The sequence below is a fragment of the Aulonocara sp. 'chitande type north' Nkhata Bay genome, linkage group LG9, assembly GCF_057382095.1.
Source record: "Aulonocara sp. 'chitande type north' Nkhata Bay isolate Kocher_YH1m ecotype deep benthic linkage group LG9, A_spYH_male_GT1.1, whole genome shotgun sequence".
In the NCBI taxonomy this organism is placed as follows: domain Eukaryota; kingdom Metazoa; phylum Chordata; class Actinopteri; order Cichliformes; family Cichlidae; genus Aulonocara; species Aulonocara sp. 'chitande type north' Nkhata Bay.
Genome location: NC_141352.1, coordinates 5,014,009 through 5,086,097, shown reverse-complemented (window position 1 = coordinate 5,086,097; position 72,089 = coordinate 5,014,009). Strand labels below are relative to the sequence as shown.

Genomic DNA, 72,089 nt, shown 5'->3' with positions numbered 1-72,089 from the left:
TTTTTTCTGGCTTCAGAAAGCTCTTGTAGCTCTTCACCAGAGTGTTAGCTATCTGTCCATAGCTCTTTGCCTTGCCTGCAGTTGTCAAGGACGCCCCTTGGCAATATCAGCAAAGCTGAACCAATGCTTTGGAAGTTCTTTACACTCAGTCTTGGCTGATGTAGGCCTTGCGCATACATGATAAAAAAGCCTTCTATATATATGTAAGATTGTAATCTGCTACTTCCTCACATTATATATTTATGTTTGTTTGTTTGTTTGTTTGTTAGTTGAGAAAAACCAGCATAGTACCTTTTATTGCTCCCAATAAAGACCACAGCATATATTGGGCTAATTTGGGATAATACATCTATTTTCTTCTATATCAATGGAAATTGTTATATTCTCTCTTATAACGTAACTGGTAAGTAACGACGCCTTCTTTAGTTGTAGTAATTTACTTTAATAACCAGTCTAAGGAAAAGCGCAGGCATATCAATGCGCACAGACACCACACTTTGTGTTCTCTACTTTGTAACAGAAAGTAGTACCACAAACTATAAACTGATTTCACTAAATACATAATAGTTCCTCCCATCCAACTTTGATGAACACAATAGGTACCAAACAATCAAAATATTTTCAGATAAATGCTGTAAACCAATAATTTAACTTGAACTGCTTTCCTACAAAATTAACTTGAAACCTATAAGTTCAGTCTCTGAGGTGCTCTGCGATTTCTCTCAGGGTACCGTCTGCCTGTTTGGTCAGACTCCATAGTGCTCTGTGTGGGAAGTTCAGGTGTTTGAGCATTGGTAATTTCACATAAATCCTGAACCTCAGGTGGTGAAGCGAGGGCAAACTCTTCTGAATCTTGAGGTGTAGATGTGCTCCCAGGTTGCTGTGGAACCATGTGACTTTCCGCATCTACAATCTGATCAACATGTCTACGCCAGACTAAGTTGGCTCCAACATTTACAGTGTATGTCAGTGGTCCGGTCCAGGCTGCCATTTCTGACTTGGGTCTCTGTAGTCCCTGGCGAGAACTTTTTGTCCAACATTGAAGAATCTAGTTTTGTTTCTTGTTGTTTCCACCATGGAAGACTGTTTATCTTGGACATCCTTGCGAATGTCTGGTTTCAGCAAATCTAGACGTGATCTCAGATTCCGTCCCATGAAGAGCATTGCAGGTGTGTGTCCAGTTGTTGCATGAGTGGCGTTCCTGTAAGCCAGTAAGAAATTGTCTATTTTCTGTTGTAGCGGCTTCCCCTCTGTGCGACTGGCTTTCATTGACCGCTTGAAGGACTGGATGAACCGTTCGGCTTGTCCATTTGTTGCAGGATGATGGGGAGCTGAAGTGATATGTCGTATGCCGTTACTCCGAAGGAAACACTGGAACTCCTCTCCAGTAAACTGACGACCATTGTCGCTTACGAGCTGTTGTGGCAGACCTGTGCGTGCAAACAGTGACCGAAGGCTATTGATTGTGCTGGCAGCTGTTGCTTGCTTTACGGGGAAGATTTCTGGCCATTTTGAGTGAGCATCAACCACAACCAGGAACATTTGGTCCATAAATGGGCCAGCACAGTCTATATGAATGCGTTGCCATGGAGCGGATGGCCACTCCCACGCGTGTACAGGTGCTGTTTGAGGCTGACGCAGCGTCTGCTGACAACCAGTGCAGGATTTAGCCATGTTCTCTATTTCACAGTCAAGGCCTGGCCACCAAACATAGCTTCTAGCAAGAGATTTCATCTTAACCACACCTAAATGTCCATTGTGCAGTGAGTCCAGTACCGTTGTACGTAGTTTGGGTGGCAGGATGACACGAGTTCCCCACATAACACATCCTTGGTAAACGGATAGTTGGTCTTTGCGGGTGGAGTACGCAGAGAACTGAGTGTCAGTGCAGGACGGCCAACCATTCACAGTAAAATCGTATACTTGTGTCTCGGCTCGTTTCTCTTTTCACCTGAGCAAGTGTGACAGGTAGGGGTTCCATTTGTGTAACGTGAAACACAGTAGCTGGATCAGTCAGTTCTTCAGTGGGTTGCATGTGTGGAAGACGTGAAAGTCCATCTGCATTTCCATGTAACTGTTTTTCAACCAGTCACGCCCAAATAATGGCACACCTCCATTTTTCAGAACATAAAGTTCCAGGTTGCATTTCTTTTTCTCATATTCCACTTTCACTTTTAGTTTTCCCAGAGGAGTTATTCTTTCACCTGTGTACGTTGTGCTTCAGTTTCAGATTGGGGAATTTGTTTCTGTAATCTTCATATGAAACCAGTGAGAGAGCAGACCCAGTGTCCAGTTCCATCTGTAACTCAATCCCTTGTATTTTAGGTGTGAGCCATATTGCATCATTATCTTTCTCTTGCATTGTGTACAGTTCCAGGCATGCCAAATCCTCCTCAGAATCATTTGACTCTGTCTCATTTACTTCATGCAGCTTTCTGTCTCTTTTCCACATTTTGTTTTTCTTTTTATCATACTGCTTTGATTTACACATTTTCTGTATATGCCCCTTTTTGTTACATTGCAGGCATTCTTTCTCTTTAAACCAGCAATTAGCAGCGTCATGTGACTTTTTGCCGCATCTGAAGCACATCGGTAATTTATTATTGCGCTGTGGATGTATTTTATTTACAGAACACGGCTCCGTGCATTTTCCCTGAAGCTCTCCGGCATCTTTTGCTGCTGTCTCCATCGATATCGCTATCTCTAATGCACGGTGCAAAGTGAGGTTATCCTCTGTGAGAAGTCGTTTCTGTGTGCTTTCATTTGTTCATGCCGCAGACGAAACGGTCTCTCAGCGCATCTGACAGCCCCTCCCCGAACTGACAGTGTTCCGACAGCCGCCGGAGTTCCGCGATGTACTCCGATGTGGACTCATTCTTTAGTTGATTTCGTTTATGAAATCGGAAACGTTCGGCTATAACCAGTGGCTTCGGTTGGAAATGTTTTTGGAGCACTTCTGTGATCTCCTTGAAACTTTTGTCAGCTGGTTTGGTCGGTGTGATGAGGCTGCGCAACAAGTTGTATGTTTTCGCTCCCATCACACTCAGTAACACAGAAACTTTCCTCTCATCCTCTACTTTGTTAGCCCGACAATACTGTTCAACTCTCTCTACATATGTTGTCCAATCCTCTGTGCCATTATCAAAAACGTCCATTTGTCCAACGCCTCCTGACATTTTCTCGGTATTTTTATAAGCGTCCTTCACTTAAAAGAATTGATGTTACTCACGTCCTCTCTTTAGCCAGGCAGGTGAGCTAGCATCCACACGGAGGGTTAGTTGTTTTGGCCCTAACCTTTTTCGTGTCTTTTTGGCCACTTTCACAAGGATTTCCCCCTCTCTGTCGTCCAATGCACATCGGGGATCCGTTTTAATCCTCGTCGCCAGTCTGTTATATTCTCTCTTATAACTTAACTGGTAAGTAACGACGCCTTCTTTAGTTGTAGTAATTTACTTTAATAACCAGTCTAAGGAAAAGCGCAGGCATATCAATGCGCACATACACCACACTTTGTGTTCTCTACTTTGTAACAGAAAGTAGTACCACAAACTATAAACTGATTTTACTAAATACATAACAGAAATGAATAGAAAACATATGTGTTTAGAGTTAGGTGTTTTGTCATGGATGTACTCAGTGAAGGTTTATGCATGTTTTGCATTGGCCATGATAAAAGTGTATGTTGCTGAAGAGCAGGTGAGTTTTAACTGATAATTTCACTGATTAATGGACAAAAGGTCAACTCTTTCTGGCCCTGTGTGAAAAGGTTTCCCCCCGAATCGAATACCTGGCTATGCCATCTTTAACAATAAGAAGTGCAATCAAGCATGTTGCAATAACTCACATCAGTCTTTCACATCGATGTAGAGGAATTTTGGCCCATTTTTCTTTGTAGAATTTATTTAACTCAGTATGAATGTTCTATTTAAGGTCATGCCAAAGCATCTCAATCAGATTTAATTCTGGACTTTGAATAGCCCTTTCTAGAGCATTCATTTTGTTTGGTTATTTTTTCGAGCCATATTTGTCATGTTTTGTGGTTTTTGTTATTAATCATTGATTTCATGATGTGTCATTGCTATTTAGTTTTGGTTTCTGTCTCAAGTATTCCTAGCTCCTTAGTTGTTCCTTCAGTGGGCTGGTTTCAGTCATTGTGCAAATGTACTGTTTATAAGATTGGGAAAACCTGCAGTCAGCTGAGACTGAAGAAGTCACTTAGATAAGTGATGAAACGTTTCTCCTACTGAAAACGCTACGTCCAGATGATCAGAATCAACCTTTGGAGATAGCTCCTTAGTTCTTTAGTATTTTCTGAGTTCTAGTTCTTAGGGTTTGATTCTGTGTTCCCGGTGAAAGTGTAATTTGTTAGTTTCTTGGTCTCTAGTCTCTTAGGTCTCCGTTTCCAAGTTAGTTCCCTAGTTCCCAGTTTATGTGCTCTGTTCCCTGCATTTTGGCATCCGAGTTTTTATAGCACAATAAAGCTGCCTCTTTCCGTTTATTCTTCCGTGTTCTGAATCCTGCCTTTGGATCCTTTATCCTGCCTGCCACACAGCGATTCATGACAATGTTCATTTGAGCCATTTGAGCCGAGTGTGCTTGAGCTTCAGAGCATAAACTGATGGCTGACATTTTTCTCCAGGATTTTCTGGTAGATTCTTGTCCATATTCTTGTCAATCCTCAGTTCTCGGAGAGCATTGTGATGTTTGTTTGTAAATGTGAGACTAGCCTTTGTGTTCAATGATCTGGAGTGTACTTGTAGCTTCTGCACTGTCTGCCCCAGCCTTCTACTGTGGATTATCCACCCACAAGCATATTAAATTCACGAATGATCATTCTATAGCCAACAAGTCATTTATAGTGAATAAAGTGGTCTCAAGAATTTCAAGTTCAAGTTCAAATTTTATTCGCCACATGCAGTGGCAGGTTGCCCTGCAGTGGAATGAACCCGCCCCCCGACCTTACACACACAACACAGACAAGACACAGACAAGCTTCTGAAGCGTGATCATCGAACAATCAAGCGTTTCATTCAAAATAGTCAACAGGGTCGCAAGAAGCGTGTGGAAAAACCAAGGTGCAAAATAACTGCCCATGAACTGAGAAAAGTCAAGCGTGCAGCTGCCAAGATGCCACTTGCCACCAGTTTGGCCATATTTCAGAGCTGCAACATCACTGGAGTGCCCAAAAGCACAAGGTGTGCAATACTCAGAGACATGGCCAAGGTAAGAAAGGCTGAAAGACGACCACCACTGAACAAGACACACAAGCTGAAACGTCAAGACTGGGCCAAGAAATATCTCAAGACTGGTTTTTCTAAGGTTTTATGGACTGATGAAATGAGGGTGAGTCTTGATGGGCCAGATGGATGGGCCCGTGGCTGGATTGGTAAAGGGCAGAGAGCTCCAGTCCCACTCAGACGCCAGCAAGGTGGAGGTGGAGTACTGGTTTGGGCTGGTATCATCAAAGATGAGCTTGTGGGGCCTTTTCGGGTTGAGGATGGAGTCAAGCTCAACTCCCAGTCCTACTGCCAGTTTCTGGAAGACACCTTCTTCAAGCAGTGGTACATGAAGAAGTCTGCATCCTTCAAGAAAAACATGATTTTCATGCAGGACAATGCTCCATCACACGCGTCCAAGTACTCCACAGCGTGGCTGGCAAGAAAGGGTATAAAAGAAGAAAAACTAATGACATGGCCTCCTTGTTCACCTGATCTGAACCCCATTGAGAACCTGTGGTCCATCATCAAATGTGAGATTTACAAGGAGGGAAAACAGTACACCTCTCTGAACAGTGTCTGGGAGGCTGTGGTTGCTGCTGCACGCAATGTTGATGGTGAACAGATCAAAACACTGACAGAATCCATGGATGGCTTTTGAGTGTCCTTGCAAAGAAAGGTGGCTATATTGGTCACTGATTTGTTTTTGTTTTGTTTTTGAATGTCAGAAATGTATATTTGTGAATGTGGAGATGTTATATTGGTGTCACTGGTAAAAATAAATAATTGAAATGGGTACATACAGTGGGGCAAAAAAGTATTTAGTCAGCCACCGATTGTGCAAGTTCCCCCACTTAAAATGATGACAGAGGTCAGTAATTTGCACCAGAGGTACACTTCAACTGTGAGAGACAGAATGTGAAAAAAAAATCCATGAATTCACATGGTAGGATTTGTAAAGAATTTATTCGTAAATCAGGGTGGAAAATAAGTATTTGGTCACCTCAAACAAGGAAAATCTCTGGCTCTCACAGACCTGTAACGTCTTCTGTAAGAAGCTTTTCTGTCCCCCACTCGTTACCTGTATGAATGGCACCTGTTTGAACTCATCATCTGTATAAAAGACACCTGTCCACAGCCTCAAACAGTCAGACTCCAAACTCCGCCATGGCCAAGACCAAAGAGCTTTCGAAGGACACCAGGAAAAGTATTGTAGACCTGCACCAGACTGGGAAGAGTGAATCTACAATAGGCAAGCAGCTTGGCGTGAAAAAATCAACTGTGGGAGCAATCATCAGAAAATGGAAGACATACAAGACCACTGATAATCTCCCTCGATGTGGGGCTCCACGCAAGAGCTCATCCCGTGGGGTCAAAATGATCATGAGAACGGTGAGCAAAGATCCCAGAACCACACGGGGGGACCTGGTGAATGACCTGCAGAGAGCTGGGACCAAAGTAACAAAGGTCACCATCAGTAACACACTACAACGGCAGGGAATCAAATCCCGCAGTGCCAGACGTGTTCCGCTGCTGAAGCCAGTGCATGTCCAGGCCCGTCTGAAGTTTGCCAGAGAGCACATGGATGATACAGCAGAGGATTGGGAGAATGTCATGTGGTCAGATGAAACCAAAGTAGAACTTTTTGGTATAAACTCAACTCGTCGTGTTTGGAGGAAGAAGAATACTGAGTTGCATCCCAAGAACACCATACCTACTGTGAAGCATGGGGGTGGAAACATCATGCTATGGGGCTGTTTTTCTGCCAAGGGGACAGGACGACTGATCCGTGTTAAGGACAGAATGAATGGGGCCATGTATCGTGAGATTTTGAGCCAAAACCTCCTTCCATCAGTGAGAACTTTGAAGATGAAACGAGGCTGGGTCTTCCAACATGACAATGATCCAAAACACACCGCCCGGGCAACAAAGGAGTGGCTCCGTAAGAAGCATTTGAAAGTCCTGGAGTGGCCTAGCCAGTCTCCAGACCTCAACCCCATAGAAAATCTGTGGCGGGAGTTGAAAGTCCGTGTTGCTCGGCGACAGCCCCAAAACATCACTGATCTCGAGAAGATCTGCATGGAGTAATGGGCCAAAATACCAGCTACTGTGTGTGCAAACCTGGTAAAGACCTATAGTAAACGTTTGACCTCTGTTATTGCCAACAAAGGTTATGTTACAAAGTATTGAGTTGTGTTTTTGTTATTGACCAAATACTTATTTTCCACCCTGATTTACGAATAAATTCTTTACAAATCCTACCATGTGGATTCATGGATTTTTTTTCACATTCTGTCTCTCACAGTTGAAGTGTACCTCTGGTGCAAATTACTGACCTCTGTCATCATTTTAGGTGGGGGAACTTGCACAATCGGTGGCTGACTAAATACTTTTTTGCCCAACTGTAGTTGTTTTTTGTTAAGTTGCCTAATAATTATGCACAGTAATAGTCACCTGCACACACAGATATCCCCCTAAAATAGCTAAAACTAAAAACAAACTAAAAACTACTTCCAAAAACATTCAGCTTTGATATTAATGAGTTTTTTGGGTTCATTGAGAACATGGTTGTTGTTCAATAATAAAACTATTCCTCAAAAATACAACTTGCCTAATAATACAACTTGAAATACAACAAAAATACAACTTGCCTAATAATAATAAAACACCATCATAAAGTTCGCAGATGACACCACAGTGGTTGGACTCATCTCAAGGGGGGATGAGTCGGACTACAGAGATGAGGTCAACAGACTGACTGAGTGGTGTTCAGTTAACAACCTCCAACTGAACACCACGAAAACTAAAGAACTTATCTTGGACTTCAGGAAGGGCAGAGCAGACCCGGCCCCACTTTACATTCACGGGAGCTGTGTGGAGAGGGTACACTCCATGAGGTTTCTGGGCGTGCAGATCTCTGATGACCTCTCCTGGACTGCAAATACTACAGCGGTGGTTAAAAAGGCCCAGCAGCGTCTCCACTTTCTGAGAGTGCTCAGGAGGAACAACCTGGAGGAGAGGCTGCTGGTGACATTTTACAGAGCCACCATAGAGAGCATCCTAACGTACGGCATAACAACATGGTATGCAGGGTGCTCAGCTGCAGACAGGAAAGTACTGCAGAGGGTCATCAACACAGCCCAGAAGATCACTGGCTGCTCTCTGCCCAGCCTGGAGGTCACTGCAAACTCTCGGTACCTCAGCAGAGCTGGCAATATCATCAAGGACCACTCTCACCCCAGCAACCAACTGTTTGAACTATTACCGTCAGGCCGACGGTACAGGTCACATAAAACCAGGACAAACAGATTCAGGGATAGCTTCTTTCCCAGAGCTATCACCGTAGTAAATAAGCACAAAAACAATTGAACCTATTCCATACCGTCACTGTCATTATATTATGCTGCTATTCATACTGTCATTATATTAATGCTGCTATCCTGTATATATTGTACATACTATTGTTTGAGTACTTACGATTGTTTTTTTTGTACTTTTTATATTTTACATTTATATTTATTATTGAAACTTGCACCAAGGGAGTGGCACTCCAATTTCGTTGTACTCTGTACAATGACAATAAAGGCTATTCTATTCTATTCTATTCTATTCTATTCTATTCTATTCTTCTATTCTAATTCTGCACTCCCTATATGATTGTTGGATTTTTCTCTGTATCTATTATTGTACGATTTACTGTACAATATAAGGCACCTTGAGGCGACTGTTGTTGTGATTTGGCGCTATATAAATAAAATTGAATTGAATGATAGTACAAATAGAAAAAGAGTAAACAAGTATGGCTTCTTATAAAGGATTACAAAGAGAACAACCCCCAGTGTTCTCTTCAGCAATGTAGCCAAGCTTCTTAAGAGTTAGAGCTCTGCTGAGCCGAGCATTCCTTTAACCTTAACTAGTAATGACTTTATGAATTTCTTAAAAAAAACAAAAACATTTTAACCATTAGTGAAAAAAATATTCATAACCATCTCACATAAAATTAGTTGTATGTATCATTACATACAGCTAATTTTAATACTCTTGTTCTATTTAATACTTTAGGCCATCTACTTATTAAAAGGCTGTTTGTTGGCCCACTGGTTGCCAGTTTGATCCCTGATCCTCCAGTCAGCATGCCAAGTAGCCTTGGGCAAAATACTGGGCCCAAGTTGCTCTCCAATGCATTGATCGGAGTGCGTGTGAATGTTAGATAGAAAGCACTTACACAGAAAAATCATAGGAAAAGGTGCTTTTGTGAATCAGGCAAGTTGTGCTTTGAGTGCTCAGCTGTTCAATCATGGATGCACCTGCTTTTTCACACTCTGCTTCTACCATTTCAATTAATTTTTGTTTAATAAATAATGACACAGTGTTATGCCCTGTTCTTCACCTGAGGTTTAATTTAAATAATCTTAGAACCTAGTCAGACCCAGATGACTTTTCACTTATGTTGTTTGTGCAAATCTGATAGTTAAAGAGGATTGTGCTTTCTTTTTAATGCAAACAAAAATGGTATGTTTCATATCCTAAAATAAACAGGAGTCACAAAATAAATGCCTGTAAATATTTCACAACAAAAGCCCTCTCATGAGATAAAGAGTATCTATTGACATATTATGGCTTCTTCTTTCACTCCCATTGATCTTGTAATTTACATGTAGATAACTACATACTTATTCTTGTCAAACATTAGAGCATTTAAGGCCATCCTCTAATGCAGGCATGCAGTCACTTCTACAGCTGAGGTAAGTATAAGGGCTGCTCCCTAACAGAGGAAATACTCCTTGGGACACTGCTGTTTTTCCCCGTTGTGGAATCTTGTGTAAGGGTATTTACTACATACTGGAGTCACTTAGAATTCAGAAATTCAAAATAAATCGAAATTGACTGCATGAGATAGTAAATGAGCAGTGATTAGTTTTGACATATTATGAGTACACAGCAGTAGCTGCCCTTTTTCTTGAAACATTCATGATATTAATGGATGGAGATAGTAATGATGGGGCGATAATGATGTTTATAATGATGCTTACATGAGGATGTTAAACCACCTCTTGTTTCCGGGTTGGTTAAAGTCATTTTGACTGTCATACTGCACACAGCAAAATCTCCAGTCTTAAATTAACACTGGAGAGTGTCTATATGGGTCCACACCTCTGAGTGTTAAATGCAACACTGTTGAGTGTTCAAAACGGACTAGGTTACTTTTAAACATATAACACTGTCAAAAGTGTTAATTTAACACTCAACAGTGTTGTATTTAACACTCAGAGGTGTGGACCCATATAGACACTCTCCAGTGTTAATTTAACACTGGAGATTTTGCTGTGCAGACTGGTCATAAATACAACATTTTTGGCCTGAGTGATTTTTATTAGGCAAAGTAGAACTCCGTTAGATATGGAGCCTGTAGTGATAAAGAAATAAACATATAAACAGCCCATGTAGAGACAGAGAAAGGGTAGAATTTGTACTTCTCAGCTGGAAATCAGCTATATGCTGGGAATGTCTTCATGTGAAGTGAGTTCTGCAGGCAGGACAAGAAGACTGCTGAGACAAAAGGCAAGTAGATCTTCTGTGGGATGAAAGGATTGCTGGCCAATCAGGCTGATATTTTAGAGGGGTGATAATCTGTTTCATTAAGGTACAATGTTGTGGTTTGTGTTAAATATAGTCTGTAAAGGTGATGAAAATGCCAAGGTTTCTTTCAGCCAGTAGCATTCTGTCAGGACAAGCAAGGCAAGCAGTGCTTGCCTACTGAAACCTAAAAATAGACATGAATTAAAACCAAAGTAAAAGTCAATAATCTCGATTAATCTCAGTGTATATCCATGTCCCGTTAACAAAGGCTTGATCTTGACAAGCTGACAGACCAGCAGGATTTTTCTGCTTGTTTATGCAAATGCAAAATGAATAAACCTACAAGAAATAAAACAGGAGACTGCTGGGAAATTTGCACGCTAGGCAAGTTGCCTCTGCCTCTGGGTTCACTGCCCTGAAACCAGTTACTACTTTGTGTGGACACTGAGCGCTAGTAAGTAGATAAGGCTCGTGATTTATCATCATACAGTAATATACAGTGTTGGGAAGGTTACCTTTAAAATGTATTCCACTACAGATTACATGCCCCAAAATGTATTTTGTAACGTATTCGATTACGTTACTCAGTGAGAGAAACGTATTCTGAATACTTCGGATTACTTAATATGTTATCATGCTTTTTACAACTACATGAATGTACTATTGCTGTGTGATTTATTACTTTTACAGAAGGTTATTTGCCATAGCAGTACCAACTAGATTTAAATCTTAGTATAAAATGAGTAAGAGTAGGTGGACATTGGGTAAGGCTGCACTTTTTGCAGTGATCTCGTATGGAAAACTATTCCGCGCGCATATAAAACGGGTCCGTGGCTCCGAACCATAGTAAAGTGACCTCTGGCTAATACTGTCACGGTCCTGGGTCGGTGACCCAGTGTTTTGAGTTTCTTGTGTCTGAGTTTTTGTATTATGATCTTAGTTCTCTTTGTTGCCCCAGTTTATTCTTTAGTCTAGTGTCTTAGTTCGGCTTTCCTGTATTCTCTTTAGTTTTCTGAGTATTTAGTTAGCCGCCCTCTGTGTCTCCCTGTTATTGTTCTGTGTTTTTTAGTTGCTCTGCCCCCCCTAGTCAAGTCTGCGTCTATGTTACATTTCCTGTTTTACTCTGAAGGTCTGTGTCCTACATGAATGTATTGAGTTTCGCTTCCCTCGGGTCTCGTTATGTCCGGTTTCTCCCAGCTGTGCTCCCCTTCTGTGTCTCATTCCCCTCGTTATTTCCCAGTGTATTTAAGCCCTGTGTTTCTCTGTGTCAGTGTTGTGTTCTCCCTCATGCTGTGTGTGAGTCTCCCTTTGTTTCCTGGTGCGCTGTATATTTAGTTTTTCCCAGTTTAGTTTTCTATAACTTGTGATCTGTTTTTCCAGCAATAAAGCTGTGCTTTTTGAGTTTATCCCCCGTGTGCCCGTGAGTTTGCGTTTGGGTCCAATTCCTGCCTGCCACACAGCCGAATCATGACAAATACGTCGGGTTCGTGTCGGGCTCGTAGCTGAAAACTTTGTTGTCTGGGTCAACTTTGTTAGCGAGAGACAGAGAGAGGAACTTATTTCGGAGGAAGACACGAACACAGTGTACAGTCGAGTCTTAATAGCGTACTTACAGCTGGGCTCGTCAGGCACTCTTTTTGGCTGCAGTGGTTATTATTATATTTACATGCTCCCAGCTCCCGTTTCTGCTCGATGATAACTCTACTTTTCTACTCTCCTTTTTCTCTCTCCTCACACTCAGACACATAACCGGTATGGCAGTCCATTCTCCCTGCACGGACTACACTGCCCATGAATCTACATTCTTTAGGGCTATGTCTGTAACAGTCTGCCTGTTGCCTTCATATTAAATCATTTTTGTGAATAATTGTTACAAACATTTCTTCACGTCATTATGCGGCCGCAAGTAGGGGTGACATGAGCCACAAGATTGAGACACAGATATTAGAGCCTCTTAATGTTTTGTTTGGGTTTCCACCGGCGTGGAAACCAAAAATAGAGAGGGCATAGCCTTATGACACAGGAAAATACCGCCGTGTAATTCATTCATTTCAACAAAGTAACTGTATTCTAAATACCACCTTTTAAAATGATAACTGTAACGTAATACAGTTACTCATATTTTGTATTTTAAATACATAACGGCGGTACATGCTACATGTAGCAAAGAAATCCTTGATATTGAGAAGGAAGGTCAACTCCTCTGTCAGGTTTGATAAAGTAGGCAAGTTGAAATCATGCAAGCGTAGCCAGTATTTTCAGATTAGTATCTTTCAGAAATAATTTGGTTGAATAAATGTACATAGTTTAACCACTAACCACTAACCAGTGCAACCACCGATACAGTTTTTTTGGCAGATTGGTGAACCCATCTTTACTGCTGAGAAAGTCTGCCACTCTAAAAAGATCTATTTATACCCATCATGTTATAGGCCTGTTACTAGTTAATGAAATTAGCTGTAAAAAGTTCATAAAGTACTAAATCTCTCAGTTTAAACATTTTCGGTTTTCTATGTTTTATTGCGAATAAACTTATTTGTTACACTTGAGATTGGACTTGTAAAAGTGCAATCTAAATGTTAGGGCTTAATGATGTTAGGCCAGTTTGAACTTCTAATGTTGGCTGAAAGTCTTCTTCCATAGACTCACTGAACTCCACCCACACATGAGTTTTTGCTTCAGGTACAGCTGTACTCTGCTCGGCCTGCTGGTACCTTACCTTACCAGCAGGTATCAAGCACCTTGCTGATGCCACTCCGTGCAGCCACTTTAAGAAGGTGTAAAATGTAAGTCCATTCAAACTCGATTTCCCCAGCGTTCCTCTGAATGCTGTCGAGTTGAAGATACGATGGGATCTTTTCCAGACTCTGTGGGCACATCAGGCCTTTGCAGAATCCCCCGACACCTGGCCCAACTCACCACCACTGATCAGCTGACAGCGTAGCTCATCTCTTTACCTGAGTATCCAGAACATATGGCCACAAATCTGATAATAGGCTTACAAATTGATCATTGATCTATGACCTCTGGTCAGCTTCTAAGTAATTCTGGTAAACCATCAGGTTACTCAGGAGGGAAAAGAACTACCCCATGACCTGGCCCCAGACCCGGATGGATAGATAGACCTTCTAATCTACCTGTAGCACTCACATGCCAACTGTGATTTTGTCATGTTTGGTGCGTTCATTCGGGTGAACACTGTAGAGTTTCGTGTTCCCCAGTGAACACTTGAAATTAACTGCTTTAGTGGGTGCTTCTGGCCCTTGATGTTTCCATGGCCAGTATGCCCTGACCTCCTTTGGACAAAGAGTTTTGGCCACATAAGCAACTGCTTGCTTATTTGTTTTTGTATACCATATAATTTCCCAGAAGCTGAGCATACAGGGATGAAAATTCCAGAAGATTCAGTGTTTTTATGACATTAAAAGCCCCTCGATTTGACTTTAGCAATCATATGCTATTCAAAGTCCAATAGATGAGACATCTGGCTCTTTTTGAGTAAAACAGTAAATGAACCTCTTCACTCTGTGTGGTTGCTGGTTGTGTTGAGCCGCAGCCACATAATGGGATGTTTGAAGATGCAGGCTGTTTGCTTTTCTAGACAGGTGCTACTAATGAAGTGGTCAAAGACTGAATAGTGCACTGAGAAAAATCCAACAGCCAACAGAACTGAAATGTAATTAGAGTTTAGCTTGCAATAATGTCTGTTGAACTGAACTGAACAGAACTCTAGATTTCTTTAAAACTGCACCCAGTGAACTATGATATGAACTAGGATATTATACCTTAAAAACATTCAAAATACACCGAACAAAAATGTAAAGAACGCTTTTGTTTTTGCTCCCATTTTTCAAGAGATGAACTTAAAGATCTGAAGGACCCATTACTCTCAAATATTGTTCACAAATCTGTCTAAATCGGTGTTAGTGAAAACTTCTCCTTTGCTGAGATAATCCATCCCACCTCACAGGTGTGGCATGTCAAGGTGCTGATTAGACAGCATGAATATTGCTCAGGTTAGACTGCCCACAATAAAAGACCACTCTGAAATATGCAGTTTAATCACACAGCACAATGCTACAGATGTTGCAAAACCAGTCAGTATCTGGTGTGGCCGCCATTTGCCTCACGCAGTGCAACACACCTCCATTGCATAGAGTTGATCAGGTTGTTGATTGTGGGCTGTGGAATGCTGGTCCACTCCTCTTCAATAGCTGTGCAAAGTTCCTGAATGGTCATGGATAAATGGCACAACAATGGTCCTCTACGGTGGCCCCTAGAGACAAAGCATGTACAAACTCCAAAACACGTGCAAACTCCAAAACACAACGGAAGTGCTCCAGGACGCCGATTACGTCACAGCGACACGATGAAGGCTGTCCCAATTCAAAAGCTGCTCTACATGCGGCCCTCAAATGTGTCCTAAATTTCCCTGAATTTTAAGGATGGGTCGGTGTAGCCTTCATGGCCCAACATATCCCAGACTTCATAGTGCGGTGGTGGTGTGGATAATTTTGCCGAAAAAAAACGGCGGAAGCGGAGCGGAGGAAGAGTAAACTTTCAGAAGTAAGTACTGAATATTGTGTTACTTATTTATGCGCAAATGATTAATAAGGAAGAACATTAAAACATTACTGTTGGCCACATGTCTGGAAAGTTATGTGACATTAGCGATGTTTGTACTAACTTGGTTTTAAAGCCTTTACTTCAAAATATACGCCGTTCAATAGTTGACTTTAATCTTACAGAGATTGTGATGATTTTATGGATAATTAAAGTCAGTCATATATCCACAAACACAACAAGCTGAAAGTCAGTGATGCTGCTCGGTTTGCAGTCCTGAATATCACGGCACAAGCAGGATTTACTGCACTGTTAATGTGAGCTGTGTTATATTGCTGCCTCTGTTCGGTGGTGTCGAGCCAAACGGACTTTAACGTGTGTTTGAACGAGCTGACGGTTCACTCGTTAAGCTGAAAGAAAGATGCTTTAATCACAGCAGTCACAGATGTGTCCACTGGGAACTCTTCTTGTTGAGCACTCGTAGTAACACAAACACTAAATCCTCCTTCTCTTGTGCTGTTTTGTAGCAGTGTATACACCTGAGACTTCCACCTGTCTGTCTGTCCTGCACTCTCTCTCTGTTTCTTTCTCTCTGATTGTGTAATAAAAATATGAACATGTGTTTATAAGTCACACTTGTGTTTGAATCCTGCAGCTTATCACACATTTGATTTCCATGTGTGACAACTTCAAGTGTCCAGAGTGAGGACAGACTGAGGGACCCACTGCTGCACATCATCTGTGAGGCTTTGCAGCCCTGATGATCCACCAGGACAAACTCAGCAGTGTGTGAGGAAGAGGAGGAGGAAGAGCCAGCAGCAGCTGACAGATGGAGAGAATAGACAGACTGTTCCCTGTTTGTGAAGGACTGCTAGGAAAGTTTAACATAACTGTCTGTCCTGAATCAGTCTTATTAGGTAATGTTCAAATAATTGTATCATTCCAGTGTTTTCAGTGTGGGAGAAAGTACTCAGGGCCTTCAAGTTACACACTATGAAAGGCAGCAACAAGTTTAATGTTCAGAAAAATAAAGTATGTATCAGCAGCAGAATGGAGCTAAAAATAAATGTTTGTTTCAGTTCTATGAAGCTTTGAGTATTTTGGATTAGTAGCACTGCTGTGTTTGTTGCATCATATTGCTGTAATTGTTTATATGCTTTATATATTCTGACCCATTTAGCAGAAGTCAGCCTGTTTAAGGCTCTGATGTCTATTCTGTATGACTTAAAGCAGTTATGACATGGTCCGATTTTCTCACCCAATAAAGGAATATTTCATATATCAGTCTACTCTTCATTCTATCAGAAACAGTTATCACAGTTTGTACATTTTCTTTTTATAAATATATGTAAGCAATGAGCCAAATTTAGTAATGCCAACATACTGAAGGAACAACATTTGTCTCTTATATATGATACACCTATATATGCACTGTCAATATACATTTTGAATCAGCTACAGATGTCAGAGTAACAACTGACTGACCCCCACATAAAGTGCGGTACAGTAGTCCACAGGGGAAGAAATAAAAGCATGGATCACAGTAGGGCTGCTCAATTAATCGAATTTTAATCACGATTACGATCTGGGCTTTCAATGATCATTAGAAATGACTGAGCCGATTATTAGCCCCTCCCTCATTTATCCGCGACACCTTAAAGGCCGGTCCGTGAAAATATTGTTGGGCATAAACCGGTCCGTGGCGCAAAAAAGGTCGGAGACCGCTGATTAAGAGGACCCGAGGGAAGCTCGGAAAGCTAAGCAGAAGTTGTTTGGAGAGGAGAGTGACTGCCGTTGGCTGAAAAGAGAGGTAAAAAAAACTTCAGTGGTGTTGCACACTATTTTATATTATTTTTTAAAGTCATTGTTAACCCTTTAAAGCCGGTCAGAGCAGCACGCTCCATTTTGTGTAACTATTTTTAAATCCCTGTAGAACCTGAACCGTGTAAGCTAGCGCAATAATTTGTTTTGCATATGAAACCGGAGGAGTTGTACTTACATCTTATGCCATCAGCTTGTCCTCGGCCACGGTTTTCTTCCACATAAAGCTTTGCAAAAATTGCATAAAAAGCGCTTGCAGGAACAAAAACATAATATTCCAGAAACACATATGATTGTTTTTTTCGTTTTTCCTGCAGTATATAAAAATTTATGTATCTCCAAAATAAAACTATGAAGACACTCAAAATAAATTTCCTGTTGTTGTAAACTATTTTTTGCAACTTTTTTGTATTTAAAGTTTTGAGGGATAAACCTCTTAAATTTCTCCAAGTAGAAATATATGTTAAAAAAACAAAAACGATTTTCAATTGTTTTGTAGTTTATTGCACTTTTTTGCAATTAATGTAGTTACTATGGACTTAATGCATACATATTATTAAAATATGGGCTATAACAGTTGTATAGCAACTTGAAATGCTCCCACAAATGGCACTACAACATGTAAAAAAATAATATAAGCTCTGGCGGACTTGGTTCTATGGTAGGTCTTAAAGGGTTAAATAAATATCGTCAAATAATCGAGATCTCAATTTCAGTGAAAATAATCGTGATTATCATTTTTGCCATAATCGAGCAGCCCTAGATCACGGTTTCAAAGTGCTGCCTAGAAAGAAAAGATTTCACTCTTGCCAGTCGCCTTAAATGATAAAACTGGACTGGTCCAACTTAAAACCAAGGGCAGTAACAACGGGGTTTAAAATAAACTTCCAGGGGTTCCATATCAACAGAAGAGGACTCACAGGGGCCACTGGGTCCAAACACCAACAAATCTGTTTTCTTTTCATTCAAATTTAAAAAGTTTAGAGCCAACAAAGCTTTTTTTTTTTTTTTTTTCTTTCTGCCTGTCCCGTTTGGCTCTTTTGCTATCAGAATTGTTGTCTAAAGGCAAAGAAAGATGCCCAACGGATTTACTTTACCAAATTGACCATCCCAGCCTTGCCGTAATGGTCCATTTGATTCACCTTTTATTGTTTATTTTATTTTCACTTGCTGAATACGGGACAGACTTGACTGGGGGAAAGAAGGGGAGAAAGAAAGAGGGAAAGAGAAACAGCTGAGAAGAGGGACGGGGGAGAGGGGCAAAAAACAAAAACCAACAGAATGGGCAGAAAAAAATAATAATCCATATATCGATCACCTGGATCACCTGCTGAGAAAGAAAAAAGAAAACAAGCAGAAGTGTCATGGTTGGCTGCGTGGCAGGCGTGCAAGCAGGAGTGGTGGATCCAAAATGCAGGACTCAGACACAGAAGTTCAACTTAAAGAGCAGCTTTATTGCTGGAAACCCTCTTACTAACTAAAGGCATCAAAAGACAAACAAAAACGCTGGTGGACTAAAACACTGAAGCAGAAAACACTGAACTGGAACTGGAAACAAAACACTGGTAACACGGAGGCAAAACACACACAGCTTGTTGAGGGTACGACGCAACACTGACTCAGAGAAACACAGGGTCTAAATACACTGGGAAGTAATGAGGAGAATGAGACACAGAAGGAGGGCACAGCTGGGGGAAATTAGAACTGACGAGACAAGCAAAGCAGGACACATTCACATAAGACACGGACCTACAAAGTAAAACAGGAAGGATCACACAGAGACGCGAACTTGACACAGTGGAGACAGCAACTAAGAAACACAGAGACATAAACCATAAGGCAGAGGACTCTAAGAACCGAGAGACACAGAGGGGAACTCAAACATGCAGACACAGACTTACACAGAACAGAGGGGACATAGAGAAACATGAAGGGCAATGGATCGAAACTAGAAACCATAGAAACTCACACCAAGTACAATAATACAAAAATCACAATGAACTAAAACGCTGGGTCAGGAGACCCAGGACCCTGACAGTACCCTCCCCCCAAGGGCTGGCTCCCGACAGCCCAACACAAGAAAACAAACAAAAAAAACCCCGCCCAAAACAGAAAACAACCCGACCAGGGCGGGTGGCGGGGGCCCAGGAAGGAGGGCACAAAACAAAAACACCGAAGCACAAGAAAAATGGAGTCCAAAACAGAAGAGTTCAGGGGGCCGGCCAGGGGGCCGACAGCACAGGAGTCCAAACAGTTCAGGGGGCCGACCGCGTGGAAGGCAACGGCGGCGACGAAGGAGACGACGGAGCAGTTCAGGGGGCCCACCGCGCGGAAGGCAGCGGCGGCGACGAAGGAGACGACGGAGCAGTCCAGGGGGCCGACCGCGCGGAAGGCAGCGGCGGCGACGAAGGAGACGACGGAGCAGTTCAGGGGGCCGGCCGCGCGGAAGGCAGCGGCGGCGCTCCAGTGTCAAGCATACTGGCTGAGGCCCGGTGGGCACAGGACCAGACGAGGCAGGACCAGACGAGGCAGGACCAGGCGATGACAGGGCCGGACCAGGTGATGACGAGGCAGGAACAGACGGACCCGGCGACGGCGGGGCCGTACCAGGCGACGGCGGGGCCGGACCAGGCGAAGCACAGGCAGAGGCCGGGCCAGGCGATGCGGAGGACCCTGAGGCTGGGCCAGGCGAGGCTGAAGACACGGAGGCTGGGCCAGGCGAGGATGATGATGGAGCTGCAGCAGGCGAGGATGATGATGGAGCTGCAGCAGGCGGCTGGACGGGCTCCTCGGGCCCCCCAGCCGACGAGGCAGGAAGCTGGACGGGCTCCCCGGGCCCTCCAGCTGACGTGGCATGAGGCTGGACGGGCTCCTCGGGCCCTCCAGCTGACGTGGCATAATCAGTAGGTGCAGAGACCACCGGCTGAACAGAAGGCTGAGCAGGTGATGGAGCAGCAGCAGGCGAGGCAGGAAGCTGGGCGGGCTCCTCGGGCCCCCCAGCCGACGAGGCAGGAAGCAAAGGCCGGAGCGGTCCCTCGGACCCTCCAGCGGAAACAGGAGACGAAGGCCGGAGCGGTCCCTCGGACCCTCCAGCGGAAACAGGAGACGAAGGCCGGAGCGGTCCCTCGGACCCTCCAGCAGAAGAGATCACTAAGCCAGCCGTCATGGAGGCCACTGGCTGACACAGAGGCGACACAGGAGCCTGAGCCGAGAGTGGCTGCTGAGCAGGCGACACTGGGAGCTGAGCTACTGGAGACACAGGTGACACTGGTGTACTGGGGTGAAGGCAACGAGGACACAGTCCCTCTCTTAAGGGAGGATAGAATGATTTACTGATAAATCTGGATGGGAAAAGATGCTGATGCTGAGAATACCAGGCAGCGAGGGCTTCCAGGAGGGTAGCTGACCCTTCCTTGCCTGGACCGCCCATGCCAAACAGTTCGAAGCATATCCTGGCTCTCAGAGCTGTTATTAGTTGTTTTAATCTGTTAATGTCCAAAAAACCAGCTGTGCAGAGGGTGGAAGACAAAAAGTTGTCAAAAAAGACCACCTGATGGAGTCTCTTGGGGGTGTCCTCAGCGTGGATTACTTCCCGGCAGTAATTCCACAACTGCGCGAGATACTGAGACCGTGAGTCCGCAGGATCCATTTGATGGTTGCGTCGTTCTGTCATGGTTGGCTGCGTGGCAGGCGTGCAAGCAGGAGTGGTGAATGGCGACCTGTCCAGTCTGTCGCCCTATGACAGCTGGGATAGGCTCCAGCGCCCCCCGCGACCCTGAAAAGGATAAGCGGAAGCGAATGGATGGATGGATGGATATATCAGCATGATGATTCAACATTTTATTCTATTTCTCATCTTCAGATTATGATCAAGTCAGTGATGCTGTCTTTAGATGAGTTTCAGACATAAATAGGGTCTTCAAATGTTCTAGTTTAACATAAAACACCATTAAAAATTAGTTTATAAAATATGCCAACCTTAACTTAAAGATGTAAATGCTTTATTTTGACCAACTGTGAGCATGTGACTGTACTTTTTCATTTTGTTGCTGTTTTGTTGAGGTCGTGTTCCTAAGGCCTGTAGTTACAGTTGGTGCTATTAGCAATAAACATTTCACACCCATCATGATGACATCTGTTAACTTGTGACTGTAACTGTCTTAAAAAAAAAAGGTATCTTGCAGTGAAGATCATTCCCGGGCAGTGGTCAGAAAAAAAGAGCTTTGACTTGAAGGTATGGTGAATAATATGAATTACACTAGTCTTCTTTTAAGGGATTTTATTAACGAGCCTTCATTTTCAATGTAATACAGGGTTTTCCAAGCCAAGACGATGGAGTTGACTGTGGGATCTTCATGCTGATGGTAATTTTTCTCTTGTCTTCTTGAGATTCAGAAGCTAATTTAAGCTTGTAAAAAAAATGACATTTTTATTTTTTCTTCCAAATAGTCTGCCCTGTACGTGGCACTGGATGCTTCATTTGACTATACTATAGTAAGTATTCTATTTACTTTCACAGCAATGGAGTCTTGAATCTTTTGAAAGTTGTTAAATATGTTTCATATTAATATTTTACAGTCAGACATGCCCTACTTGCGTAAATGTTGGTGCTTGCTGTTGATGGAGAACTTTGATCTCAGGAGGTATTTATATTTTGACTTCTGTTCTATGTTGTGTCAAAGTTTACACACCTTAACAATATCAACATTTTCTGTTAATCTCTGGCAAGCTATTTGCACACTGGAGAGAGGAAGCCAAAGCTGTGCTTGAAGGACAACACGTGCCCATTTTCAGACTGAAAAAGCGCAAGTTCCAGGAAGTCAGGTCAGTATTCACTTTAAACAGTAGTGTAATTACATGGTTAGTGACATTTGAATAACTGTTAAAAAACTGTTCTGCAACAGAGAAATAACTATGTTTTTATCCCCATTTGCCTGACACAGGAGCCAGCAGTTGTTGAAGATCTGCGTCCTGCTGTGCAGTGGGTTGTCCAAAATAAGGCACTTTTCCGTGGACACGTAACAATGCCAAAATATCTGTCTTTAAATCAAGGGGACCAGCAGAGGGTCTTAAGAGACATGTCAGAGGAAGAAGACACTGGAGCAAGGGACTTGTTCCTCTCTGTTTTTCAGTTTGCAGAGGACATGGAGCTCTTTTTGAAAGCATGTGCTGATGAGCAGGGACTAAGGCTCAGTGCTATGTCTGACATGTAATGGACAAATGAAGGCACTGGCTGTGTTTGTTTGTTGGTTGGTTTGTTTGTTTGTTTAATATGTTGTTGTTGTTGTTGTTGTTTGTTTTGTTTTTTGCATAGTACAAAATTTCAATTAAACTTATTTCAAAATGTTGTTCACTTGATTCTATGTCCATACTTATAATAAAGGATTACAGTGTAACAGCATTAAATGTAAATGTAACAGCATTTTTTTAAACTTGTAATTTCAAAATAAAAAGCTTATTGTTGATATTAACAGTAAAGAATTGTAATCAATAATATTTTTATACATTTTAAACATTAACACTCTGGGCTCTATCCTGGCCATTTGTGGACACTTATTCTTTTTTTTTTTGACTACTGCACTGCAGTGGACCAAAAGAATGACACGGGTTTGATCTTAAGGATCTAATAGTTGTGTGTGTTGTGCATGACATTGCCACACAAATATGTATTTGCAAGATAGAGTAGAATAAATTATGACGCATGAAATATTACATAGGCTGCAGTGAATTTCTGTTGATACAGACTATTGAGCTTTGAGTTTCCCAGTCAAACTTAGCTTTGAAGCACATGCTAAAAACACTTTTACTCTTGTACATTTCATAACAAGACACCATAGCCAAAATATTAACAAAATATATATTATTAAAAAATTCAAAGCTGCAGCACATACAGCAACAAACACCGTTAGTAAATGTGTCCTGGAGTTTATGCAGGTGCAGAAAGTGCTGCTGCTGTAAGTAAGCCTAACATACGGTGGCCCCTAGAGAGAAAGCACGTACAAACTCCAAAACACTTGCAAATTCCAAAACACATGCAAACTCCAAAACACTTGCAAACTAAAAAACACATGCAAACTCCAAAACACGTACAAACTCCAAAACACGTACAAACTCCAAAACACATGCAAAATCCAAAACACTTGCAAACTCCAAAACACGTACAAACTCCAAAACACGTACAAACTCCAAAACACATGCAAAATCCAAAACACTTGCAAAATCCAAAACACGTACAAACTCCAAAACACTTGCAAACTCCAAAACACTTGCAAACTCCAAAACACATGGAAATTCCAAAACACAACCGAAGTGCTCCAGGACGCTAGGGGCAGTGTTGAGCTCGATTTGCAAAATAAACGGCAAGTTTGTCTGTATGGGACGGTCTAGTCTCCGTCGCGCTTCCCAGGTTGCCTAGCAACCATGATACTAACCGCTGGAAACGTGTCATACAACTTTGTTTGACAGAAATGAGGGAGAACATATTTTGTTCATTTGTTTGTTTGTTTCTACAAGAGCTTTGTGTGATTTGATAAGTATCTGAGGCTGAGACCACAGGACAGTAAAACATGATTTTTGGGCTTCATTTCTGTACTGAACAGTTATTTCAAGATTAGTTAGTAAATAAGAATTAGCTGATGTTGTTCATGAGACTAAAGTCATATCACTTTGGTAATGTAAATATAATATGGCCAATATTCTAGTTATTATATTAATCATTATTAGCTATTACAGCAGTGAACATGAACTCTGTGTCAAATACTGAGCCTCAGTACAGATTCAAGTTGCAGTTATTTATATGTCTTATCACCTTAAATCTTCACTCAAAGACAAGTATCTTTGACAGTGCATATATAGGTGTATCATATATAAGAGACAAATGTTGTTCCTTCAGTGTGTTGGCATTACTAAATTTGGCTCATTGCTTACATATATGTGTAAAAAGAAAATGTACAAGCTGTGATAACTGTTACTGATAAAATGAAGAGTAGACTGATATATGAAATATTCCTTTATTGGGTGAGAAAATCGGACCATGTCATAACTGCTTTAAGTCATACAGAATAGATATCAGAGCCTTAAACAGGCTGGCTTCTGCTAAATGGGTCAAACTGGGCAGAAAGTAAACAAACACATAACATCCTTATAGAATATGATGTAACACTATAGATCAACTTACCTCAGAATATATAAAGCACATAAACAATTACAGCAATATGATGCAACAAACACAGCAGCTACTGATCCAAAATACTCAAAGCTTCATAGAACTGAAACCAACATTTATTTTAGCTCCATTCTGCTGCTGATACAAACTTTAGGTTTCTGAACATTAAACTTGTTGCTGCCTTTCATAGTGTGTAACTTGAAGGCCCTGAGTACTTTCTCCCACACTGAAAACACTGGAATGATACAATTATTTGAACATTACCTAATAAGACTGATTCAGGACAGACAATTAGTTTTTCTAAACCTTCCTAGCAGTCCTTCACAAACAGGGAACAGTCTGTCTATTCTCTCCATCTGTTAGCTGCTGCTGGCTCTTCCTCCTCCTCTTCCTCACACACTGTTGAGTTTGTCCTGGTGGATCATCAGGGGTGCAAAGCCTCACAGATGATGTGCAGCAGTGTGTCCCTCAGTCTGTCTTCACTCTGGACACTTGCAGTTGTCACACATGGAAATCAAATGTGTGATAAGCTGCAGGATTCAAACACAAGTGTAACTTATAAACACATGTTCATACTTTTATTCCACAATCAGAGAGAAAGAAACAGAGAGAGAGTGCAGGACAGACAGACAGGTGGAAGTCTCAGGTGTATACACGCTACAAAACAGCACAAAAGAAGGAGGATTTAGTGTTTGTGTTATTACGAAACAAGAAGAGTTCCCAGATGGTACAGTGAACACATGTGTGACTCCTGCGATTAAAGCATCTTTCTTTCAGCTTAACGAGTGAACCGTCCGCTCGTTCAAACACACGTTAAAGCCCGTTTGGCTCGACACCACCGAACAGAGGCAGCAATATAACATAGCTAACATTAACAGTGCAGTAAATCCTGCTTGTGCCGTGATATTCAGGACTGCAAACCGAGCAGCATCACTGACTTTCAGCTTGTTGTGTTTGTGGATATATGACTGACTTTAATTATCCATAAAATCATCACAATCTCTGTAAGATTAAGGTCGACTATATATATATATTTTTAAAGTAAAGGCTTTAAAACCAAGTTATTTCTGAAAGTACAGACATCGCTAATGTCACATAACTTTCCCGACATGTGGCCAACAATAATGGTTTAATGTTCTTCCTTATTAAACATTTGCACATAAATAGGTGACATAATATTCAGTACTTACTTCTGAAAGTTTACTCTTCCTCCGCTCCACTTCCACTGCTTTTTTCGGCAAAATTATCCACACCACCACCGCACTATGAAGTCTGGGATATGTTGGGCCATGAAGGCTACACCGACCCATCCTTAAAATTCAGGGAAATTAAGGACGCATTTGAGGGCCGCATTTCGTGCAGCCTTTGAATTGGGACAGCCTTCTCTTGTCGCTGTGACATAATCGGCCTTAAAATGCAGCCTTTAAGGCTGCAAAACCCAAATCCGGTCATTGGTACTTCCTGGCTTGTGTAGTTACTAGGTAACAAAAGCTCAACACTGCCCCTAGCGTCCTGGAGCACTTCCGTTGTGTTTTGGAATTTGCATGTGTTTTTGAGTTTGCAAGTGTTTTGGAGTTTGCAAGTGTTTTGGATTTTGCAAGTGTTTTGGAGTTTGTACGTGTTTTGGAGTTTGCATGCGTTTTTTAGTTTGCAAGTGTTTTGGAGTTGGCATGTGTATTGGAGTTTGCAAGTGTTTTGGAGTTTGCAAGTGTTTTGGATTTCGCAAGTGTTTTGGAGTTTGCATGTGTTTTTTAGTTTGCAAGTGTTTTGGAATTTGCATGTGTTTTGGAGTTTGCAAATGTTTTTGAGTTTGCAAGTGTTTTGGATTTTGCAAGTGTTTTGGAGTTTGTACGTGTTTTGGAGTTTGCAAATGTTTTTGAGTTTGCAAGTGTTTTGGATTTAGCAAGTGTTTTGGAGTTTGCATGTGTTTTGGAGTTTGTACGTGTTTTGGAGTTTGCATGTGTTTTGGAGTTTGCATGTGTTTTGGAGTTTGTACGTGTTTTGGAGTTTGCATGTGTTTTTTAGTTTGCACGTGTTTTGGAATTTGCATGTGTTTTGGAGTTTGCAAGTGTGTTGGAGTTTGTACGTGCTTTGTCTCTAGGGGCCTCCGTACTAACAGCTTCCAGATCACTTATTTTTCTGGAAAGATGATAGGAAGGGCATCACTGCTGATTTCTACAGTCTCCCAGATCTTGGAATACAATCCCTTTGTACCATGAAACCACTTTGCAGTACTAGGAGTCCACTAAAACTTATAAAGAGAGTGATCCTGGAAGAAATGGGGCACACACTAGTGACCTCAACAATTGCAAGACAGCCTTTTCCCCAATGCTCAGATGGGGAAAAAAAGGAAGTTTCATGAAAACTTTATCACCGTTTTATCTGAAAAATTAATGGTAATATATAACCTAACTGGCTATAAAGAGTAAAAAATTTAGATACAATTTTGATTTTGATGAAAAGGACTGGTGCTATTTTAAAGAGTCACGTCGGTAAAAATAGATAAATGTTTTAATTTTAGCATTTTGTGAACATACACAAAAAGTGGCCATTTTTGGCAACAAACAAGCTGAGAGAGTTTTATATTTTTTGCTCTCCTTGAACAAAAATAATAGTGCATAATAATCAATGTTGATGTTAATCAATTAGATGTCCCAGACACTACTATTAATAATACAGCAGTCCCTCGTTTATCGCTGGTGTTACGTTCTAAAAATAACCCGCGGTAGGTGAAATCCATGAAGTAGCCAACTTTATTTTTTTACAATTATTGTAGATGTTAAGACTGTAAAACCCCTCACTACATGCTTTATACACTTTTCTCAGACAGGCATTAACATTTTCACACTTTTCTCTTTTGTTTAAACACTCTTAGAGTTCAAACCTTCGTAGAAACATAAGTCCAGTATTATGGAATGAAACCAAAAGGTGCATTTGAGGGTGCAAAACGTTTCGTCGGCATTGTTGTGTTTGTTTGGGAGAAAACTTACAAACATACAGTACAGCACTTCAGAGTTACACTGCTAGCGATGGAAGATTTATGTAAATTCGACAAGCTAAATGCATTCTGTACTGTACAGCAGGAGTCCCCAACCTTTTTTGCACCACAGACCACTTTAATGTCAGACAATATTTTCAGGGAACGACCTTTAAGGTGTCGCGGATAAATACAACAAAAGAATAAAAAAAAAGAAACTGTGGTATTTTGTAAATATAATAATAAACGTGACTTGAGCTGTGCGCCAACAACAATGGCAGTGACATCCTCCTCTCTGCTTCTTAACGCTCTCTGGTCGCTATGGTAACGCGTAAATAGTTCTTTCAAAATAAGACACACAACTACAACCATACATTTCACACCGGAGGATCAACTGTCGCGGAACGGTACCAAAGGACTCACGGACCGGTACCGGTCCGTGAGTGTTTTGGAGTTTCCACGTGTTTGTATTTTGTAAGTGTTTTGGAGTTTGCATGTGCTTTGGAGTTTGCATGTCTTTTGGAATTTACATGTGTTTTGGATTTTGTACGTGTTTTGGAGTTTGCATGTTTTGGATTTTGTACGTGTTTTGGAGTTTGCATGTGTTTTGGATTTTGTACGTGTTTTGGAGTTTGCACGTGTTTTGGAGTTTGCATGTGTTTTGGATTTTGTACGTGTTTTGGAGTTTGCATGTGTTTTGGATTTTGTACGTGTTTTGGAGTTTGCATGTGTTTTGGAATTTACATGTGTTTTGGATTTTGCAAGTGTTTTGGAGTTTGCATGTTTTAGATTTTGTACGTGTTTTGGAGTTTGCATGTGTTTTGGATTTTGTATGTGAGCATTTGCCCACTCAAGTTGGTTACAACAACGAACTGCAGTCAGGTCCAGACCCGGATGAGGACCACAAACATGCAGATAAGCTTCCCTGAGACAGTTTCTGACAGTTTTTGCAGAAATTCTTTGGTTATGCAAACCGATTGTTGCTGCAGCTGTCCAGGTGGCTGGTCTCCACCTGGTCGACCATCCTGGAGGTGAACATACTGGATGTGGAGGTCCTGGGCTGGTGTGGGTTACATGTGGTCTGTGATTGTGAGGCCAGTTGGATGTACAGCCAAATCCTCTGAAATGCCTTTGAAGATGGTTTATGGCAGAGAAATGAACATTCATAGGCAACAGTTCTGGTAGACATTCCTGCTGTCAGCATGCCAACTGCACGCTCCCTCAAAAGCTGCGACATCTGTAGCATTGTGCTGTGTGATCATACTGCATATTTCAGAGTGGTCTTTTATTGTGGGCAGTCTAAGGCACACCTGTGCAATAATCATGCTGTCTAATCAGCACCTTGACATGCCACACCTGTGAGGTGGGATGGATTATCTCAGCAAAGGAGAAGTTTTCACTAACACAGATTTAGACAGATTTGTGAACAATATTTGAGAGTAATGGGTCCTTTGTGTATGTAGAAAATATTTCGAATCTTTAAGTTAAGCTCATGAAAAATGGGAGCAAAAACAAAAGTGTTACGTTTATATTTTTGTTCAGTGTATATAGACTTACAAAAACCTTAATAACACAAACTCAAAAGATCTCAAAACATATCATGCCAGCCAGCCCACAGAATATTTTCCCGAAAGTCTTAAGTATCATCAAGATAAATGAAATGTGAGAGGAGCCTTTGTGTTCGTTTTGGTGAGCTGGGAATTCTCCCATGGACAGATGCTATTTGTTCTCAGTTGATTTCCTATTATTGACTCATGACTAGTAACCTTAACTAAAACAAGTGAGGGCTGGAGTTCTTCGGATCTTGTTTGGGTCTTTTGTGACCTCCTCTATTCGTTAATGTGATGTCGGAGTAATTTTGGTCCGTCACCCTCTCCTGGAGAGTGGCTCTATCTGTGGTTTACATGAGTAAGAAACTGTTTTGTAACCCTTTTAAGACTAATAAATGTTAGTGAATTTTCTTCTCATGTCTTCTTGGGTTTCTTTAGATTGTGGCATGATGTGTTGCTTTTTTGGATCTTTCCGTTTCTCACACTTTTTTGTTGTATTTAAGTTTTTTTTTTCTTTCTAAAAAATATGATTGATCACAGTTAATTCAAGCTTTAAGAAGTGGGGGATAATTAGTTGTTCATACAGGGTCAGGTGGGTTTGTATATGTTTTTGTCATTAATTGTCACGGCCCAGCGGCACGAGGTAACTGAGATGGACACAAGTGCAGAAACCAAACAGACAGTAAATTAACAAAAGGTTTATTTCCCCTCACAATAAACACAAGCAAAAAACAAAACGACGCCACCACACTAGAGGCACGCAGTATAAACTATGTTAACTAAGGGTGACCTAGACAACTCTAGGATGTCGCTGAACAGCTGAGGCAGAGGGGAGGTGGAGGCTGACTGTGAAGTGGCCGGGCACTGTAATGAGAGGAGAGCACAGTCAACGGGATCCAGCAGATGATCAGCGATCCTCCACAATTAAACTGAGTTGCCTTACTGGGTTTCAGGTGGGGAAGACAGGTGGGGCGGAAGGCCCGGATGCGGTTGAGGTGAGGGGGAGGCAGGCAAGTGAGTGGCGGGCCAGTTGGCAACGTCGTACCAGCAGCAGGTAGCCCAGGTCCAGGAAAGCAGGGATGAGGGAGGCGAGACCTCCACTCCAGGAGCTACCTCTGGGGACAAGAAAAGCAGGTAAGTTGTCTCACGGGTTCTGGACAAAACAATCATGCTCCACTAGACTAACATGGGATAGCAGATACTCAGACGATGATCGGTTGAGTGCGCAGGTCTTATATTCTGCCGGCATAATTGCCCACAGGTGGTCAGCCAGGGAGGAGCAACCGATCTCCGCCTACAAGAGGAGGAGTCGCTGTAGGAGACCTGCAGGTACCCGCCCGGACCATGACAATTAATATTTTAATTGAGCATTTAAAAAGTTAATTTTTAAAAGTTCTATGTTTGTTTTTTTAATTTGCTTATTGTCTAAAAAATTATTTGATGATCTAAAACAGGTCAGTCTGACAAAATTTGCAACCCCCCCCAAACTGCGTTATCTGGCATCTGTGTGCAATATACTGCTGCTCCAGTTCGCACAGTGGTCCACACAGGTCAGGAAAAGTTGCATCTGTTGACCTTCTATTGGCTTTCTTGTTGTCAACTCTTTCCTGAGGTTCTATAGGGATTTTAACAGGTTTCAGACAAAACACTACATAGAATGCATATTAAATGCATACAAATGCAAGAAAAATAAGCACTATTTATAAAAGGAAATTAATTTGAAACAGCATGTAACAAATTCGTTTATGAGCCATCAACTACAACAAGATAATGAATGCAAGATTATTATTTCACCTATATATGACAATCACTATTCAAAATAAGAAATTTTACCAGTGTCACCAGACATTGAAGGTGCTGGGTTCAACACGTTTCTGTGATTTCTATGCACACCTGTGGGGCTAGGTACACAAAGAAAAGAATATACACACACAGATAGGAACAAATCTAACATGTAACAGGTAGCGTTCTGGTCATGAGACAATGCATGTACTTACCTACGACAGCTTGACCCAGTGCCGACAATGAGATATTGATCTGTGTGTTTCTCTGCCATGGAGCACGATGAAAAAACATTAAAATAAGAAGGAATGTTGTTGTAACGCAAAAAAAGTGGCAACATGATCATTGTAAGAAAACTAGACGATTCCTAGAATTATGAAATCACTAATGGCAAATTTATTTAAGAAAGACTCTGTCCCAACCTTTGCGATCAACTTGCAAGACTTCCACGGTATCCATGCGTGTTTACGGCTACTGTGGAGGTCACGTGCTTCCGGCTACTGTGGAGGTCACGTGTATCCGGTTACTGTGGAGCTCCACAGTGGCTGCAGCCAGACCCTTCTCAACACATGGGCTGTATGGGATGGTCTAGTCTCCGTCGCGCTTCCCAGGTTGCCTAGCAACCATGATACTAACCGCTGGAAACGTGTCATACAACTTTGTTTGACAGAAATGAAGGAGAACATATTTTGTTCATTTGTTTGTTTGTTTCTACAAGAGCTTTGTGTGATTTGATAAGTATCTGAGGCTGAGACCACAGGACAGTAAAACATGATTTTTGGGCTTCATTTCTGTACTGAACAGTCATTTAAGATTAGCTAGTAAATAAGAATTAGCTGATGTTGTTCATGAGACTAAAGTCATATCACTTTGGTAATGTAAATATAATATGGCCAATATTATAGTTATTATATTAATCATTATTAATCTGTGTCAAATACTGAGCTTCAGTACAGATTCAAGTTGCAGTTATTTACATGTCTTATCACCTTAAATCTTCACTCAAAGACAAGAATATAGGAATGACTGCCAAATTTATTTGCCACTGCAGCAGAAGGATGGCATCTGAATAAAACCTCTCTTGACATGCCTAGATGACATTAAAGTATGGTTGGCTTGTTTGTATCTGTGTGTGCCTGTATGTCTGTGTCTATATGTCAGGTTGGGTGTCAGGCGCCACCTCTCTGGGGACATCTCAGGCCCTCCAAGGTTTGGAGGTCTATCTCCCCCCACCACCACTTCCCCTGCCAGTGGCGGACTCCCTCAGACATCGGTGCGTTGGTGGTTCTTTGTGTCCGGGGATGGGCGTCCAGGTACACACCGGCTCACTCCTTGGCGGCTGCTTATCGGGGCCTGGAGCCTGGGGCTCGCTCGGGCCACTTCGGAGGCGGGGTGCCCCCGCCCTCTCGGCCTGGGGCTCGGTCACTCAGGCACGGCTGGCTGCCGGCGGAGCTCACGGGCGCGTCACTGCAACTCCCCCTGGCTTCTGCTCCGCGGTTGCTGAGTGAGCCCTCATCTGGGACTCTCCTCAGCTCTTTCTGGGACAGTGGCGCGGCTGCCCCTCTGTTGGTCTTCCTTGGTCTCTTGTGTTCTGGGGGCCTCTGGATGTCTGGAGCCTGGATCTCCTCCATACCTGCTTCATGCCCTGGAGGACGGGGCTGTGGCCCCACCACACCCTCTAGCAGATCATTACATGAAGGAACCTTTTTAAAAAAAACAAGCGCGTCCATGCTCACAGGTGTACACACGGGTGATCACACCCACAAACTACACCCTTTTTGGCTCCTACCTCAAAGCACACTGTGTTCTGTTAATGTTTAATATTTAGTATTTACTGTCATATTCCCATATATCATTGTGATGTTGTTTATTCTATTACTCTTGTTCTCTTCTGCTTGTTTTCTTTTTTCTTTCTCAGCAGGTGACCCAGGTGATTGATATATGCATTTTTTTTCTTTTTTTCTTCTTTTTTTTTCTTTCTCTGCCCGTTCTGTTGGTTTTTGTCTTTTGCCCTTCTCCCCCGTCCCTCTTCTCAGCTGTTTCTCTTTCCCTCTTTCTTTCTCCCCTTCTTTCCCCCAGTCAAGTCTGTCCCGTATTCAGCAAGTGAAAATAAAATAAACAATAAAAGGTGAATCAAATGGACCATTACGGCAAGGCTGTGATGGTCAATTTGGTAAAGTAAATCCGTTGGGCATCTTTCTTTGCCTTTAGACAACAATTCTGATGGCAAAAGAGCCAAACGGGACAGGCAGAAAAAAAAAAAAAAAAAGCTTTGTTGGCTCTAAACTTTTTAAATTGAATGTAAAGAAAACAGATTTGTTGGTGTTTGGACCCAGTGGCCCCTGTGAGTCCTCTTCTGTTGATATGGAACCCCTGGAAGTTTATTTTAAACCCCGTTGTTACTGCCCTTGGTTTTAAGTTGGACCAGTCCAGTTTTATCATTTAAGGCGACTGGCAAGAGTGAAATCTTTTCTTTCTAGGCAGCACTTTGAAACCGTGATCTAGGGCTGCTCGATTATGGCAAAAATGATAATCACGATTATTTTCACTGAAATTGAGATCTCGATTATTTGACGATATTTATTTAACCCTTTAAGACCTACCATAGAACCAAGTCCGCCAGAGCTTATATTATTTTTTTACATGTTGTAGTGCCATTTGTGGGAGCATTTCAAGTTGCTATACAACTGTTATAGCCCATATTTTAATAATATGTATGCATTAAGTCCATAGTAACTACATTAATTGCAAAAAAGTGCAATAAACTACAAAACAATTGAAAATCGTTTTTGTTTTTTTAACATATATTTCTACTTGGAGAAATTTAAGAGGTTTATCCCTCAAAACTTTAAATACAAAAAAGTTGCAAAAAATAGTTTACAACAACAGGAAATTTATTTTGAGTGTCTTCATAGTTTTATTTTGGAGATACATAAATTTTTATATACTGCAGGAAAAACGAAAAAAACAATCATATGATGCAAATTTGCAAAGAAAACAGCAGGTGCATCAAAATAAACTATTTCCAGCAGTGCAATTCGAGTTCTAAGCATCTCAGAAACTATTCAGAAAAGTCAAACATGACCAGTATAGGCTTTTAAGGCCTACAAGTAAAAAACTACATTTCCGTGAAAATGAGTCACTTCCGGTTTCGGCCAGCAAATTGCAGACATGTGATAGTTCGCGCTGACGTCTGTTTCACTGTGGGAAGTGTTACGAACAGCTGATCGGATCGGCAAAGCGTGTTTCTGGAATATTATGTTTTTGTTCCTGCAAGCACTTTTTATGCAATATTTGCAAAGCTTTATGTGGAAGGAAACCGTGGCCGAGGACAAGCTGATGGCATAAGATGTAAGTACAACTCCTCCGGTTTCATATGCAAAACAAATTATTGCGCTAGCTTACACGGTTCAGGTTCTACAGGGATTTAAAAATAGTTACACAAAACGGAGCGTGCTGCTCTGACCGGCTTTAAAGGGTTAACAATGACTTTAAAAAATAATATAAAATAGTGTGCAACACCACTGAAGTTTTTTTTACCTCTCTTTTCAGCCAACGGCAGTCACTCTCCTCTCCAAATAACTTCTGCTTAGCTTTCCGAGCTTCCCTCGGGTCCTCTTAATCAGCGGTCTCCGACCTTTTTTGCGCCACGGACCGGTTTATGCCCGACAATATTTTCACGGACCGGCCTTTAAGGTGTCGCGGATAAATGAGGGAGGGGCTAATAATCGGCTCAGTCATTTCTAATGATCGTTGAAAGCCCAGATCGTAATCGTGATTAAAATTCGATTTATTGAGCAGCCCTAGCTCCAGTAATAGCTGCCCACAGTTAACATTCCTATTTTGTAGATCTGCAGTCTGCATTGAGCGGATGGCAAGGGTGTGAGATTTATCGTCAGGAAGCAGTGGTTAGGATCCCGTTTGGACATTTGTCTGTCCACAGAGATTGAGAAATGAACTAGTGTGGTGTTATGAGGAGCTATACTTGCCTGTGGTGCTGGAGAGACTTGTTGAGCTTCTTTCCTTCCCTGAACTATAGCTAGTGACCAAAAGAAGGAGATAACAGATACAAGAGACAAAATTGGCTTTCTTTTAAAGGATGTCTCACAGACTTAGTGCAAGCAGCATGGTCATTTCAAAGGGGTTCAGAACATAACTCTTCTGCAATAAAAGGTGCCATTTGACTTCAGGCATGTCCATCCAGAAGGACAGCACGGGGTACACCCATGGTGGAGCAATTATGTCTCTTGGGAACATATTTTTTTATTAAAACTCAACCCATCTTTGACCTGTTAGTTAATACTGGATCTTTTGGGATAACATTTGCAGTATCCATTGGCTTGTTGCTGCTCTATTTCAGTTGAGTCATCCATGGAAGGCCTCAGTGTATCCACAATGCCAGTTGCTTCACGCGATGCTGGTAACATAATCAAATGGCCACTTCTGCTTATGTTTGCCATTACAGCGCTGCTGCAGTATTCTTTTGTACGAGGTGTCTCCGTTCAGAGAACACTGATATAGGAAGAGAAAAAAAAAAAAATCTTTTTTCCAGAAAGACTAATCTTTTCCAACATCTCACTCTGTACAATCTGTGAATCTCTTATGTACTGACATGTTTTCAACCCAGCTGTGGTGGCAGCTGCACAAATGCACCAGGTTACAAAAATTGCAGAGAAAAAAATCGTCAGTTACAGTTGATTATCCGAATATAAAATTTTAAAAGCATGAAGCATCGAGCTTGTAAATGGATTACTCTGGTAGCCTGTGGGCGCATACACTATAGGGATAAATATTGTTTAGCTTTTGTAAGGTTGTAAAACTTAAATCTTGAATTGCCCCATATTTTATGAGATGGGTGCACACTGTGCTACATTAAGAGATTAATTCCCTGCAACAAATAAGGCTACTGACCCTCTAAAGCATAGTAGTAAAGTGAAGTTGTAGAAGATTAATTGCATCAGTTATGACAAAACATACAACCTACATATCATTATTGTAATGCCTGCAAATGTTGCATCAGTTTTTATGGCTGATTCAGTCAGAGTAGAGTACACCAAATAAATCATAGCCACTGCATGAATTATAGAATTTAATTTCTTAAAGCTGAAGGTGGACATGAACACTACATGTATAAAGGCTAATGTAACCATGGACCCTGCTCTGAAAAACCGATATAGCTGTAACTCTGTCTGTGTAGCTGGATTTGAGAAGTAGGTGCTTAAAGTTTTTAGAACATGTTTAGCATCATCTTCTAATATCACTGCCTTGGTTAGTTGGCTGTAATCAATAAACTTACGTTATTTTATATTAGCTAACTAGTAAAAGAACCAATACGTCAGTGGATGATGAACAAGGATCACTCAAAAGTGTTTGTCTATGCTGCCGTGTCAGGCGCTTCAGTAGATTACTCGTGCTATTAACAGCAGCTAACAGTTTTTTCTCCCCAGGAAATAGCTTACATATTACTGAAATGTTCTTGTCTGCTTGTTTCAGAAAAGTGAAGTGACGGGTATATTTCCATTTCATAAAACAGCCACTCGCTTCAGCCGAGTCCGACATGTTTCACTTCAGAATACGACTATGCAGCAAACTGGCGCGAAATGACGTGCACCTGCACTACATCAATGTTAAAGCAGCAGAGCTTAATTTTACCTTTAGAAGATAAATTAATGAAATTAACCTCCTAAGACCCAAACTCTTCCATGGCATGCATTTTAAATTTCTCTTTGATATCTGGGCATATTGGGACCTGATGAATGTAAAAACAAAGAATTAACTTCAGCTGATTTTTGTTTCTAAGAAAAATAAGAGCCACATATGAGGATATTTGTTTAAAATTTTGATAGAACAGTAGCAGTATAATGTCCTCGTAAGTGGATATCAGGCCATTGTTGAGCAAAATTTAGTATTTTGGTCTAAATAACCCAAAATGTGATGTCCACATATGTGGACGGCAGGTCCTAGGAGGTTAAATAATGATATTCAGCGAGTTTAATTATTTTACAGTTTAACGCAAGTAAGTAACTGTAATTAAAATACCTAAAAATGAACAGTAATCAGTTACTCTACTTTTTCAGTGGAAAAGCAATTTAATTACATTAAGTTACTTAGTAATGCATTACACCCAACACTGCTCATTGGCACCACTTTGAGAGTCACCACCACTGCTGAGCAGTTGTTGAAGTTCAGGGGCTGCTGGGCTGGGCTCAGCATTCACTCAACTTTAACATCACTTTGGGTTCTAGACTAGTTTAGTGTTATTAGTGTAGTTTAGCATGCTAACGTGCAGATGTTTACAAAGAGCTGAAGTTGTGTTACCAGCATAATGTACTTGTTTCTGTCCTGGTTGCAGTTTGACAACCAGACAGATGACAGGCAACCATTCACATTCACACCTATGAGCAATTTAGAATCACCAATTAACCTAACCCCACTGAATGCATTTGGACTGTGGGGGGAAGCCCGAGTACCCTGTGAGAAGGGGGAGCAAACACAGAAAGGCCCTGCCAGATGGTAGAGCCGAATTCAGGACCTTCTTGTTGTGAGACAACACGGCTAACCACCGCACCATCGTCCTGAACATCTGAAATACTTTGATAAATGTAAAATGTTACTGAATGATTGGTTTCAAAGAGGTAAATTGTTTTTATGGTTTGAAAAAATGCTGCTAACTTAAATGGAAACTATGTATTTCAAGATGGATTTGCTCTGCTTACTCCTTCTGTTTAACTCACAAAGAATCCAAGACATAAAAAAATAAATTTTAATTTCATTTGAAAAAACATAAATATTTGTATATCAGGAAACAAGACCCTGTCAAAAACTGAAGAAAGTGACATAAAAGTAAAAAGATTTTGACATATTGAATGGAATTTTGACATATTTTCTTTTTGCAGAAAAACAAAAAAGGCATTTTCCTCAGCACTCACATCTCTTTGATAAACAGTAACATATTGATTTTTGCCAAAATTTGACTTCTGGAAATCCACATACAGCTGAGATCCAAACTCACAAATATGGATTTTATTCTATATTCAGTTTGAATACATTTTTAACAATATTATCAATATAAGCAGATGCCTCCTTTGCCAGATCTGAAAATATAGAAAATTCTGCATTACTTGAGTCTGGCAGAAGTGTCAGTTAATGTCTGCAACAACCTTGTGGCGATGATGAGTCCACTACTCACCACTGCAGCTGAGACAGCACTATAAGGAAGGTTGTATACATTGTATCATTGTATATAATTTTGTTGAATTCAACTTTCTACATCCACAGAGAGTAGTGAGCAGCAACACAGGTCAACTGATAACATTTTGTGTACAAGCTCTCACATTCTGCACCATATTTACCTTCATAATCATAAAGAAAAAGAAACAACAGAAAACAAATTATTATGAATGTAAGTGTTTCCTCACCTGTCAAATCCCAGTTTAATCCCTGCTAATGTGAGAAATCATGACAGTGTTTTATAAAATACTTTATTGAGGGTCGAACATGCAAAGACAGCAAAGAATTAAAGTATTTTGTGACTGAATACACAAGTGAGCATGAATTAATTATTCACAAAGACGAAGGTGGGAAGACATTGACTTGAGGGTCTAGGTCAAAATGAAAACAGTGGGGCTTTTTAAGAAGCTGCTGGGCTGAGCAAGTGGCTGCTCAAGTGCACAAATTAGTGGCATTTTGTTCCTGGTAATTACACACCAGCATGCACACACACACACAAGGGTGCATCATGCTTTATCACTCAGACAAACACACATGGAAACTAACATTGTGCTGTCACAGGGGCAGAGAAAGTGGAGAGCCGTGATGCATTCGAGGGTGTACAGCATCATCCAGCTTCTCTGTGATCCTCAAGTGGTTAGAAGAGCAATCTGGAGCCAAGAGGGGGGCCTGACAAGCCAGATTGACCTTGTCTTTGTTAACAGGTCGAGTAGAATAAAAGACTAAAAGGTGAACATCAGTCTTTAGGACCATGGCAGATTTAGGAGTGATGTTCCCCACTACGTGAGCCTAGAGAGTAGAGCGAGGGGTCTGGCACTGTCTGTTCCGTTAGATTCTGTTTCAGCTAAGTCAGAGTTTTCTTGGCTGTTCTCTCAACAGCAGGATCGTAAATCAGATGCTGCTCATCTGTCTTGCCTAGGCGTAGAGCAAGTGGAAATGAGGTGGATGGACCACAGGGATACTTTTAAAAAATTGGAGAATTGGATTAGGAGGGAAGATGGGAGAAGTGGCAACACAAGGCCAAAAGATTAAAAAAGTTTTGAGAAGCAGATTTGTACTTTTCCATGGTTAAAAAAATGACTAGAATACATCAGCAGAGAATCAATAGGCTGATCTTAGCAATCATTCTCTGATTCATTGCTTTGGAAAGTCACACCTTTAGTGTTGACTCTGCAATAAAACCAATGTCTGTTTTTATGCTGCAGCAAAAAGGACGATGAACTTAATGTGCAGATGTATAGACACTATTTTGGCATAAAGTCTACTTCAAATTGCTTCAGAATTTAGCAAGATAAATCAAAGATCAGTAGCAGCTTATCTTATCAGCAGCAAAATAGTTACATTTGAGGTTATAAAGTCTGTCGTGTATATATGATATAATATATATAACCTAAGGGAATAGCTGAGACACAAAATCACTGACATCTGTCAGTCTGGAAATGCTCAGAAAGCCATTTAAGGGTTTGGGATTTACTGAAACACTGTAAGAACTCAAATGAATACAATTTGAAACAAACCCTCCTAAGAGTGGCTGACCTCCTGGCAACATTACTCAAAGAGAGCATTGACGACTCATCCAGGACCAGGAGGTGTCCAAAGGATCTGGAACAACATCTATAGCTGTAGGCCTCACATGCCTCAGTTAAGGTCAGTATTTATTCTTCGACTGGGCAAAAATGGAAGAGTTCCAAGGTGAAAACCACCTCGTATCAAAAAGAAAATAAATGGCTTTTTTTTGCATTTGCCAAAAACATCTTTGGCTAATGTAACGATCTCGGGGATTATCAGCAATGTTGGTCATTCCCAAGATTGTTGGTAAAATATTGAGTGGAATTTTGAGAAATGCTAAAACGTTTTGCAATGCATTGGACATGATGCCGGCAGTGTAACGGTCAAGTGAAGAAATGTGATTGAGATGATTTGGCATGAACTCTAACACATCATGTCCAGTGTGTGTCCAGTGTGGCTGTCACGGTCCTGGGTCGGTGATCCAGTGTTTTGAGTTTTGTATTATTATTGAGCTTTGATTTCATCGTGGTTTATCATTACTAGTCTTTTGGTTTATGGTTCTGTATTTCTAGCTCTAGTAGTTCTTTGTTCTGTGATTTCTAGTCCTTGGGTTTTGTTTCAGTGTTCCCTTTGTTCAGTGTCAAGTCCATGCCTCTGTGCCTGTTGTGTGTTTCCTGTTTTATTTTGATAGTGCCTGCCGTGTATGAAGTGTGTCTGGTTTTGCTTCCCTTGTCCCATTAGGTGTGATTTGTCCCAGCTGTGTTTCCCTCCCGTCTCCCAATGCGTGATTGCTCCAGTGTGTATTTAAGCCATGTGTTTTCCGTGCTCTGTGTTGTGTTGTACACTTGTACCTGGTTGTGTGTTCGGTCTGCCCATCTGAATGATGATCTTCTCTGTTTGTCATAGTTGTTTGAGTTATTGGTGCTACATGGCATCACAAAGGTTATGTACCGTTCCTTGTTTTGTTTGTGTATTTTGTTAATATCAGCATATGTTATCAGAAGAATGGGAGCTAATCAATACTCTGTCTTGCATTCTGTTACTTGGAAAACATCACATTAACCTAACTCCTGAGTCTGAGGAAGCAACCTGTATTTATTGCTCAAAAACACTGCCATTTCATCTGACTATAGCTTCGGCCTGAGCTGTTTCTTAGTCCTCCACAGACTAAATAGATTTATAGATATTCCACTGTGATAGCATATTGAGGACAAAGTCAGTGAAAGTAAAGAAGAGCAATAATGTCACATGGAGCTGATATACTCTAATCCATATTCCAAACACTCATAAAACAGAGTAGAGGCAGCCTTTTATCGCTCTCTGGAAACTCAGCCTTTAATAAACTCAGTGCATTTGCATTACAGAGACACAATTAAGCCCAGTAAGAGTGGATAGAGATGAATTATCCACCAGCCTGTGGGGAAGCTGGTTGTGGTAAAGGCATAAAAATATAACAGTAATTACAAATGACGGAAACAGCACGGAAATGAATCAGTCAAGCTGCCCTTGTTGTCGCAGTGGTGTGTGTTGATGTGCTGGCTGTTCCTGAGGATGAGACTCCAGCAGGACACATCCATCAGCTTCAACAACACCAAACCTGTTAGGACAATAAACAAAGCACTGCAAAGGAACTGAACAGTGCAAAGTGTCAGATGTACTGAGAGGCAATTGTAGCACTTAGGTGGAGTTATATACAGTACCAATGGATAATTACCAAGGTAATGAGTAATTTGGGCTGGTATCAGAAGATTAAGAACGACTCTTAGAGCTCTGGTACATGAATGGCAGAGGAACCAGACAAACACAGTTGTGTGGCTTAAAAGTACTTTAGTGATGTTAAGCCTTTTAAAAGAATTTTGTAACCACACAGTATTACAACTGGTTTAACAGATGTATAGGAATTTCTTTTACTTATGTATTAATCACATTATTTTATTGTATGATACCTTGGTGCCACTGGATTTAAACATGTCTGACACTCATACAGTAAGACAAATGGTGGGGGTCCAGTAAGGAAGTTGGGGGAAGCAGACAACTCCACAGGAAGAGTCTTTTGTCTCTTCGGGGACTCTGGGAGGCAGCAAGGGAGTGTGAACCTTAAGGTGTGAAACAGCTGTGTACTGCCTTTTGTTCCTGGAGAAGGTATTTAACTGAGAGCCATGCTGGGCTCAGGGAGACTCTGCTGACCGTCTGTCCCGCGGTCATGCAGGGACTTCATCAAGCTTGGTTGTCTGTTCTTTGTGTGTTTGATTAAAGAATGTTAGCTACCGCTCACCGCTCGTCTGCAGGCTTTATTTAATGGAAAACTTCCACAACACAGAACTTCAAGTATAACATTTTCCCCCAAAGTAGCAAAAAAAAAATAGAATAAAATAAAATTGTACACAAGTAAAAAAATTAGTCTTTTTTTAAGTCCAAATGGTACCGGTGGGGCCCATGACAAACGGGTGTATTGCAATAGAGTTCGTCCCATGAGGAGTGTGTGTGATTGTCTGTCCTACCGTACTACTTGTACAGTAGAGGATTGTAGTCCATCAAATGTGCAAATGAGTGTGCGTGTATATGTATATCGTCTCCTAGGATCTTGGGTTGGCTCGCCATCCAGTGAACACTGGAACACTCTCTGTTCTGGAATCGCTGACCTGGTCTTTGGATTCGTCCCATATAAAAACCTGACTGCCGTACTAAGGAGGGACAAGAGCTGCCTAGAGCTTCACCGATTGGCTGACATGCGAGGAGTGGAGTAAAACAATAGGCTCTCATCAGAGCTCATCAACCCTCGGAGAACTTAACCCTTGTTGACCAGAGCATATATAAATCTGTGTCCCTTTTTCGTTTAAATAGGTATTTTGATCTCGTTTCACTTTCATTAAACAAGGACAGTAAGAACAGGAACAATGAACAATGTTTAAATTTAAATGTTTTACTTTTTCTTCTCTTTTGTTTGAGATGATTTTAGGAACTGGGTTACACAATGAAATATAAACCAATAAGACACAAAAAAACAGACATGCGGGGAAGGGGGCACGCTTCATGTATGGGAAGAAATTTATGGAAGACTGCAGTTGAGTAAAGTGTTAAGGCCCCAAATACATGTGGTTATGTTTTTATTCTATCTGGAAGTTTAAAGAAATAGCTGAGGGCTTAGTGTTAGGACATTAACACTTCCAGACTGCACTAGAAAATTCCTTCAGGTCACTTTCCTCAGGAAAATAATGACTGTCAGATTTAAAAAGAGACATAAATTAAAATATACAAAAGTGAGTACACTTGAAAAACTTTTTTAATATCTCTTTCAGCAGGTTTGCAAGGAAAGCCTTAAAGATGGCAAAACAAAAACAAATCTGGTTCAGTAAAATAGATGATATGATCCAGGTGACATGCTTAAAGCAGTATGGAGAAAGGAGAGAGAGCAGTGGTGTTTTTCACCAGACTGTTTGACAGAAGTGCACTGGTTTTGATTGTCAAGAATAAGATGTTCCAAGATGAGACTAGGGCAGCTAGTCTGTTCAGAATACCCCATCCCCAAGTTGCTGTCTAATGCATAAAAATCTTGTGTGAATGAGTGTGGCAAAAATACAAAAATTTGCACATAACCAGAGGTGATGGTAGTATGCAAGCAGCCAAACAAGGTGACCTCTGCAACCCCACCTCAGGCAGGGAGCAACAGTGTGCAGGATGAGCCACCCGCTTCTCCCCCCGACTTCTCTGTGTGAGAGTTGATATTTGTTGGTCTATGTGTGCATAAAGGATTAAAATGACTGTGTGAAAACTAGCATGCTATTAAAATGAGGGGGCAACTGTGGCATGAGAACCAGACTTTTTCTCCACACCTTCCGCTCAAAACCCTCAATGTCTATGATGTAAATAAAACTGAGGGGCATACAGCAGCACTGAGGTGAACACTCTGTGTGTGATATAGTGATATGTAAGCCATAATGTAAACCATAATGACTATAGTGCAATTAAAAAGAAGAGCACAGTGAGAAAACCCCAGACTTTGGTATGGGGGTCGGGATACCTAACACTAGGAGGCATCCCGAAGATTAGCCCTGGAAGGAGAGACACATTCACCCATTTTTCTAGTTTACATAACCACTCAGAGCACTTTATACAAAATGCTTCATTCACACAAGCACTTCTTTCTTACACTCTGATGAATGCATCAGGAGCAACTTGGGCTTCAGTATCTTGGTAAAGTCGAGCAGTCAGGGATCGAATGGCCAACCTTTTGTTTAGCAGATGACCTGCTCTACCTTCTGACCAACAGCCTTACACAAGATGAACTATGATGTATTTGCTTCTACATCTAATTCACTCAAGTCAAGACACAGTTTGGGTGAGGTTGTAAAGCAGCAATGCAAAAGGAAAAAGGAATGTGGGGAGACCCAAAGAGACGTGGAGAAGAGCAAAGTAAAGACCGCCGGAATAACGTGGACCCAGCCGAAGAGAACGGCCCAGAACAGAGTCCATTAGTGTGATGTTGTTGCAGGAGTCCTGTAGACTCCTGGGATGTTGATGTAATGAGCTGCTGCTTATTCAAGTTGAAAGAAGTCCAACTCAGGTGGTTTAGGCATCTGGTCCGGATCCCGGGTGCCTTTGGAGGGTTTCTGGATACACCCAACTGGAGGAGACCCCAGGTTAGACTCAGAACTCACTGGGGATACTTACTGTATATATTGCATCTGGCTGGGGAATGCCTTAGGGAGGTTCCAGAAAATACTGGGGAAAAACTGTCTGCTTAACCTGCTACAACTGGGCCCCGACCCAGGATTACCAGAATTAAAGGAATGAGTTTCTGTATTTGTAAAAAGCAGTAAATCAATAAGTAGCCATGACAGGGACGCTAAAATATAATGGTATATATAATGGACTATAACAAAACATTTGACTATATAATTAACATAAACATGAGTGTGACTGTTTATTTAGAGGTCAGTGTCCGGCAGCCTCGCCTCTGTCCCAGGGTGGCTGTGGCTACAATGTAGCTGCCATCACCAGTGTGTGAATGTGTGTGTGAATGGGTGGATGACTGGATGTGTAAAGCACTTTGGGGTCCTTAGGGACTAGTAAAGCGCTATACAAATACAGGCCATTTACCATTTTAGAGTTTTGTTCTTAATTATTTAACCTAATAAGCATGTGTAAATTGAAAATACATTTTTATCAATGAACTTTAAACTTTAACCATGTGCTATTGAAAAATAAATAAATGGGTGGAAAAAGTAGAGGACATAAAGCTGTTGTTTTGGACAATGATACCTTTCCTTCAATCGGCCAACACTGGCTAACCTAACCATTAACCATTTAAGCATAGATGCTTGAAGATGTGTAAACAATGGTGGCTGCCATTTCTACTTTATGTTCTTTCCACAGATTTTACTCTTTTTCTTTTATCTTGGCTCTAGTTAAAATGAACTCACTGACTGACTTTAGTTTTTTAGGGGTGCACTTGATTTACAACACTAGGCAAGTTTCAGTCGATTCAATTTCAGATGATTTCATATTTGTAAATCCCCAGTTCACAACAACATCCACCTGAAGCACCTTTCTATTTAAAGGCAAAGGGACAATAATTCATTAATTAAAATTCATTAAGTGCTAAATATCAAAGAGAGAACCAAATCAGAAAATCACCAATGAGCAAGAGAGTGAAACTCTCTTTTAACATGAAGTAAAATAAAACTCATCTGATTGTTTGGAAGGTGAGGGGCAAGAGAGAAGAGCTTTGCAGCAAACATAAATGCCAAAGAGCTAATTATTTTATCTCAATTATCTTGCTTTTGTAATCACTGAAATTAAAATCTGAATAATCGCCCACCAACCATAAACACACTTTTCTGTCATTTATATAGAAAGCTATTTTTCAACGTTAGGTTTGAACACAAAGAAGTACTGATTAATTTTTTTTTAGTTTGGAAAGATTAAAATTTGAGTTAAAAAGACGGCTTTTTTGTAATTGAATATTTGGAGAGTCCCAAACAGCTTAGCAGCTTACTTTTCCTGTGGCTCAGGCTGCCTTCAAATATTACTCGCAAAGGTTTTTACTAAAGTATTTAAAATGCTTTGCAGAATGGCCTGATGTGTATCACAAAATTGAATTGGCAACTGGCTCTTTGATGGAATATGTTTTGAAAGCAGCAAACCTGCAGTGCAATGTGGGCATTTCCTTAGGCAGCAGAAAAAAACGCGAAGCTTTGAAAGGCGCTACTTTGTCTCTCTGTGTTTGCAGCTTGAAATGTTCCCTTTTCTGCTGAGAGTACCAGCTTTTTCATTTGCTTTTGCAGTCGGCACTGACATATTTCTCACAATGTGCTCACTTTGCATTCTTCTTTTTTTCTGTGCGCCATGCCATTAAGCCTGCGCTAGATAGTGCCGTAAAATGCTTCCATGCTTTAATCCCAGGGAAAAATAGAGCAAAAATATAAAAGGCATTTACAGTAGCAATCTGCAACTCGCTGCGCCTCATGGTGCCATTATAGAATTCAGAGTCTATTCACTTCCCCAGCTTCATCGGCAGCTGTATGGTATCTGGGCAGAGGTCAAAATGAATGAAGAGGAAGGTATATACATTGTGCTAGTTTAAAAATGACTAATGTTTAGATTTAAATACGCTGAGCCTTGCAACCTGAGATATTAGCTACAAAAAGGATGAGAGGATTTCAGCATCTCTGCAAATGCATTTGAACCGGTTCTCCAGCACTTGTCTAAACCAATTTAAATTGTGTGTGGATAAGAGCAAGCGATGGGGGTGGGGGGCATTTACATGCAGGAGATGACAACTTGTTCACCCCCGCATGTAAAGACTATGTGACTTCTCTCACTCACTTTCACACCACAGCCTTCTCCTTTTCTTCTTCACACTCTCTTTTTTGTTCACTTTCCCCCCTCAGTCTCTCTCTCTCTTTCTCTCCCCACTCTTCTTTTCCTCTGGTTGTTACATTAGCATAATGCAGCCTTTGCCTGCCAGTGAAGGGGAGCGTATCCGGCCCACACTTCCCTCACTTGCCAGCTGTGGCTGTATATGCTGTTGAGGCTCACATGGAAGGCAGCAACCCTTGCTCCTCGCATATGGAATGCTGTTGACAGGATTATAATTCATTAAAAAAAGGGGACAGACCGCGAACTCCAACAAGTTACTTTGCATACTTTGCAGTTGGAAACAAATCCCACACAGTCCAGCAATGCTTGGTTGAAGTGCCCATAACACAAAAATTGCCTTATTTGCATCAACTTCAGGAGTGTGTTAGGGAACATGCTGTGATACCAAGACAGACTGTGAGGCTTGCAAATGGGTAAACACTGACGTTACTTTCAGCTTGAAATTAGAAGAGATTTTCTCGGTCAAGTGCAGGTCAGAGATATCAGGTTTTAAAGATTTCTTTTTAAACTTCTACTTTGAATATTATTACTCAAAAATGTTTCTTATGAATCACTTTCACTGAGCACTTAGACAAATATGGATGCCTTGAAAATGTAAAAAAAAATGCTGAAGCTAAGAATAAAACTAAGAACAGCTTCACAGGGATTTCGATTCCTTGCGTGTTTTTGTTTTTCTGTTGTTAATTTTTTTCCACATCTTGTGATTGTCTGTCCCTCACTTGCGTGTTTAATTCCTCCCTGCATACTGTAATATGGCTGCATTTGCAACACATTTCCATGGCAGTCCAAAAAAATACTCACGAAATTGTGTTCCTGAAAATGACCCCTTTTACTTCCAATTTTTTGTTCACATGAATGGCAGTTTTCTTTAGACCTATCTAATGATTCATGTCCGTGGACACGAAATGAACTTTTTCCATAAAAGGTTTGGAGGAATTTATAGTGGAGTAAGACATTTTGCCCCCTCATTTAACAGTTTGTGTCCCTTGCAAAACAGATCTTTTCCACAATTTTTCCTTTAGGTTTTTAGTGCTGTGACGTTAGGTTAGGTTTAGATTAGGTTTAAGGTCAAAAACTACTCAGTTAAGATTAGGAACCAACAGTACTTGGTTACATTTAGACAATGAAATGAGAGTTTCAAGATCAGAGTTGTGCCTGAATGTCTCTGGAAAACAAGCAAACAAACGGACACTTTAATGTTTTTCATGTATTTCCTGTCCTTATGTTATTACCTGTCTTGTGACTTTCTGCCCTTCTTCATATATGTCTTCAGTTTCTGCTTTTGCCATTTGGTCTGTGTTTGTCTGTCTTGGCTCTGCCTATGTTTCTAGCCATGGTCAGTATCTTAATTATATGTGTTTTACAGTATGTTTTTAAATTGTTGTTTTATTTGGACTTTTTTTATGCTTTAATGGGTTTGCTTTTGACTAACGTTCACTATTAGGTTCATTACCTAATAGGAGTCATGCACGAATTATTGATGAGGTTTAATGTGATGTGATACTGCACCTCTGATATTGCCTACTGGTAATTTAGTGCATGGGAACAGAAAAGAGCTAATTTTGTTGACCAATCATTATCGTCATAGTTTTCATCAACAACTGTTTTTTCTGATGGACACAAAATGATAACCAAATAAAAACTAATGCAAGAGGAGAAAACTATGAAAAAATGTATTGAGACTTTTGTTAACAAATTAAAATGAAATGAAAATGTTCTGGAGATACGAGATTCAATCAGAACTAATTACGTTATGTAAAAGGGTGAAACGAGTATGGAAATGATCCAATCAGAAGTAATCTCCTTGTGCAGAAAGGTTAGATGTGCACATTTGATCTGCTGCTGACAAACAGGGTGGAAGCTCCCACATGTTTGTCTTTGAAAACGTGATAAAATCTCAACACATTTGGGAGGAGGACAAGAATAAAGATATGGACACACTTAGCATTTTATTTGAAGGACAATAAAAACACAACAAACTCTTACACTTTATATTATAGAGATGACTTTTACTGGCAGTAAAATTAACAGTGCAAGAGTTTTGTGTAATTCTATTTATATTTAGTCTTCAGATCTAATAATAAAGGATCCACAATGTATAATAATATCATAAATGAAGTACATTCTGTTTGAACTCTTGATTGAAATTATACGATGCTTACACTGGGTGAAATACTCCAGCCTGAGTTCACTTGTTATTTTATGGTTACACCGTTACTTCAAAAAGAAATATTAATATGTGGATGATGCACACATAAAATTCATCCTGACATATTTGGTATGTGTAGATATTGTAGGAACTCAGCTGGGATTTTAAATTTCAGGGTTTTTTGTTGTATTTTTGTGTTTTAAAAAGTTCAACACTTTGAATTAGTCATCACGACTCTGTAATTATATTGATATTGATTGATTATATTTTGCGTGTTCAAAGATATACAGTGCTGTGAAAAAGTATTTTTGTCACACTTACATGTTTCAGACATGACAGTCCTTTAAATCAAGAAATCACATAAATATAAAATATGAAGTAAAAGATCCCAAAAGGTTAATTGGATAATCCAAATTGCCACTAGATGTGAATGTGCGAGTGAATGTGAGTGCGAATGGTTGTCTGTCTCTGTGTGTTGGCCCTGCGACAGACTGGCGACCTGTCCAGGGTGTACCCCGCCTCTCGCCCTATGACAGCCTGGATAGGCTCCAGCACCCCCGCTAATATATATTGTAATATATCTATATCACTAAAGCACTTCTGGATGGATGCAAACTGCATTTCGTTGCCCTGTACCTGTGCATGTGCAATGACAATAAAGTTGAATTCTATTCTATTCTATTCTATTCTAAAAGCAACTCATCACCCACTATCTAAAAAACCAACTGAAAAACAAAGTACCGTAATTGTCGGGCTATAAGCCGCTACTTTTTGCACAAGCTTTGAACCCTGCGGCTTTTAGTCAGGTGCGGCTTTTCTATGGATTGTCCATGATTTTTGTCATATCGTAAGACGATTTGTTTTGTTTGTTCCGCTGTTGTACGGCACTACATTGCCTGGCGGAAGGGCATGTGATCAGACACACAGTATCGGGGTTCAAGAGTGGTATGTTGGTCACGTGTCCATCCGCCAGGCAACATAGTGCTGTACAAGTAGCGCGAAAAACAAACTTCAAATTAACGCTACGCGTTCAGCCCGAGGTGTGGATGACGAGCGGCGATAAACTTGCGAAAAGCAAGTTATGCTCAACTCCACCGGTGGAATCTGACAGCGTGGAAAAGTGTGAAAACATCCATGATCACCAACGGATTTCGAAGGGCTGGACTGCTGCATGATGGAGAGGAGGACACCGCCACGGCCCTTCTGAGGGTGTTCGACTCTGACACTGACAACGAGGATTTCTTTGGTTTTGAAAGTGACAACAAAGGAAAGGAGCTAAGAGTGGATGACGTAGCCACCCTGAGCCTGTTCGTATCCGACACTGGAGGAGAGGACTTTGGTGGTTTTAGTGCGCAGGAAGAAGAGAAAGATGGTGGTGAATGACTGACTTTTCTTCTTGTTAAAGCCGTGTCACTGCACCTGAGCCTAAAAGGTAGTCCAATCTATTTTTCTGGTGTGCTGCAGGTTATTATTATGTACTACATTTGTTACTCGGTTATGAAGCACAGTACATGTTTCCTACTTGTAATTACCACTACTTGTACATATACCTAAAAAGTTATGCAAATATGTACCCATAACTTGTTTTTCAAAATATTAATAAAAGGGGTGTGTCTCCAAACAGCCATCTCTTTCCTGACAATTCCCTTTGTGCATATTCTCTTACATATGATAAGTCAACATTGAAACACCTGCGGCTTTTGGTCAGGTGCGGCTAATGTATGTACAAAACAGGATTTTCCCCTGATTTTAGCTTGTGCAGCTAATATTCAGGTGCGCTTTGTAGTCCGGGAAATACGGTAATCAATATATATCTGTCTTGAAAGCCATTTCTAATGACATTCTAGAGACATTATCCAAAAGTGGAGAAAACGTCCAATAGTGACTTCGCTGGCTGACCTACCTAAATTACTCCAAGAGCACATCCACGACTCATCGAGGAAATCACAGAAGAATCCAGAAGAACATCTGAAGAACTGCAGGCCTCCCTTGTCTCAGCTCAGTTAATGATTCAACACTAAGAAAGAGACTTGGTAAAAATGTTGTCCATGGAAAAGTACCAATTTAAAAACAGCTGCTGACCAAAAAGAACAAAGTTTTGTCTAACACCTGCCAAAAACATCCCGATGATACTGACGCTTTTAAGGAAACATTCTGTAGACTAATGAAACATAAAGCTAATACTGTTGTGATATTTTGATACTACGGTTAGCATTTACAGGATATTGTTTTGTAGTAATATTATACAGGAGAACTGTTACTCAATAAGGCCCATTTACTAGTTGTTTTTCTCTTTCTCTCTGACCCATGTATTGATGTGTAAGACTCACAGGCTGGTACCCCAAGGTCGAAAATACCACAGAGACGAGACCACTTCTTTACTCCCATCCTCCCTTCCTTATGATTTAGAAAAGAGCTTGTTAAAGGCCAGGTGGTTCGTTTCAGAATTCACTAATGAAAGAACTCTGTATTCTATGTCTAGGAGTGTATTTTGCTGGGATGATTATAAATTGTAGCTGAACTGATAAACTACACAAAGGATACTTCTTTGCTCACAAGGAAGGAAGACGTTTCCTTATTTGGTCTGTACCGGTTTGAACTGAGAATCTGCTGACACACGAACCTTTTTCCTCTATATAAGCTGTTGTATGATAAATAAACCTTTGAGTCGATTTGGGAAGGCAACCTGAAGCAGTCTGTGTTTCCTTGTTCTCCCAAGCTACTCCCGACGTCGTAACTAACCCAGCTGAGCGGCATACCTGAGTGTTACTTTGAATAATTAGGAGGAAAGGACAAAACTCTGCTTATCGGTGCTCACGCCTTGGAGGGAAACCGGGACGGAGATTTTCCCTTCAAATACAGTTTTTCATAAAAAGAACATCTTACCAAGAGTTGGAATTTAGCAGTTCAGATTCCATCTTTTATTGATTCAGTTCCGTATCAACTCTCATTGGGTTCTCATTTGCTCCACACTAAGCAGCATATCAAATACATTCTGCATGCTATGTGGTCAAATGTTTGCATGTTGGAGGTACTTCAACTATTTTTTTGTGATCAATTTTGGGGTCATTACTTAAAAAAGTAATTATTACACATATAACACAGGACACTTTTCCTTTAAGTAACACTGTACATTACATTACTTTCTCATTTCTCATTCACTGCCTTTGTTACCCGCTGAAGTTCAGGGTCTGTCTGCTGGACTGGGGTCAGCATTCACTCATCTCTAACAACACTCTGGGCTGTGAGCTAGCTAAGCGTTAACATGCTGTCTATGCAGGTTCTTGCAAAGAGCCAAAGTTGTGTTAGCAGCATAATGCAGTTGTTTCTGTCCTGGATGCAGTTTGCACTTTACCATCGCGGTATCGTCCATTTATGCAAAAAACAAAAAAGAAAAAAAAGAAAAAAGTCCATATTCATGCTGTAGACCACTATTTTCCTACTCCTCCACGCATTAGCTGAATTGAAATCAGCTGATTGTAGCATAGTGCAAGTGGAACTGGTAAGTGGAAATATTACAGCACCCGAGATGTGTAGTCCTGTGTAGTCCTGATAAACCCGCATGACAACCTCCTGTAAATGTGAGCTTTATAGCCCGAGAAAGCACATAATCTCCAGAAGTTTATACTTGCAAACAACAGAGTGAGTTCACCTCTGCATTTTTAATGATAGCCTAGATTACTGCAGGCAAAAAATATTACTTGCACATTCTCTAATGTGAAATTTTCATCTCTTCCGTGCATTGTGCCCTTTATCATCAGATAAAAGCAAATCATTAGCTTGTGCAACATGTTTTGTGATCACAGGGGCTTGTAATGAATTTGAGAAAGGAAGAAGAACTCAAAAGTAATGTCAAGCTTTTGCCTTTAAGGCACACCAACTGGGAACCAGTGAGCTTAGCTAATTGAAGTTGGGTTTTGTTCTGCATGGTGCCCACTGAAAAAGAAACGTCTTGACTTGAAAATTGTTACTCAAGTTGATTGGGGATGAGAGCAGCAGTGAGCCAAATATATTCATAAACACTGTTGTTCGTGTTGCCCTGATGAAGGCAGAAAAGCAGTTCTTAGGGGAGTTCATTTAGGGCTGCGCTTGATAAGAGAACTGTAGCTGTATCTCCAGTGACATCTGAAAGATTTTTAACAGATCAAATACAAAGCCAAACAAAAAAAAGAATTAATTGCCATTCCCTCCCTTACAAAATCATTCCCAAACCTTTCACAAAAGCAACACTGCTTGACAATGGCCATGATGGAACCCAACACCATTTGCTTTATCTCCAATGCTTGGAAAACATTTGCTGTTTACCATGTGTTTACTGTGATGAATTGTGCTTCCTCAATAATCCCCAGTCTAGAATCACCAATTAGCCAAGCTTAGTTTGGCAGTGAACTGTGCTTGTGTACAGTGCCAGAGAAGTGAAACTTTGACAGAAAAAAGACGACATGTTATTTACTCTGCTGACAGAACCACAATGCTCAATGCTCACAAAACACAGAGCAGAAGCCTTCTCATGGCTGACAGCTGGCCTCCAAAAACCTCTTTCTCTTTGCCTTCCAAAACTTTCCAGGAGCAAGCAGATCCACCATTTGCGATGACAGCACAAGGACAGGGTTTAGTGCAATTCAGGACCCCCACCCCCCCAACAAAAGAAAAAAGCTGTAGTTAGCTGCATCATTCACACCACAAGACATTATTGGTTATGTTTGGCTAGGTGGGTATGCAAAAACAAAAATTCCTTAAGGGAAGGATCACAAATTTTTGGACAAAAAAAACTTTGTAAAGGCTAATGAGGCCTTCTTGGTGGTAATATTAGGTAATATTGTTTTTGTTGTGGTTGTTTCTATTTTTCCTTCTTTACTTGGCTCCATCATAGCACTGGAAGTTGGAGGAAGAAGAAGGTCTGCTATTTGGAGTTAACTCTACCTTCTAAACACTAATTCCTTTACATGCATCATTAGATTTCCTGTCAGTGCCATAAACAATGAAGGATGACTCACAGAACTACTACGAAATGTTGGCCCTTTAGTAATATGCAACAAGACCTATTTATTTTTACTTTCTTTCAGTTCATGAAACAAAACATTTTAGAGGTCAGAATCAAAACTTTTGCAAACTTCACCATGTTCATAAAATAGATTGTACTGTCACATTGTGAAGAAACCTCCCTCGGTGGAGAGATTGGACCTTTGAACCCAGAGCTTCATAAAATGGTTCTGTGAAATACTAAAAAGCCCAGGTCAGACTTCTCATTGTCTCTGTTTGAAGCTCGGACTGAGACCTATCTCCTGCAAAGTATGACAAATTGCTTCTGCTTCGGCAAGATGAGCAAACAGAGTGCAGTGGTTCTGTGATTAAATATGGGTGTCTGGTATGCTCTGTCTGAGCAAATATAGACATGTCCCTATCCTTGCCCTTTATTAATATAAAAAACATCAAGCTGCAACCTGATGTTGAAAAGCATTGGTTAAAAAAAGGCCTTAGAAGACTGTTCAGTGTATACATCTCATTATTTAGAAGTTAATTTATTGAAAGCTTTGCCAGTTCTTGTAAAATGTCATTGTGCTTTGGCATGGAAGGAGATATAAAACATAGTTAAAGTCAAATGAAGGCTAACTCATTCAGTGTACTGCAGCTTTCGCATATGTTTTACCAGGCTTAATTATGTATATTTGATTGGAGCAATGCACATTCATCAATGTTCTTCTTGCATGGATTGAATAAACACCAGTGGGAATTATTATGATTGGATTCAAAGATTGGTATGATGATTGGGTATATTTATATCAAGATAAAAAAAAACCAGAAGAAGGATATACTGTCATGGTCTACGGTGGGTGGCTGGAGTTTCCATTAGGCTCCTGAACTGACCTGGGATCCGCCCCTGGGCAGGGCCAACTCCAGCTCCTGCACACCTGGAGCCTATTGCAGGCTATCAAGCCAGAGGGATTTAAACCACACATCGATGTTCACTCACTGCCAGTTCGTCATCAACCCATGTTGGTAACAGGTCTTGTGTTTCAAATTCTCGCTGTGATTTATCTTACTAACAAAGACTCTTTTGTGCTACAGTTGCTGTACCCACCCTGGCTCACTCCACCTCCGGACTCGGGATACCTAGTGATCATTTTGGAAATCCCTCTGTGCCTCACCTGCCTGCCCTCCTGCCATCACACTCCATCTGGAGCCCCGGATCTCAGGTCAGCCTTTCCACGCCACTCAGCCTCCCCTGGATCTTCATCATCCCCCTCTCAAACACTCCAGGTCCCTAACTGCAAGTAAGAATTGCTGCTCTTATACTGGCCACTTCTGAGCTGCCTTCACTACCTGCCTAACTCCTATATCCTCTCCCCTCAGTGTGACTGTTCCCCACTCAGCTCCGTTCCACTTCTCAGGCCTCGTTCCCTCGCCCTAGCCACGTTCCCCTGGGCACGCCACACCAAGGCTCCACGTCTCGTCATTTTCTGTCTTTGCCACGTTTCCCTTTTTTTTCCCCCTTGCACTTAACCGCAATAAACTGTTAAATCATCTACTGTCTCCGCTCTGGGTTTCTGCACCTGAGTCCTATTCAGTACCGGCCATCCGTCGCCGTGACAGTACGAGCTGGCCAACAAATGGACTCAGCAGACCCAGTACGTGCAGCAGTCTCCAAGCAGGGAGCCATTTTAGGGGCTCATGAGCAAGCGTTGCAGGTTCTCGACACCCGGTGTCAAGCCATAGGCGAGACCCAGGCTAGGATCTTAGCTTCCCTGCAGGAGATTCAGTCGGCTCTTTCCCCTCCTCCAGGCCCATCCTCCGCGTCCCCTGCGCCCGTGGCAGAACCTCCCCAGTCTTCCCCAGCTCCGACCCCTTCGGGCTCCGTGTTTCGCGATGCTGCATTCCCAGAACCCGAGCCGTACTCTGGGGAGCGGGGCCGCTGTACGGCCTTTCTACTGAAATGTTCTCTCGCGTTCACGCATTCACCCCGTTCATTTACTAGCGAATCAGCTCGGGTAGCATATCTGGTGGCTAAGCTACAGGGCAAGGCGCTGTTATGGGCCGAGGCGTACCTGTCGGCTCACCCGCTCCCAACCTGCTCGTTTGATGATTTTCTGTGCGAGTTTAAAAAGACCTTTACTCACCCAGTATCGGAGGGTAGTTCTGATGAAAGGTTGCTCGGGTTGCAACAGGGGAGCCGGAGTGTCGCTGAGTTCATTATCGAATTCCGTACTGCAGCCGCCGAGGCCAATTGGCCCGATCATGCCCTTCGGGGAGTGTTCCGTCGCGCCTTAAACGACGAGCTCAAAGACCAGCTCGCTTCCCGCGATGAGCCCGAATCCTTTGAAGACTTGGTCTCCCTTTCCCTTCGGATAGATAATCGCCTGAGGGAAAGGGAGGCAGAAAAGAACCAGAAACATCGTAAACCTGCGCCTCGTACGTTTTCACTTCCTCCACCGTCACGTCCGGTGTCAACATCCGCTCCCGTTTCCGTGGAAACGGACGCCGCTCCGGAGCCTATGCTAATCGGCCGCTCTCGTCACACACCAGAGGAGCGAGAACGACGGCTTCGGTCGGGCGCGTGTTTTTACTGTGGCTCAGTGGAGCATAGGTTAGCGCAGTGTTCGGTTCGGCCAAAAGGCTCCGCCCGCCGGTAATTTCGGGGATACAGGTGGGCGGATCCTCTTTCAGTTCCAAACCCCGGTTAATTCTACCAGTCACCCTGTGTCTAAATAAGGTTTCTCACCCCCTCCATGCTCTCGTTGATTCCGGAGCAGAGCAAAATTTAATAGATTTAGCTCTCGCTAGACGCCTTCATTTGCCACTCAAGACTCTCGATCCTCCCATCCCTGTTACCGCATTAAACGATCAAATATTCTCTCAGATAACCCATCAGGCTGGCCCCGTAACCCTCGTCACCTCTGGAAACCACCATGAAGCCATTACCTTATTCACCTTCTCTTCTCCTGATTCACCACTCATCCTAGGCTACCCCTGGCTACAGAAACACAACCCTCATATAGACTGGTCTGGAAGTAAAATCGCTAGTTGGAGCCCTTTTTGTCTAGCCCACTGCCTCAAGTCTGCCCTACCGCCGGGTGCCCCTGACACTAACACCTCGGGCGTTGATCCGGTTGACCTCACACTCGTCCCACCTGAGTACCATGACCTCCAGGAAGTTTTCAGTAAAGACAAAGCGTCGTCCTTACCACCCCACAGGCCTTATGACTGCGCTATCGACCTTCTACCTGGTGCTCCGCTTCCCTCTAGCCGGCTATTCAACATCTCCAGACTAGAAAGAGAGTCCATGGAAAAGTACATCCACGAGTCATTAGCTGCAGGTATCATCCGCCCATCCTCCTCTCCAGTGGCCGCCGGCTTCTTTTTTGTGGAAAAGAAGGATAAATCACTCCGTCCATGCATAGACTACAGAGGGTTAAACGACATCACCATTAAAAACAAATATCCTTTACCCCTTATCAGCTCAGCCTTCGAACCCCTCCATGAAGTCACCGTATTCACCAAACTGGATCTCCGCAATGCCTACCACCTTGTCCGCATCAGGGAGGGGGACGAATGGAAAACGGCTTTTAATACGCCCCTAGGTCATTTTGAGTATTTGGTCATGCCGTTTGGGTTAACCAATGCCCCCGCTGTCTTTCAGAACCTGGTCAACGACGTGCTCCGTGATTTCCTGAACCAGTTTGTCTTTGTTTATCTTGATGACATACTCATTTTCTCCAAGACCCCCCAGGAACACCATGTCCACGTCCGAGCAGTCCTCCAACGCCTCCTGGAAAACCGACTTTACGTCAAAGCCGAGAAATGTGAGTTTCATGCACAGTTTCTTGGCTATATACTCGCAGGAGGGCAGGTGAAGACTGATCCAGCCAAGATCCGCACGATCCTGGAGTGGCCCACGCCCACGTCACGCAAGCACTTACAACGTTTCCTCGGCTTTGCCAATTTCTACCGGAGGTTTATTCGCAACTACAGCCAGGTAGCCGCCACTCTCACTACACTCACATCCACCAAAAGACAGTTCATCTGGACACCTGAAGCTGAGGTAGCATTCAGTAGGCTCAAGCGCCTATTTACTTCAGCTCCAGTATTGTGTCACCCAGATCACTCCAAGCCATTTGTTCTAGAGGTAGACGCGTCCGACGTCGGCGTCGGAGCGGTCCTTTCACAGCATTCAGGTTCCAAGGCCAAGTTACACCCATGTGCCTTTTTTTCACGTCGACTCTCGTCAGCTGAACGCAACTATGATGTAGGAGACAGAGAGTTGCTGGCTATTAAGTTAGCCCTGGAAGAGTGGCGTCACCTATTGGAAGGAGCTGAACACCCATTCACCATCTTCACAGATCATAAAAACCTTACTTACCTCAAAACAGCTAAGCGTCTAAACGCCCGCCAGGCCCGTTGGTCTCTGTTCTTTGATCGCTTCAAGTTTGCCATCTCTTTCCGTCCAGGTTCCAAGAACGCTGATGCCCTGTCTCGTCTTTACGACCCAGACTCTGAACCCACCGAACCAGCTCCTGTGCTTCCTGCCTCCTGACGCGTAGCGTTTTTATCCTGGGACATAGAGGAATCCATCCAGCGTGCTTTACTGGATGAACCAGACCCTGGCACAGGTCCTCCGGGCCGCCGCTTCATTCCCACAGCAACCCGTTCGGCTGTAATTAAGTGGGCTCATACCTCCCGGTTTTCCTGCCATCCTGGAATCGGCCGCACCATCGCACTACTACGTCGTCACTTCTGGTGGGCAACTCTGGAACATGATGTGCGGGACTACGTCTCTGCCTGTGACGTGTGCGCCAGGAACAAGACCCGAAATCAGCGACCATCCGGTCTTCTACAACCTCTAGCCGTACCTTCTCGTCCTTGGTCCCACATTTCCCTGGACTTTGTCACTGGACTGCCTAGGTCAGCAGGTAAAACAGTGATACTCTCTGTGATCGACAGGTTTTCAAAAGCAGCTCACTTCGTTGCCCTGGAGAAACTACCCACTGCCACGGAAACTGCAAGACTGATGGTTGACCACGTCTTCAAACTCCACGGGATTCCTGCCGAGGTCACTTCTGACAGGGGACCTCAGTTTACATCCCAGGTTTGGAAATCTTTCTGCTCTGCCCTGGGTGCTCGAGCCAACCTCAGTTCTGGTTACCACCCTCAAACCAACGGGCAGACTGAGAGGCTCAACCAAGAGCTGGAGTCCATGCTCCGCTGCATGGTTTCCCATAACCCGGCTACCTGGTCAGCACATCTCCCATGGGTGGAGTATGCGCACAATTCTCATGTTTCCGCATCCACTGGTCTCTCTCCATTTGAAGCGTCCCTGGGCTATCAACCTCCCCTCTTCCCTGAGGAAGAGGCTGATTTGGCTGTGCCTTCCGTCCAGCACCATCTCCAGCGCTGCCGCCGCGTCTGGACTCGGACCCAGGAGGCACTGAAGAAAGCTGCTGCCCGCCACTGCCGCTATGCAGATCGTCTACGGTCGCCAGCTCCTCGGTACGCTCCAGGGCAGAAGGTGTGGCTGTCGGCTAAGGATGTTCCCCTTAAAGTTTCCTCCCGCAAGCTGGCTCCTCGGTTTATTGGGCCGTATGTCATCCACTCGGTCATCTCGCCCTCTGCTGTGAAGCTCGAGCTTCCTCCCAGTCTGCGGATTCACCCGGTTTTTCATGTTTCCCAAGTCAGGCCTGTGCTGTCCAGTGTGCTGTGCCCGCCTTCCGACCCCCCTCCGCCCGCCCGGCTCATCGATGGTCATCCGGCCTATACGGTTCAGCGGATCGTTGACGTCCGTCGCCGTGGTCGGGGTCGCCAGTTTTTGGTGGACTGGGAGGGGTATGGGCCTGAGGAATGTGTCTGGGTTCCTCGCTCGTTTATCCTTGATCCTGCTCTTGTCTCTGATTTTTTTCAGGTCACGTCGCGGGCTGGGGACCGGTCGGCCGCCGGGTGGCGTCCCTTGAGGGGGGGGGGGTACTGTCATGGTCTACGGTGGGTGGCTGGAGTTTCCATTAGGCTCCTGAACTGACCTGGGATCCGCCCCTGGGCAGGGCCAACTCCAGCTCCTGCACACCTGGAGCCTATTGCAGGCTATCAAGCCAGAGGGATTTAAACCACACATCGATGTTCACTCACTGCCAGTTCGTCATCAACCCATGTTGGTAACAGGTCTTGTGTTTCAAATTCTCGCTGTGATTTATCTTACTAACAAAGACTCTTTTGTGCTACAGTTGCTGTACCCACCCTGGCTCACTCCACCTCCGGACTCGGGATACCTAGTGATCATTTTGGAAATCCCTCTGTGCCTCACCTGCCTGCCCTCCTGCCATCACACTCCATCTGGAGCCCCGGATCTCAGGTCAGCCTTTCCACGCCACTCAGCCTCCCCTGGATCTTCATCATCCCCCTCTCAAACACTCCAGGTCCCTAACTGCAAGTAAGAATTGCTGCTCTTATACTGGCCACTTCTGAGCTGCCTTCACTACCTGCCTAACTCCTATATCCTCTCCCCTCAGTGTGACTGTTCCCCACTCAGCTCCGTTCCACTTCTCAGGCCTCGTTCCCTCGCCACGTTCCCCTGGGCACGCCACACCAAGGCTCCACGTCTCGTCATTTTCTGTCTTTGCCACGTTTCCCTTTTTTTTCCCCCTTGCACTTAACCGTAATAAACTGTTAAATCATCCGCTCTGGGTTTCTGCACCTGAGTCCTATTCAGTACCGGCCATCCGTCGCCGTGACATATACATTCAATGTCAGCTGACAAACTACATATTTCAAGTCAATTACTTTCTATAAAAGGCACTGTTGGAGTTTTTGGGTGCCCTATTTTTTACGAGTTCGTATTTTTTCTCAGAACATTATTCACCAAAAAATTAAGGGTAGCAGTTTGGAGCCCCATATTTACTGGCTTGTATGGGACCAAGAGCCTAGACCTTTTCTAGTAGCTGTGGGAGGATCACAGACTGTATATAAAAGATGGATGTAGCCAACTTGACTTGAATGTTGCTATTTGGAAAGCTTGTACTTTGCAATACATGCAGGCTAACACCCTTTGTTGTCTCTGTCAAAGGTGCTGCTACAAAACCAAAGTTGAATCTAGCCTTATCTAATCTTTACCATGACAATCGCAGCATGCCATTGTTTATCAAGGAATAGCAATGTATATTAAAAATGGATAGTAGTGTTCATATTTGCTAATTAAGCCTAAACATGGCTAAACAGTTCATATCATATATCAGTGTTTTCAACGCTGGTTTATCATCACTTGTCTGATATGTCTGACTTTTTGTTTCTGCTTTGCATTCACCGCTGCACTGACTTAATTACGTCCATTATTTACATACAGTCTATAATTTCATCATGCAATTTACTTCTGACAGTTTTACACAAGATTCTAAGTTGGATGTGTGGAGTATGACACTTCCACATTTGTGTCTGAGAGTGGAAGCAAGGATATCAATGAAGAACAGCAAGCTGTCAAGTTACTCAACACCACAAAAATTTTGTAACATGGGGTTATACACTGACTATAATAAATTAATTCATTGAGTTGAACAGATGCAACATGCACATTTAAATCTGCTTTCCTAAACCAAAAACAATTATAAACTGTTGCATAACAACGATTCCCTACTTTGGCCACATATAATAATGTATACTTTATTGATTATTCTCTCTGCATTTAACCCATTTACTCAGTGAAGCAGTGGGCAGCCACCAATCCAGCGCCCGGGGAGCAGTGTGTAGGTTTGAGTTAAAATACATATTTATATCAGGGGCGTCCATCCTTTTTCTTAGTAAAGCAGGTACAGAAATTTCAGTTCTGCGTGTTTGATAAAAGTCTTGTGAAAATCAGAGAGCTGTTTTTCATCTACTGATGGATGCTTAGAAAAACCACTAAACTGTTAAATGATTTGTTTCATAATTTATTTAGGAGCCCAAATTTCTGTAATACTTAATGTACATAAGTGTTCGCTAGCTGATGGCTTAATTTAAATAAGCCCTGCAGTCAAACTCACTTGGAGAGGAATATCTAGAAGATCCTCCTGGTCTCGGGAGCTGTAGGGACTTAATATATCTTAATTACATCTTGCCTGCTTTAGTGTATGTGTGCATGTGTGTGGGTGATGTTGACACAAATGATATTAAGCCTGCTTTACATTCTCTGGAAGAGTTTAGATATCTAACAGTGTTTCTGAAAGACTGGAAACACATATGAAGCAGTCTAAATCCAACTTTATGTCCTGCAACACATATGAGGTGTGATTCTAAAAAAGTTCTGAGAATTGGCTCATAAAATAAATAAATACATAAAAAAGACCCAACTTACTAACTGAAGATTTCAACTTTTAACCTGTTCACTATCATCTTCTTTGGTATGTCCAAATAGTTCATAGTGATGCTTTTTTTTTTTTTTTTTTTACATTTCTTCTGTTATGCTGCCTTGTACGTGTGAACTGTGATGTGGGCTGGATGTCCTCCATGGGGTTCAAATGGTGATCTTTCAACTAAACTTTTCATTTTTGGGAACTAGGCGAAGTTGCAGGAAGGCAAATCAAGGGGCCCAGTTAGTAAGGAAAGAAAAAAAAACTCCAACATTTTTAATGCGCTTTGTACAGGCACACGGGGACACTCTGGCATACTGGAAACAAGGACGACCGTGCCTGTTGTACTACTTTCAAGATTTAAGAAGGAACTAAAGATTCTTCAACTGAAAACTAAGGGAAACCATAAGTGGCATATGGTCGCCTGCTCATCCAACTGCTAAACCGGCATCCAGCAGAGTGACTCTTACAGCCAGCTTAGTCCTCCACTCTTTGGCAGTTCATCAGCTACCTCGTGGTGGTTACTAGGCCTCCTTGTTGCTCGTGTTTTATTTTTTTGCCTTGTACTTACTATCATCTCCCTGTGACCCTAGTTGTCTCGACTCTGCCGTCACTCCTGGATTCACACACCCAGTGTTGCCAACTCCTCAGTAAGGAAAATCGCTATTGGCTGTCCTAGAAGTCGCCAAATGACGTCATCGCCTAATTTGCATAATTGGTCATGCTAATGTAATTGTAACCTACACTGTTGGAGAGAGAAATAACATCGTGGAAGAGACATAAAGTGAGTAAAAAAGATCCTAAATGCAGTTAGAATTTATTTAGAACTACAAATTAAATTTCTTTTAGCAATTATTGTTTTTAATGTCACAATTCCAACCCAGCTCCTTTATCCAGGCCTGGACCGGCAAAAGTGACCCGAAATTGGCACTCTGGTGGAGTTACTTTGTGTGTGAGAGTGTGTGTTTATAAGTAGTTTTAAACCTTGTGATCCACAAAACAGCATAACAGTAAAAGAAGAATTGACTGCGTTACAGTCGGTGCGGAAGCAGCGGCTTCACTCATGCGCGATTCATTTGCCGTTTGGACGCACAGGTGTGAACGTCTCCTGCCCTGATAGCAGCTGGGGGAGGACTATCCTCCGCCTGGGAGCGCTTTAGCACGGGTGAGGTGCCCAAGGCAGCACCGCTGCGTGTTGAGAGTAAGAGCGATACGCGTTTTCACGTCAAAAAGTCGTCATAAATAAGGCTCCAATAATACCAGAAAAAGTTGCCAGATTTGTCGCTAGTCGCTTTTTTTAGAAAAAAAGTCGCTAAGGTGTCTGAAAACTCGCTAAATATAGCGACAAAGTCGCTAAGTTGGCAACACTGCACACACCCCACCCTTCAGCCAGACACTCACTCAGCTACCCTCCCTGAAGCCTCTCATATACCATCTGCAAGTAATCTGTGAACAATCAAGCCTTGTTAAATATCAGATGGTTTCGTCCATTGAGTCTGCTTTTGGGTCCACCCGTACGTACTGGCCTTCTGGCTCATGATATGGCCCCCATGTTTCTTTTTTAATGAGAACAATGTTAACACTAGTTGAAACAAATTAATGGTCACTAATAATTTATCAATCAATTGAATACTCATTCAATTTAGAAGAAGTTAAACTTCATAATGCCTTATTTTAATAAAACAAGGTTTGGACTGTCTGGGATTTGATAAAAGGAAAAGATTATTTATACCAACAATTTAGCCAAAGCAGATGGACATAAGCATGAGGGCGTAATCACAACAGTTGTAATCGCATTTGAAAATTTCTGTGGAGGATTTAACCATGTATTCCTTTTTTTTTTTACTACAGATGCAGCTTTTTGAATTCAGAAATGATGAGCACATTCCCCCAAGAGCAGCACAAATTTGTATAGTTTTCTGTCACAGTAGACAAAGACAAAACAAACAAACAATGGATGTACAGTATGTGCTAGTATTAGTACTCAGTAACTAAATGAAAATGTTTCAATGTGAGGTTGCATTCAAAGTGCTTCATTATTCCAAACAACACTTCCACCTTTCTCTTCTTGTGATTCTGCTGCCCTCTTCATGATGAATTCAGAGGATTTGCATCAGCTTTAAAACTGACTTTTCACCTCTGGATCAAAGTGACAAATTACACAGTAGGCTGTAAGCAAACAGTAGTGTGTGTGTGTGCGTGTGTGTGTGTGTTTGGTTGAGAGCTGGAGCATATGTGCAGCTTCTACAATGTTTTGATGTGTATTGATGAACTTGCCTGTCAGTATGCCAGCTCTTATAATCCTTTAAAAAGATTGTGATTAATGCTTACCCCCAACTGAATGCACCACCTGGAAAGATGAATACTTGGGATCAATATATATTAAAGTAACCAGTTAGGAAATGCTCTTGTCTCATGCTTCATGTGAGTGATCACAATCAAGTTCTAATCTTTTGAGGCACTGGAAGATTTTAATTTCAGATCACATTTTATTGATTTTTGAATAAATGGATGATATAAACATTTTGTATTTCTTATCACTTCAGATGTATTTTAAATTTTGTCCTGTGAAGATGGAAGAAAGTGCCTGCTGTCAAATATTATCTCTTTCATCAAAACAGTCAATGCTAGAGCCTTCTGATGTAGGCTTATCATTCTGTTCAGATATGAAACTACTACATACTGATTGTGTTTACATGGTTGAATTTGACTTTGAACTTTAGCCTTTTAAAGAGTTAGTGCACCCCCCCCCCCCCCACTAATTAAATGACTAAATAATAAATATAACAATCAGACATAATTATTTGTGTAGGAAAAAGTGATGAGTAATAATCATGTATTTGATTTGTTGTGGGGATGTGGTTTGGTTTCACTTGTCCCCTTTGTTTTGGGCACAAATGGACTTCATACACTATTAACTATGATCTGAAATGAATAATTAAGACACCTTTATTCATTTATTTATTCATTTATTTATTAGCCTTCATTTAACCAGGATAATTCTTGAGATTACAAATATTTCACAAGAGTGTCATGGGAAGTGAAGTGACCTGTAGCTGATCACAAAATTGAAATGAGCAAAGAACAAAGCCCACCTGACTTGTCAGGCATTGAGATGTTGTGCAGGTTTAGGTAGGCAAGGTTTTTTATGTTTCAGAAGATGAATGTATGCTTTGCCATACTCCTCCACGCTGGCTGGAGGAAGCTGAGAAATTGGCAAAGCCCAGGAAACGAGTGGATGGATTAATTTTTCTCACCAGTTTCCCTACCGTTATTGCTGGGCCCTGTCTTTTGACTGATGCATGAGGCATGAGTCAATGAAATGACCTCTCTGACCACACTGCTGTCACACACCCACAGAGATTCTTCTCGCTGTTTAGTGGGAGAGAGCCACGTTGCACAGTTTGGACTTCTCCCCTGTCCGATTCGCAGCTTAATTTGGTTATAACCTCTGAGGAAACTCTCTTGAGCAAAGGATAGTTTAATGCGATGATCCCTGGGAATTGTTGTCCCTTAGCTGCCAGTATTTCCACGTGTTCATCTCTTCTTATACACAGAATTTAGAGAGTCCAATGAGTTAGAGGAATCCTTAGCAGCTAATTTACTTCTCATATTGTCATTTAAACATACCCTGTAGGGCTTTTTGGAGATATATTCACAAATGACAGCCCTGGGTGATTTCTTGTGGAATTCCCTCCAGGTGTTGACAGTGGTCTTTTTGTTGTTTCAGGGGTATGTGGAGGCAATGAAGATGGTATCGAGGCCTGTGGTCACTGGTCATTGCAAAGGATTTAAGATACAAAGGTTTAAAGCACTTTTGCATTGGCTTACTTTTTCAGGCCTGGAAACTCGATCGAACTGTTTGAATGACTATATTTCTGTTACATATGACATAAGAGAGAAAGAACTGAAATCGAATAAACACTGAGGTTTCCCTTTAGTGTGTCTGATTGCTTTCATCTACCACAAACTGTTTAGAAATGTTTTAAAGTGGCTTTAATTGAATGGCGCTGTTTCAGGTACTCTTTTTACACTCTTACTAATGCAATTATAGGTTTTTTTTTGCCAGAGCCATTTTGCATAGTTGTTTATTGCTATGTTGATTGTTTTGATTACTGGCTGCAGTATAGGTCAAACTCTGGCCTCTCCATGTTAGCAGATGGCTCTGGTGTCAACCTTAAACAAACACAAAATCAGCCCAAAGGATGCTTTATGCATTTTTAGTGATTCTGATCACATTCATTTGTGTTCAAAGGGGTCACTGTTCTCATAAGTCTGATTTTAACCGCTAAATTGATGGTGTAAAATTATGTGAAAACGTCATGATGGTAGTCTTGAATGGCAGCTGTATTACTGCACTAGAAACTTGCATATCTTTTTGTCAAGGTGTAGCCTTGTGGCAGGCAAAGGCTGGACCCAAGGCGATGCAAGGGGATAAACTCACAGAGGCAGCTTTATTTTGCTGTAAACATTCAAGCACTGAAATTACAAAAACATAGCCTAAACTGGAAACTAAAAACAATTAACAGAGAAACTACAACTCGGGCGCTGAAACACTAAGGGAAACAAGGAACATGGGGGAGACACACACAGCATTGTGGGACAATGCAACAACAAGCAAAGGAAGACAAATTACTTAAATACACAAAGGATAATGAGGGGATGGGAAACACAGCTAAAACTAATCTGACAAAATGAGAAAGTGCGGAAGCAAAACTGAACTCAAGACAGGAACTATCAAAATAAAACAGGAAACACAAGAAACACACAGAGACACCAGCCTGACACTATGTCAGGGGAAGAACAGATATGAGAACATCTACACCATGAAACATGGACACAGGGGAGGCAAGGAGACGGAAATGTGAATAATATTAAATCAAAGGACATAAATTAAACCAGAAAAAACACAGACATTGGGCCACAGATGCAGGATCATGACACTTTGTTTGAGAATTGAAAAGTAACAATTTTCAGTAAATTTAATGTGATTTCTATGTTAAGTTTAGTAGCAAGCTGAGGTTGGCGTGGCTGTCCCAATAGAAGCTGGCTAATGGAAAAAAGTTTTTTAACATTTTGTTTTTGATAAATAGTTTATAAAAAAAATGGACTGTGTCGGGACAGGGAAGGATTGGCTTTACTTCAACTTTGAGGGATGCATTTCACATTAGACTATCATGATCATTACAAAGGATTCATTATATTAGGAGACCATTCAAACAGCTCTCCCAGCCCCCCACAGATAAATGACCCAAATATCTCTCTTAATGTCCAGGTGTGATTTTAACTCAAGGGTTCTATTCCTTCAGGGAATCAATAACAGAAATGATTTATAGAACAGAAATTATTTGTTCAATGGTTGCACATAATTTGCATTACAATGAAATTTTGTCACCACCCAGTGTGAAATAAGAGCCTTTCTGTTGCGGAAAAGAAGCAACCAGACCCCATCCAAATCTCTGGCTATCTGTAAAACTTTCTCAGTGAATGCCATTGTTTAGTTTTGTCCTTTAAAAAAATGAATTACAGACAACTTGTCAGATTTTTGGTTGACTGTTAAAGTTACTCCAAAGGACCAGATTGTTTCCAGACTCCTGCAGTTGACCCATTTCAGTTTGGATACTGCCCAAATCACTCCACAGAAGACGCCATCTCCTTTGTACTATACCAAAGCACATCACTTCCTCACTGACAGACCCCAACAAAATAGGACCATGAGGTTGCTTTGTTTGTGGCTGCTTTTGTGACAGTGCACACAAAACCCAAACAGTTGATCAGAGTTATACACACCACTTACATCCATGAACTTAACACTGGTCTAATATGCTTCAGTTTGCATGGTTCACTCATTATACAATATGTGATATATTGCTAGCTAATAATTTTATATTTTGTTAGGAAAAAGGAAAAAAAAAGTTTAGCCGTTTTTTTTGCACATCTATTGAAATATTTACAAACATAGATGAGAATATAGTTTCTAATATAAAAACAGAGCTTTAAAGTTGACATTAGACACAGCCACCTTCATTCTTCAACAAACCTGAAGCTTTCTTATAATGTCTCCAAGTAATCTTCTGGAACTTTTCTCAAGCCTTCTTGAAGAAAGTTCAAAGTTCTTTTTGGATGTTGGCTGCCTTTTGTTCAGTTCACTTTAGTTCAATTCAGTTTTATTTGTAGAGTGCCACAGCACAACAAGAGTTACCTCAAGGCCCTTTATATTGTGAGATAAAGACCCTACAATACTACAGTTCTGTTTTCTGCAAAGATAATACTTCTTCAGTAATGCTGAGGTCCAGACTATTTGGAGTCAGTCCTGTCACGGCTGCCGAGGCGAGCCGTGTGGATTTAGAAGGAGGACCCAAGATGCAGGCAGTGGATGAGATACCGGTGGTTTTATTTACAGAGGTGTAGTGGCAAACAAACAGTGGGGCATAACAAACAACTAAAGACACCTAAACTGGGAGAACTAAAATAACAGACCTGGGAGCATATGACAACGGATGATGAATAGCAGAGAGACGCAGACGAGGAACAGGACACCGTGGAACACAGGGTAACAGACTGACACAGAGTTACACAGACTGACACGGAGGAACACAGACGAACCGGCAACAGGCAGGAGAACACACAGGGCTTAAATACACACACCAGTAATCAGGGGATGAGAGACAGGAGGGCAACACAGCTGGGAGGAATCTGGGCTGACGGGACAGGGGAAACGTAAACTGATCACACTCACATACGACACGGACCTTCACAATAAAACAGGAAACTCAGATACATGGAACCAGACAAGACATTGAACTAAACAGACAGATTCACAAACAGATGGGGAGACACCATAGACAGACAGATACAGACGCAGACTCAGAGGCAGATCGAAAATAACACAGAACTTAAACAATCATCTAGAAAATGATAAACTAAAAGCGCTGGGTCACCGACCCAGGACCATGACAGTACCCCCCCCCCTCAAGGGCTGGCACCAGACAGCCCAGCAGAAACGAAAAAACGGACCAAAACAAAACAGAAAACAACCCGACCAGGGCGGGCGGAGGGGGCCCAGGACGGAGGGACAGAGTCCAAAAAGGCCCAGATGGTCAAGTTCAGGAGGCCGACCATGCGAATGGCAACGGGGCAGGTCCGGATGCCGGCCACGCAGTAGGCAGTAGCGTGGAAACAGTTCTGGGGGCCGACCGTGCGGACGGCAACGGCGGCGTGGAAACAGTTCTGGGGCCGACCGTGCGGACGGCAACGGCGGCGTGGAAACAAGTCCGGAGGCCGGCCACGCGGAAGGCAGTGGCGGCGTTCAGGAGGGCGTCCACGGTGGCGGAGATGCCCAACAAGCGGCCTGGCAGATGACCGACGATGTGGAGGTGGTAGTAGGGGACCTGAAGGCTGCGTGGCCCCTGCAGCCCCAGGCGAGGCGCAAGCTGAGGCTGGACCAGACGAGACGGAAGCTGAGGCTGGACCAGACGAGGCGGAAGCTGAGGCTGGACCTGATGAGGATGAGGAGGATGCGGAGGCTGGACCAGGCGAGGCTGATGAGGATGCGGAGGCCGGACCAGGCGAGGCTGAAGCAGAAGCGGAGGCCGGACCAGGCGAGGCTGATGAGGAAGCGGAGGCCGGACCAGGCGCGGCTGAAGCAGAAGCGGAGGCCGGACCAGGCGCGGCTGAAGCAGAAGCGGAGGCCGGACCAGGCAAAGCAGCTGATGAGGATGCTGAAGCTGGACCAGGCGAAGCAGCTGAAGCTGAAGAGGAGGCCACTGCAGGTGATGCGGGAGCTGGACCAGACGAGGATGAAGACACGGAGGCTGGACCAGGCGAGGATGAAGACACGGAGGCTGGACCAGGCGAGGATGAAGCAGTGGCTGGACCAGGTGAAGCGGATGAAGCCGAAGCATGCGCTGGACCAGGCGACGCTGAGGATGCTGAATCCGGACCAGGCGACGGCGTGGAGGATGCAGCAGAGGCCGGGCCAGGCAACGGCGTGGAGGATGCAGACGGAGGCGCTGCAGCAGGTGGCGGCATGGATGAAACTGCTGCTGCAAGCGTGGATGAGGCTGCTGGTGGAGCAGCTGGTGGCTGGATGGGCTCCTCGGGCCCCCCAGCTGACGAGAAAGGAGGCTGGACGGGCTCCTCGGGCCCCCCAGCTGACGAGGCAGATGGCTGGACGGGCTCCTCGGGCCCCCCAGCAAAAACAGTCTCAGAACCAGTGGGCACTGGAGCCCCTGGCACACACAGAACAGAACCAGCAGGTGCGGAGACCTCTGGCAGGAACGCAACAGAACCAGCAGGTGCGGAGACCTCTGGCAGGAACGCAACAGAACCAGCAGGCACACGGGCCTCTGGCAGGAACGCAACAGGACCAGCAGGCACACGGGCCTCTGGCAGGAACGCAACAGGACCAGCAGGCGCACGGGCCTCTGGCAGGAACGCAGCAGGACCAGCAGGCACACGGGCCTCTGGCAGGAACGCAACAGGACCAGCAGGCACACGGGCCTCTGGCAGGGACAGAACAGGATCAGCAGGCACACGGGCCTCTGGCAAACACATAGCGGCCTGCAGCTGCGCTGAGCAGTGACCCTGCTCAGACAGCGACAGCTCTGTGCAGTCCTCAGCTGGCTTCTTAAACTCCAGGGGTCCAGAGTCTGATGGGGGCTGAAACCCAGCCTCTGGGGAGGCCCTGGAGTGCATCTCAGTCTCAGAACTGGCCAGCCTTTGAGGAATGTTGACATTGTTCTTGGGTTTGTCTCTCTGCTTAGAGTACGGAGTTGTTGAACTGTCCGTTATGGGTTGGACTGACATGGCTTGCTGTACAGGAGGAGTAGGTGAAGGTGATGGCTGAACAGGTGGTGGAGCAACTGACACAGGATGCAGGGCTGGTGACTGCTGAACAGGAGGCTGAACTGAGGATAAAGCTAATGATTCTTCTGCTAACCGGGCTACTGACTGGGCCATGGATTGTAACAGGGTTTGTAATAAGTCTGGCTGTGACTGTAATTGAGCTATGGATTGTGAGGCTGAATGTGGCGGAGGTGGCGACTGGGCTTCTGGCCGGGCGGCTAACTGAGCTTCTGGCCGGGCGGCTAACTGAGCTTCCGGCCGGGCGGCTAACTGAGCTTCCGGCCGGGCGGCTAACTGAGCTTCCGGCCGGGCGGCTAACTGAGCTTCCGGCCGGGCGGCTAACTGAGCTTCCGGCCGGGCGGCTAACTGAGCTTCTGGCGATAAACAGTTTTTGTCCTGTGCCGTACAGAACATCACCCCTGAGTAAACGGTCCCACAGTTCAGACCAATAATACTGTCCTGTCCACTCACCACAGCTGGCTGCTTGGAAATCCCCAGGTCCGACTGTGGCGAGGAGCGTCGGCAGCGTGAGCGCCGTTTCCCCCTCGAAGGCTGGGTTGACGGGCCGGGCAGAACATCCTCTGTCGGACTGGGCAGTGAAGCATGAGCTGCAGGGTGGGTGGTAGCAGCCGGGGGGTGAAGACGGAGTCCATTCAGAATGAAATTCTGTGCAAGCGGGTGAAGTGAGCTGAGCAGCCAGGGGAGACCAGAAACCAAGCGCTGTAGCCGATTAGCCACGGCTTGGCGAAATTCTCTCCCCTCGTGCTCCAGCCACGCGTTGATTAATTTGTCCACGGAGTAAACAATGTCCTCCCGGAGCTCCTTGGGCGGGTTGAATGCTGCTGGGTCCATAGTGGCCGGTTCGTACTGTCACGGCTGCCGAGGCGAGCCGTGTGGATTTAGAAGGAGGACCCAAGATGCAGGCAGTGGATGAGATACCGGTGGTTTTATTTACAGAGGTGTAGTGGCAAACAAACAGTGGGGCATAACAAACAACTAAAGACACCTAAACTGGGAGAACTAAAATAACAGACCTGGGAGCATATGACAACGGATGATGAATAGCAGAGAGACGCAGACGAGGAACAGGACACCGTGGAACACAGGGTAACAGACTGACACAGAGTTACACAGACTGACACGGAGGAACACAGACGAACCGGCAACAGGCAGGAGAACACACAGGGCTTAAATACACACACCAGTAATCAGGGGATGAGAGACAGGAGGGCAACACAGCTGGGAGGAATCTGGGCTGACGGGACAGGGGAAACGTAAACTGATCACACTCACATACGACACGGACCTTCACAATAAAACAGGAAACTCAGATACATGGAACCAGACAAGACATTGAACTAAACAGACAGATTCACAAACAGATGGGGAGACACCATAGACAGACAGATACAGACGCAGACTCAGAGGCAGATCGAAAATAACACAGAACTTAAACAATCATCTAGAAAATGATAAACTAAAAGCGCTGGGTCACCGACCCAGGACCATGACAA

General features: G+C 42.6%; 1 long non-coding RNA gene across 1 annotated transcript; it reads left to right on the top strand.

Annotated features, from left to right (window-relative positions):
• Positions 1-54,245: 54,245 nt before the first annotated feature.
• LOC147321468 (uncharacterized) lies at positions 54,246-54,898 on the top strand. Its single transcript, XR_015130874.1, has 3 exons — positions 54,246-54,420; positions 54,494-54,699; positions 54,779-54,898. It is a non-coding gene; the product is annotated as an uncharacterized LOC147321468 (long non-coding RNA).
• The last annotated feature ends 17,191 nt before the right edge of the window (positions 54,899-72,089 follow it).